Source organism: Akebia trifoliata, chromosome 13, assembly GCF_017979445.1.
Source record: "Akebia trifoliata isolate Shusen 1 chromosome 13, ASM1797944v1, whole genome shotgun sequence".
Classification (NCBI taxonomy): domain Eukaryota; kingdom Viridiplantae; phylum Streptophyta; class Magnoliopsida; order Ranunculales; family Lardizabalaceae; genus Akebia; species Akebia trifoliata.
Genome location: NC_141387.1, coordinates 28622348 through 28694436, shown reverse-complemented (window position 1 = coordinate 28694436; position 72089 = coordinate 28622348). Strand labels below are relative to the sequence as shown.

At 33.1% G+C, this 72089-nt stretch overlaps 3 protein-coding genes across 3 annotated transcripts; all 3 read right to left on the bottom strand.

The window, feature by feature from the left end:
• Positions 1-11863: 11863 nt before the first annotated feature.
• Positions 11864-16357, bottom strand: LOC147388212 (phosphoglycerate kinase, chloroplastic). The gene is made up of 6 exons (XM_086420794.1): positions 15706-16357; positions 14197-14274; positions 13831-14091; positions 13167-13484; positions 12350-12508; positions 11864-12215 (listed from the first exon to the last, which is right to left on the bottom strand). Exons 1-6 carry the CDS (start codon positions 16132-16134, stop codon positions 12006-12008), a joined length of 1455 nt encoding a protein of 484 aa, XP_086276920.1. The 5' UTR covers positions 16135-16357; the 3' UTR covers positions 11864-12005.
• Positions 16358-54650: 38293 nt separating this feature from the next.
• LOC147388211 (ruBisCO large subunit-binding protein subunit alpha-like) lies at positions 54651-65106 on the bottom strand. The gene is made up of 9 exons (XM_086421264.1): positions 64976-65106; positions 64700-64883; positions 60946-61067; positions 60641-60848; positions 60406-60551; positions 59290-59596; positions 58127-58377; positions 56127-56327; positions 54651-55086 (listed from the first exon to the last, which is right to left on the bottom strand). The coding sequence occupies exons 1-9, from the start codon at positions 65033-65035 to the stop codon at positions 54799-54801; spliced, it is 1767 nt and encodes a 588-aa protein (XP_086277390.1). The 5' UTR covers positions 65036-65106; the 3' UTR covers positions 54651-54798.
• Positions 65107-67367: 2261 nt separating this feature from the next.
• LOC147388210 (putative Peroxidase 48) lies at positions 67368-70142 on the bottom strand. Its single transcript, XM_086421677.1, has 4 exons — positions 69765-70142; positions 69236-69427; positions 68088-68253; positions 67368-67983 (listed from the first exon to the last, which is right to left on the bottom strand). The coding sequence occupies exons 1-4, from the start codon at positions 70038-70040 to the stop codon at positions 67481-67483; spliced, it is 1137 nt and encodes a 378-aa protein (XP_086277803.1). The 5' UTR covers positions 70041-70142; the 3' UTR covers positions 67368-67480.
• Between the last annotated feature and the right edge of the window lie 1947 nt (positions 70143-72089).

The following is a 72089-nucleotide window of genomic DNA, read 5'->3' as shown; positions in this document are numbered from 1 at the left end:
TGGATACCCAATTCTTAATGACACTCTATTATTATCGATATAATATTTGTGGTATCAGCCCACTCTCCAAAACATAGCAGATCAGTATCCCATACGGATCAATACTATGCTCTGATACCATATGTGGCGTCCCGCTAAACGCCAACACAAATCCCCATGTCAGATCTCGAGATACTAGGTGACACCTCGAAATTTCGACATGGTCTTCTCTGTTTATGTTAGCATTCCAAGGCGTTCAACCTGCACCTGATAAATGACATACAATCCTGCATATAAACAAATAAAATATAATACTAGTGGAAGCCTATATATGTCTAATAGCGTACGATAGATCAGAGTATGGAAGAAGAAATTTATACACGGGATTATACAAAAATTTCTCGCTCTAACAAAAGTCCTAACGCTCAGAATAAAATCTATAATACTTTTGGACAAATCGATACCACTAGGGGCTATAACCCCAATACTCACTAAGTGACGGACTCTAGCTATCTATCTGACCTACCAGATAATTCTCACTTGTTTTCTACACCTGCCTCGCCAAGCTTCGGATCTGAAACTAAAAAAAATTGACGACGAAAGGGTGAGTAACAATGGTTACCCAATAGGGAAGCAAACAATTTCTGCCAATAACATCTCTTAATATGAACGAATAAACATACTAAATCATTTTAACATATATAAAATTTTACAAAAAAAACTACGATTAATTGGTACATATAGCTAGAGATGAGCAACTAAGCATTTTAAAATTAATATTAAATCAATCAACAGTACTCACTGTAACATTTTCATTATATACAAATCTAATTGACTAAATAGAAAGATTAAACATGCATTTCATTTTATATATCAAAGTAAGGCAATAGATACATAATACACTATGGTGGAGTATTGAAATTAGAGAGTTGGGTTTCACGACTGGATCGCTCTTAATCGGGACATTTTAGTTCCTGATTTTGTGGTTGGTCGTTGCATTTACCACACTTGGTTAACCATTTATCCGGCTTAGGCTGGCCGTTTGACGTGATCGTAAACAATGGGTCTCTTTTCAACGTGTCAGAACGTTCGACTACTATAGATTGTTAGTGATCACTGACTAATGATCTTCGTCTATACCTATCAGGCATGCATGTGATTCCCAAATATACAAACCATTCGTATACGACCACATTTACATTACAAGTTCACTAGTAAAGATAGAAATGAATAACCCAGATTCCAGTTGTGACTCCACTCTCATACGCGTCCCACACCATGTATGAGCTTGGTGGTCCCTACCGTACATCCCAGGATAGTACACCACTCCGGGATGATATGATGCACTATCCCTACAGGCATTTACAGACTCTTTAATAACTCACAAAATAGCTACATATATAGATTATTTTCATTTGAAAATAAAAGAGAAATTAACGATACAAGGTTGAGAATGGATATCCAGTTTCCTACCATGCAACTGTGGCCAGCAGGCCTAAAATAAATAATGGAACAGAAACGTAAACAGTGCCACGCGCTAATAGAAAGTAAATAAACATACAACCAGTAACATTATCCCTGGATATCCGTTCACCAACCTACATACAATACAACAATGTAAAACGCAGACATCACCCCTCAGGTATGACTCTATCATTTTACCGTTTCATACCCTTTTTCCCTTTTTTCGATTTTTATCATTTTCAATCTTTCAAATAAAATATCCACTTTCTGATATTCGTTAACTCAATTTGAGTTCATTGAATATTAAATCATTTTTTTTTCTAATTATGAAATTCATTTTCATCAATAATATTGAAAAAGTACAACATTTAGATTAAAACGGGGTCCGAGCGGTGCACAGAACCCAACTGACAGAAATAGCCCGTTAAAATATCCTACCCACGTATAATTTATAAAAAAAATACAATTAAACATATCAAATATGTAAGTTCTGGCATGAATTTGACATAACCGATTGAATTCTATATTTTTGAAAACTTACCACAAATATTTAATAAAATCCTAAATGCAATTTTCACAATCTACAATCACTAATAGAAATTGAGAGTTCCTTACAATCTCTAGGCGACGAAATCGAGGCAAATGGCACAAAAATCGAGATAGACTGAACTTCAAGATTGTTGATTTTTGAATCTGGCCCAGTGATTTTGAAGATCTCGATGCCGTCGTCCTTTTTCCCTTCTGTGACAAAGGACGGTTTGACCTAGAAACTGATGAAATTCGATGTCGAAATTTCAAAATCCCCGTATATAAATACGACTGATTTTTAATGATACCGGGTGAAAAAGAAAGTGAAACGAAAAAAAGTTGGGTGGATTTTGTAGAGAATAAGGCTGCGGACGTTTCTTCCTTCTACGTCGGTTGATAACGGTAAGCCGTTTGTCGTAGATCTAGGGTTGAAGTTTTAAAAAAAATAAATAATTTTTTTAAAATGGCGTTGGCTGTTGGACGGGTTGGAGAAGACGAAGTATATAAAAAAAATATTTATTTATATAAAATTTGGGACGAAATCGGTATTTCTCCTATTATTTCGATCGACGATAACTTGACCGTCCGGACTCCAAAAATAATGAATGAATACTCTATTTCGCCTAATTTTTTGTTCTGAATCTAATGTTGTGGTCAATTTCTATAAATTCTATCTCTAACAAAAATTTACATTTTTGGCCTGAGGTGACCCTTAAAATTGAAATCATTTTCGTTTTTGACAATAATTTGACTTTTTGTGTCTCAAAATGACAAATAAATAGTCTATATTCAATAATTTTTTATTACAAACGCAATGGTATAATCAAATCTTAATAATTCTTTCTATAGCAAAAAGTTACTATTTTAACCTAATCCGACTCAGTAATCGAGGATTTTGAAACTTTTTTATTCAGACTCATACTTGAGCGTGCTTACAGTCTAAACTATGTTTTTCAATCATTTTGAATCCAATGGTAAGGTCAGATTCCATTAAAAATGATCATAAATATCCTAAAATTTTATCCCTAAGTCCCACTTTCAAGATTTTCTAAAAATTTAACTATTTATTTTTCCTCGAGATATGAATTGAAAACTCGGGGTTTTACAATCAATGACTGATAAACCCTTATCAATTGAAGTCCAAACACAAATCAATGAGGTTTCAGATCCAACCATAGCAATGATTGAATTCCAACTAGGCCAACTAATCGTATCTTTAAAATAAAGAGAGAATGATCAATTTTCAAATGAGATAACCCCTGATCGCCAACCCATGTTTCAAATTCCTAATGATTGTACAAGTATGACTAAGAAAACTGATCCACCATCAGAAGAGAATGTTGTCTAAGAGAAATCAATAAACAACTCTAAAAATATGACCATTATCAAATACGAAGCTTCTTTCATAGTCAATATGGAAAATCAAACTTCATATCCCATCCAGCCCATAGTTCTACAAGATTGCAAAGACCCAATTTGTCTTACAATCTTTATTTCCCTAGGGAACACAATAATTGAGAACTATTACAATAAGATGATGATTGAAGACATATATAAGAGGTTGATCATTTTGCAAAATACTCTGCATGCTTTTAGGATGATACAAATCTGTCTTATTATCATCATGGGTAGGAAGTCGATCAAGGTATCTGTCAAATTAGATGTTAGAAAAATACCTAGGAATCATACATTTTGATAGGTTCGACTGAAGACGTTAAACTTAGCATTTTTATGAGACAACCCTGTGTTTTTGTTTTTTTAAGATGAGTAGTGCAGTTAGGATTTATTTGTTTTCTTGTAATTATAGGCTTCCACGTAGGATCTTAATTTCTCTTCTCTCAATTTGGACTCACCAAAATGGTGTACAAGGGTTGAAAATTTCAAGATTTTTTCTTAAAAATTTTTCTTGGTAAATTTATTTTCTTGAGATTTTCTAAAAGAGAAAAATTATTTTCTTGAAAAAATTCTACTTAAAAATCCTCAAATTCTAATCTTTTTCTCATTTTCTTCTTTCCCAAACCAATTCTCAACCAAACCAGTCAACCAATGCTACAAGGATCTGCAAACCGGTCAACACTTGTTGTTGGGCAACGAAGACAGATATTGACCTATATTGAGGAGAAGAAGGCATGTGCGAATACACGGGTCACAAAAAGTTCAGATTCAAATTATGATGTGTTTAATTTTTAGATTATGATGTTTTTAATTTCTTAGTTTAGTTGTTTTTCATTTCTTAGGTAGGATTTCATTTATTATCATAGATTACTTTCAATCTTTTCAAATCAGTTGTAACAAGACTTTGCACATTAATGCCCAATCCGTTTCAGTTGTGATCTAACATTTATCTATATTTTCTTACTACTTGCATATTGAGGATAATATTTAATTTAGGTTTGAGGGCATTAGGGTTAGCTCACAATTGCATTGTTAATTTATTTGCAAGTTTTCAAAAAAAAATTACACTTTTAAATATTTTCTTCAAACTCTTTGTATGTATTGCTTACATATGAATTTCAAATCTTAAGCCTATGTCCTAATTTTTTATTATAAGTTCTTTTTTATTATTCCTCATTAAGAAGATCATAAAAATATTATTTTAAGAAAGTCACGACGCTTCTGATTAATTACTAGAAAAATAAGATTTTATGGAACAAAAGTTGACCATTTTCTCTATTTAGAGTGTTAGAGGAAACCTAGTCTATTGAATTATGACTTTCTTATTCTTTGGTTAGTTGGTTAGAAGAAAAACAGAACTAGAATTAGTATGACTTGAACAACAACCATAGGATTAGACTGGATACCTTGAAAAGGACTACCTGCTTTTTGAAAAGGAACAAAAAAAAAATGGTGATAAGTGAAAAAAGTTAAAAAATAAGAAGTAGAAAAATGTGAAAAAGATCAAATCAAAGTAAAAAATGCTTGAAATAAAAAAAGTATGAAAATGAAAAGAGTCCAATGAGACCAAATAAAGTATTTTTAGTAGTGTGAAAACTGTCAATGGTAAAAACATGAGTAAACGAGAATATCACAGATAAAACCCCTTAAAAGTATTAAAGTGAATATCCACACCTCTCACAATCCCAGACAAGATGTTTAGTTTCGAATTAGAAATTAGGTAGAACCAACCATTCTTAATAGTTAGGAGGTGAAATCTTGTTCTTGAAAAAGATGTTGCTTTTAAAATAAAAAAAATTGCACGAACACTCAAGTTATTTTTTTGGAATTTTCTAAATTAAGGAATGAAAACTTAAAACTTTGTTCAAACGTAAATGACCTTTGATTGATTTGTGAAATGTCATTATGTTCGTTTACATACTTTGATTTTGATTTTGAATGTCGATGCATTGACATCATATATGCACTTCCTGGATTCTATTATTTCATAGAGTATATGCCATCTATTTACTTTCATCTAACTTGTTATGATAATAAGATAATCAACATAATTAAATGAACAAATAAAAAATAACACCTCACCTTTAGATGATAATGGCTGTCGGGTTCCCTTTAGTGTTTGAGGGCTTGCAAGAAATTAAAGATGAATTGACACGAGAACGAGAGATGCTCAAATAAAATAAAATCCCAGATAAAAAGTCTGTGATTAAGTGTTGGGCTTAGATTGCGAGGGCGAAGAAAGAATAATGGTCGTTGTATTATAGGTCGATCCAAGAAAAGAAACAAAAAAATGGGATGTAATATGGGTTGATCAAATAAGGGAAAAAAGAAGTGGGTTGTGTTGTTTTGATCAAAAGAAGAAAAGAAAAATAGAAGTTGGCTACTGTGGGCTGTATATTTTTATTCTTCAAGTTCTCTCATTCTACCTCTTCTCTTTTCTTCGCATTTCTTCTTCTTCTTGTTATTATTATTTCTCTGGCAAGATTAATCCCAGAGAAGAACAAACAATCCAGCCCCCCTCTAAATATCCCCCATGATTACGTTTTATAGGTTTTTTTGTTGTTTTTTTTTCTTATTTCTATTTCACATTTCTTTCTTTTTTTTGTTTTTTTAATTCTCTTCTCCCACGTTTCCTTTCAGAGGAAATCCCACGAATAATTTTTTTCCTTTTTTTATTTTATTTTATTTCTTTCTCACGTTTCTTTTTAGAAGAAAGGGATCGGTAATCCCACACTATTCACCTCTTGATACTCTTCCATCATGATTGGTCGACTTTTATATTTCTTTCGATTTTAAATGATCATTTTGATTTTAATTTAACTTTTGGTCGTTCGAATTTTACTTCAAATTCGATTGAATTTTGAATTTGATTAGATTTTGATTAATTTCGTTGATTAACTTTTAACTTGAATTTTTAATTAGATTTTGATGAAATTTCAATTTACATTTTAATTTAATTTTGAATTTTAATTGGTTGGCTGAATTATAATTTTAATTGAGTTGTGATGAAATTTGATTTTGAATTTTCATTGGTTGTTTTAATTTGAATTTAAATTCGATTTTGATTTTTAATTTGAATTTGAATTTTAATTAGTTAGTTAAATTTTAATTTTGATCATTCGAGAATTTTTCAATTTTTTTATTTTTTATTATGTTTTCCAAAGAATCAAGGTCTTTAGGTAACAGTCAGATATTAAGAGGTGTTTCGATAAATTTTTTTTTTTAATTTCTTGTAAATTTCATTGTTTCCGTTGATTTTGATCTCGTTAGACTCGAAAACATATTTTGAATGCAATGAAGGAGTTTTCAAAAAATTTCAATGGCCCGAAACTCATGAGGGGTATTTTACTCATTTTCTTGATTTTTGTAAAATTTTTCAAATATAGGCACGAGGTTTCTTTTCGGTCCCAACATGATTATATTTAAGTTTCGAGGTTATATTTTTCTAACATTATAATGTCTCAAAGTTATCGAAACATGTAGCGAACTTAAGTATACGTACTTATTAAATCGAGTGTAAAGTGTAGCGATTCTAAGCATGTGTGATTTTCTATGTTGAGTGAAACGAGTGAAAGAGATGAAATGACTAGAAATGAGAAAATTTGGGAATGATACTCTCCAGCTTTCGAGTTCTTTGCACTTATCATTGGGAATCCACTGCAACCGGGAGACGAATTATCGAATTAGGCAGTTGCAAAAAATGGGATGCCTACAGTTACAGCATACTACTAATAAATATACTGAAATTTAAATCATGTAGGTTTTAATATAACATAACATTCAGATAAGGACTAAAGAAACAGTAAAACAATTCAGATAAAATTTAATTTATCAGTTTTATTAAATATATCGTTATCAATTCTAACATACTTTCAAAGTATAAACATCTATCTATTAGTATACAATAAAAAGATATATAATATAAATAAGGAAGTGTAATTGATAAGAGGGTTCAGGAATACATCGATATCATAGACTCGGCATGGCTAACCGATATTTCAAACTTTTCACGATGTAGAATCCCATCAATTGCATTAAATTTTGTGATCGGTCGTTGCTACCACATTTGAGTGACCATTTATCCGACTCAGAATTGATCGTTGATCAATGTCTAAATACTTGAATTAATTACGTCGATCATTCGTTTGACGACTAAAAACTAACAATGATCACTAACTAACACAGGAGTAAATTCCCCATGTCTAAGCCTATCAAGAGGTGACATATGTGAACATTACTATCTCTAAGACGAACTTTACATGGAAATAAGTTACATAAAACTGATATATCGATGATAATTCAATAAGAATAAGTAATAACCTAAAAAACATTTCTTAAATATTATCAAAGCTCTAAAGTCGATACTTAAAATAAAAAAATACCTAATCTTACCTGATGTAGAACATAAGTACAAACATGATTCAAAATCTCATCTATTGTGAGAATGCCTGATGTCAAACTATGAAATTAACTAAAATGATGGTCGTCAGATTACGATTTTTTTTTATCAAGGACAATGAATATTATAAATTACTGAATTCTACCACAAAAAAATAAGAAAAATCTAATAAATAGACTAAAAAATAATTCTAGATAATGTTTTAAGTCCTATCAATCTGAGTCTAAAATATTAAACTGAGAGATCTTATGGAAGGTAAAACTTCCAATTACCCTTACGTATTAATCTAACAATATTTGAGAAGATATAGAAAATTAGGGTTCCTAAGGTTAGATCGAGAATTGGGATAAGGTTAGATTAATAAAAATAGGGTTTTAGGAAGGTCTAAGCTTGTTATAAATTATTGAACATCAAGCAGGTATTGTTTTGGGTTGATTTAGGTCGATTCAATTATGATTTTGAAATTAGTTTCGGCTAGGTAGCAACATGGTAGTTTTGGGAGAGCGTTTGGTAGGTTCTCTATAATGTGTAGGGCCTCAAAAATATGTTGGTAAGGGTTGACCTAAGATTTAAAAACATAAATGTCATAGAAAACTATGAAAATAAGATGAAAAAAATTAAATGATACCTTCAAACCAAGAAGAAAATGTAAGATATTGATGATTATTACTTACCAAGATGAATACCCCAACGTGGAAAATTAAAAAAATGAAATTCTGTATATTATATTAAAATAACTCCATAAAATAGTATAAATATGTACTTAAATAGTAAAACAAAATCCTAAAAAAAAAAAAAGACTTAAGATACTCTTAACTAAAAGATAAATTACAAAATTCTTTTATGTTCATAACTTTCTCTCTTCTAAAATTTCAAACCTTAAAAGCTTTAAAACAAAAAAAAAAAGACAAACTGAAGTTTCTAATTCATGCCGTAACTTCTATACTAAGACCATGGGCAAATAAAACATAAATAAGTCCAAAAACATTATAAAAAGTCAAAAATAGAAAATTAAGTAAATCCTAAGTATTCTAACACTATGGTGACATATTGGTTATTCTAATTCAACCAAAAGTCTTCCTCGATCGAAATGCAACCCACATGCACTATCTAATGTGGAGTTTTCAAAATATCTTACACATAGGGTCTTCAAGTCCTGTTCGTAGCTATCACCAATCCCAAATGTAGCTTGTGATTTTCTCCTATTATTATAATATTTAGAGGGTGATGATCTGATGTCCCCATCAATGTTGTGATCAAGACATCTAGGTATGGAAGGTAATTGGAACTTGCCAATGGAGTTTTGTCTCGTAATGTCAAGGTTGAGACATTGTATTTTGAAGTGACCGCAACTTTGAATCATGAGTGCATCATGCAAAATGGTATTTGCTTATTCATAGGTCGGAAAATTAATAGATACAATGATCAAGAAGAACCACTAGAAGTGAATAGAGCATCTGAAATGGTACTTGTTTAGGAACATAAATAAATTGAACCAACATCTAATGAATAGCTCTTGAAAATGTACAATCAATTTCTTGTTAGCTAAGATTGGGAAGAGATGGATTGCAATAAAAGCTAGACTGAGATTTCCAATTGACTTCTTCAGATACTAAACCACCTCTTCACAAATTAAATAATACCTAGAAAGATCAATATACTCGCAACAAATCCTACACCGTAATGCAACAAAGGGAACGTGAAATGACTGCTTTGCCCAATCATTTGGGATTAGGCTATAGATAAGTTCCAAAGGAGCAAAATCAATTAGTCAATCAACAAAAGATTATCCCAACTATTTGTTGTGGTGGGTTATACAAATCCCATCACTCTATGACCGCATCTATAGAGATGGGGTGAGCTGTGCTCTTTATAAGAGTGTTCTTTGAGGATTTCGTGTTCATATGGGATGGATTGTGTTGTTCGTAGTTTTAAGAGTGCTTCGCTAGCTCTGTTACCCTTGTTGTTTTACTTGCTTTTCTTCTCTTTGTTCACCGTATTGTACTTTATGAGGACCACCTCATCCCTCCTAATTTCCTTATTTTAGTAAATTTATACTTATAAAAAAAAATTACAATTTCTCTCAGTTATTCATGTTAATTTACTAATGTTAATCTATCAATCAGAGCATCAAAGTTCTTCCTTGCAAGAGGAAAGACAACCTAAATAGTGAGTTTCCATTTGTTGGACTTCTTTTAAACCTAAGTATATAGTGTTTTAAAGCTATGTTTAACCAATTGATCAAAAGTGTCGTGAATTCGTACATATAACAATACCATATCAAAGGATATCATCTTTTCTTATATTTATTATAAACTATGGATACGTCGTTAAGGAAAAAAAGGAATAAATCAAACCTTTCAATATAACTAATGTTTAAAGAAAGTACACTGGTCATAATTTCAAACAAATCAAAATATTCAAGATTAGGGCTGGAACAACTCACGGTCACTAAATGAACCAAGGATTTATTCGGATTCTGCAATTTAACCAGCTTCCTAACATGAGGTGATCGAGACTCAACAACAATGGACTCACGCTCACTGGTAGATGAATATGCCTCAACCATTTCATTGTCCTTGTAATCTGTTAAATTTTATAATTAATTTTCTAGAAGTTTTATTTTATTTTGAGGGTTCTAGTGAGTGTATTTATGTAATTTTGTATAGGCCTCACTTCACATGTCTAGTTGACACACGTCACTTTTTCTCTCTCTCTTCCCTATCTCATCACCTTTGTATTTTCCATGTAACCATTATTGCTTTTATCATGTACTCTTTTAAAATATCCAACTTCATTGATAAATCATATTATCATCAATTATCTCCATTTTCTCATACAACCAACCTTAAATCCCAATGCATTTTTGTTTTCAATCTTGAATCCTCTAGAAATCCTCTTGAAACTTCTTAAACAAGCATTTTATTATTAAAAAAAATACATTTAAAATATAAAAAAATGAGTTTAAAACGTTAAATTTTTTTATTTTTGTTTTTTGTTTTAATCGTTGAGGTTCCAAAACATATTTTAAGCAAGACCTTTTCAAATTTTAAAGTTAAAAAAAAAAAAAAAAAAACAAAAACAAAAAATAGTTTTTTGTTACTACGTGAGAGGGAAAGTTGAGGTTTATAATAGTCCCTCCACGATGGGCAAAGGTTTATAATTTTTTTCACTCTTACTGTTACCAGCCAAATTAAGGACTCACTTAAGCTGTCAAAGAGTTTTCTTGACAGGGTGGTCGTGACTTATCCAAGGGCCTGAGATCAAGAAAACTCCACTTACAGGTTTATAAAATTAGGAAATTTACATAACCACACCAATTAAATATAAAATAATAGAAATAAATAAAAATAAAAAATTGGGTGATTTAGATACACCCTTTCATCTTTTGGAGAATATTCAAATTACCCCTATGTTTTTTTAACAGATGACATGAACCCTTGACCTCAGTCTTCTCTAATAGATTAATAAAAATGACATAATTTCCCTCATCTCCAACCTTTAACCAAGATCCCTCCAATCCATCTCCAAACTCTTGGGTAAAAAAATTTACCCTATCTAATCAATCTTAAGAGAACAATTTACCGTACTCTTCAAACTTGAGAAGAATCAATTTTCAACTTTCAAACCTCAATAATAAATAGGACTTTTAAAGCAGATGATGATAGAAGAATTTTGAATAGAAAATTAACGTAAGATTGAAATGATGGATTGAAGATGAGGTTCAATAGATTAAAACCAATTTAACAATTTTTCTGATACCTTGGGCTTCTTAGAGAATCCAACTCATCCCATGGGTAAGTTGCCGATCCCAACATACATATGGGGGATGGAACAAAGAATTGCTGTTGCGAAGCTAAGATCAACCAATGGCATGACACCAGGTGTGTATTAGATGAGCAAAAGTAATTGATCAGTAGAGAGAAAATTTCAAAACAGTTTATAAGTGCTTTATATTAGTATTTTATCAATATACATGGTATCATGTCATTGGTTCATCAGCTTAACACATAAATTTCGAAACAGCAAATCTCGGTTCTACGGGATAGGGCACAAAATAAACACATCAGCACTCAAGAAGACATAGAAGTCGAGAAAAAAAAAAAAAAAGTCATTGAATTAGAAAGGGATACCGAAGAACTAAAAACATGAACTCATGCTCCCACCACATTGCATTTTTGGTGTACAAACACAAACGAAAACATCAGAAATAGGGTAGAAAAATATTAAAAAACTTTCCTTAGACGACAACAGGTTCAAGTTCATCAAGGGCGACAACTCCAGGAAGTTCTTTACCTTCCAACAACTCGAGACTTGCACCACCACCTGTCGAGATGTGACTCATCACGTCAGCAACTCCTACTTTCTCTACTGCTGCAACAGAATCTCCACCTCCTATGATTGTTGTAACTCCCTTTCCACTAAGCTCTGCTAGCTTCTTTGCAATTGCCTGTTAAGAGGAGTTGGCATGTCAAGCCATCCATCCATCCACTATGCATATATTTCTATTTAAGTATGCATGTATTGCACATATGTGACATACATACAAATGAACTCCTATACATAAGTAGAATTGTTACATACCTCTGTTCCAGCTGCGAACTTTTCAAACTCGAAGACTCCCATAGGTCCATTCCAGATAACAGTCTTGGTAGTGTCCAAGGCATCATTGAATGTCTTAATAGAATCGGGTCCAATATCCAATCCCATCCAACCATCTGGAATGGCAGATGCTGGCACAATCTGGACAATGTGAAGCAATTTCTCTTACTTTCTTACAAATACTAACAGACAACTATTCAACTCTTCGCAAATCTGACTCCATAATGGAAAGAGTAACCTTACTAACTTTGTAAGATTTCAAATCTTACTAAGGGCTGTTGAGCTCACTTTGTGGCATTGAAAAACGTGATCCAATGCCATGGGGTTGTAGAAGACAAAATTCTATGAACTTTGACCAAAAAACACCTTTTATATATTTCACCGTTGAATTTTAATTTTAAATTTGGGAGTTTGTGGAAGTTCCATAAGCCATCCATTTTCAAAACCTTAGATCAATTCCAACAAAAAATTGATCATTATTATTTTTTTTTTGTGATTGGATTGGATCTGAGATTTTTCATGAAAATTAGAGTGCTGTGGTGTTGGATTTGCCAATTTGGTAATTCATTTGAGCTCAACGACTCTTGGTAAGATTTAAAACCGTACTAAGTTGGTAAGGAAAGTGTTTTTCTAATGGAAATGGGTTCAATTCAATTAGAACTAGACAAGATTAGTTTTGACATGGAAATGCTTATTATGTCACAAATAAAACACTTGGGAGTAAGTATTTGTACTAGTTAGTATCTATATTGCCAATGCATGTCGTGTGTGCCTGTGTGTGTGAGCTTAAGAAACAAACCTTGCTGTTTGCATCGGGAGCGAACTTGTCAGCAATAACCACATCGGAAGGTAACAAAAGAGACACTCCCTTCAACTTAGCCTTCTCAAGAAGTGAGGTTGCAAGGCTGAGCTTGTCTTCCTCCACCAGAGATGAGCCCACTGAGAGCCCTTGTGCCTTATAGAATGTGAAGATCATTCCCCCACCAAGGAGAAGGATGTCACACTTTTCCAGCAGCGACTCAATCACCCCAATCTTGGATGAGACCTTCGAACCACCAACAATGGCTGCAAATGGTCTTTTTGGGCTCGAAACTGCCCCAACAAGGTAATCAAGCTCCTAAAATCAGGAACACAAATCGAAGCGAGAAGGGATTAACATGTCATGAAGAAATGTTGCCAAGAAAAAAAAAAAGAGAGCGAGGGAGCTTCTATTGCCACACCAACTTTTACTAATCTCACCACATTGGGGTGGCGTTAGCAAAAGTTGGTGTGGTGATAGAATCTTTAAATAAAATTAAAAAAAAAAACACAAAGAAATAATGAGAAAATTGAATCCCTCGGCTTCATCATTTTATAAGTGACAGGAAAGGATACAGTTTTTTTCCCATCCAACGACACCCGCTTGAATATTATTCTAATATTTAACGACTATGGATGTGAACACAAGTGCATAGAGTCCCCACCTTCTGCAAAAGGAATCCGGCAACAGATGGCTTCAAGAATTTGGTAACTCCCTCGGTTGAAGCGTGGGCCCTGTGTGCAGTCCCGAATGCATCATTCACATAGAGGTCTGCTAGAGAAGCAAATTTCTTAGCGAACTCCAGATCGTTCTTCTCTTCCTCCTTATAAAACCTCACATTCTCAAGAAGGAGAACACCACCTTCGGGAAGTGAAGCCACCAACTTCTCAACCTCCGGACCGATGCAGTCATCAGCCTTCACAACCTATTCCATTATCATATAAGATTGAAAGGAAGAAAATCACACTTTAGCACACCATCCAAGAACACATATAACCAAGTTGTGCTTTTGAAAAAGGAGAAGCCGTACCGTAATGCCTAACAACTTGGAGAGCCTAGGAACTAGAGGACCTAGGCTGAATTTTGGAGTGACGCCCTTAGGCCGTCCCTGAAAGCCAAGAGCACAATAACAAGAACTCAGCTCCAACATTTCCACAAAATTTGATGTCAAATAAATTCCTAAAAGGACTAAATCCAATGAGAATCATCATCGCTTCAAAATCTGAAATCCATATTTTCCTCAATAACATCAAGCCAAGTATCAAAATATTTCATAAAAAATGAGACATGAAAAGATAGTAATCTGATCCACGATACAACTACATCAGAATTCAAACCCATACCGCCAATTAAAATTACCATTTACATCTTTTTTTTCTTACTAACCGAGTGTCCAAGCCAGCTTGCGCGCACCACGACTAATCTCGGGGAGGACTACCACAGCAACCCACCACCATGATCCCCCAGTTAAATCATGAGAAAAACCCAAGAGGGGAATCGAACCCGTGATGTGCGCCTAACCCACACTTCACGTGCTCGCCCTTACCACTTAGGCAACCCATGGATGGGTCACCATCTACATCTTATCCAACCACAATCCAATTTTTCCTTTCAAGACATTATCATCAGAATTTGGGGTCAGCTAATCATGTTCCTCCATTCAATTATGTCTAAGGTCATGTCTTCGATAATTGGAAGTGTTTTCATATCATTATTTGCGACCACAACAAATTTGTTGCAAACCAAAATAAAATCCATTGAAAATCAACCAAAAATTCATAGAAAGAGAGAGGATGAGGTGAGAAGCAAGAAAAGGAGATTACATCGATGAAAGACAAGATAATGGTGATGGGTACCTCCAGTAAGAGGAAAGATGAAAGTGAAAAGTGATAATAGAAGTATCCTAATTCAAAACCATCATCATTTAAGATACTTGATCCCAACTACTTGGGGCTGGAAACATGAATCCTGCTTACCCATTAAATTCTATCTTGAGCTATATTTTCTATCAAGGTAAAAAAAATGTAACTGAGATTATAAATTTTAACCCGAGCCACAACCAAAGATTCAAAACCTAATCAGAAAATTCATATTACAATTATCCCAATTAAGAAACCAAGTTAGATTTAAATGAAACCCAAAACAATTAATCAAATAGAAGAATTCTAATCTGAAGATTCATTTAAAAGCCCCGCCAAAAGAGAAAAAAAAAACCCAAATTCTAAGAAAGTAAATCTAAACATAAGTACACAGAAACTGAAACAAGAAATATTATCTAACGAGCTAAAAAATGCAACTAAAGATTATAAATTTTAATCACACACACACTAGATTGAAAATGAAACCCAAAACAATTAATCAAATAGTAGAATTCAAAACTGAACATTTATTAAAAATCCCAACCAAAAGAGCAAAAACAACCCAAATTCTAAGAAATCAAAACAACAGAACCCAAAAACTAAAACAACAAATTCTCTTAATCTAATCACCAACCAAATTCATTAAAAAGTAATAATAATAAATAAATAAATAAACTCACCAAATGACTAGAAAGAATAACTTTAGCCCCCTTTTCCATCAAATACTTAATCGTTGGAATAGCAGCTCGAATCCTGGTGTCATCAGTGATGTTCTGATTATCATCCAATGGAACATTCAAATCAGCTCTCACAAACACTTTCTTCCCTTTCAAATCCGCAGCCGTTAGATCTCCAACGCTCTTCTTCGCCATCGATACAACACCCCTCACTCCTCCCTTTCCCACAACTCGAATTTTCTCTGCAACATGGAGAGAAAGTAGAGGATCGACAGAGACACTAGAGAATCCAAGACGCCTAAGTGACCCACGAAGACCAGTGCTCTGAAAGTGAGAAGGAGTGGACAGAGATGCTGCCACGTGGACTGATGACCGGATTCTTCTGGTAGTGGGGAGGAGAGAAAAGGAAGTGGGCGATGTTGCAGAAGCCATTGTATTTACAGAGAGAGAGAGAGAGTTCAGAGGTGCTCTGTTTTTTGCCCTGCTTCAGAGAAGAAAAGAGAGAGAGAGAGAGAGAGAGAGAGAAGGATTGATGGATATTTTGTGGACGCAAATAATGATTGATTGGATGTCGTGAAATTTTCTCTTATCGTTGAGGAGAGGCTGAAATCTTCGATGGTTTCAGTGTCTGCGTTTTCACATGAGCTGTATCGCTTTTTCATGGCTGAAGTTTCACTCTGTAGTAAGTCAATGGGATTTACGGGGTTGGGTGCAATCGGCTATTGGATTCAGATGCCGATCCAATTAGGCCATTAGGTAGGTCTTGCAATGGGTCGGATAATATTCACTTACCCACTCATCCGGCCTGAGTTATTCGGTTATTGGTACTATATTTTTTATTCAATTAAGAATTTTGCTAAATTTATCCATAATTATTTAAACTTAATTTTTCCAAATATCTGTTTATCCAAGTTTAATACAATAAATTCACAATAAAATATATGGATAAACCTCCATCATCTTCCCAATGAGGTATATATGTATCCAACTCAAATATCCAAATAACTAGTGTTCACCAGAAGAACTTTTAGTAATGTCAAGTGATTAGGTTTGGGTGTTCGATTAGGATCCAATGTTTTTTTTTTTTTTTTGGAAGATAAGCTGGGGGTTAGGCAGACCCCTTACTAACTATATTAAATTAACAAAAGAACATTACATTCTCAAGAAAGGTTGCCCAGAGTCGTCCCTCTCATTAATTTTACTCAAATCCCTAGACAAAGGGGGAGACCATTGAATTAGATCAGAAAACAGCATAAATGAAGCTAGGTGACAGTAGCTTGGTTGGCTTTTCTATAGGTGTGCTTGTAATTATGCTATTGGAACTTGATCGCTATGGTTGTGCTAGTGTGCACTATGTCTTTGACCCTCCAAGCGACCTCCCACTTGCCTAATAAGCAATTTATGGCAGTGAGAGAGTTGGCAGTAATGATGAGCTTCTGCAAGTTCAAATTGATCGTCATTTGCATCTCTTCTTTAATGGCTTGGAACTCGTAGTGGAGAACCGATACCCCCTGCCCTCTTCCAATCATGACTCTGATTACTCTCCATGTGTGGTTTCTGAGAACGACTCCCAAACCTCCTATGTTGCCTCCAGAGAGATCCATCTGTGTTCAGCCTAGTAGCAAACCGAGATGGCTAGAAGGGTAAGCCTTACATTGATGCCCCATCCCTCCGCAATCTGTTTGTTGAGGTCATTAGCTCCCATGGTTATGTTTAGGCCATCTATTCTTCTCCTTGTGTCCTTGAGAATCATGTTACTTAAGCTTCTACCATCCATACTAGTATTGCTAAAAATTCTCCTGCATCTCTCATTCCATATGTGGTAGACAAAACTAGCAAATAAGACTTTCTTGATTTGAGATGAAATGTTGCTACCTCGACAATGGTCTATCATCCATTGGACTTCGTGATCCCAAGAACCGATTTGCTTCACTATGAGAACTTTGGCTAAGACAAGATGCTAAACGTCTCTGCTTAACTGGCAATCAAAGAAGAGATGGTTGATGTTTTCCCTATGAGTATTGCAAAATATACATGTAGAACGATCAACTATGTTTCCACTTCTCAACCAATCTTTAGTTTTCAACGCATTGTTAAGGGCTAGCCAAAGAAAGAATTCGTGTCTTGGGACAGCAATTCTACCCATGAGGAGGCTGGTCCATGTGGGTTGATAGGCATCAGTATAGCAGCATTCAAAGGCACTCTTGATAGAGAATGTACCGTTGGTAGTGCCAGTCCACATTACTTAATTAGAACCTTCATTCCTTAAGCTTATTTGTTGTAGTTCGTGTAGATTAAATGCCCTCAAAGATGTAGTTAATCTTGTTTGCTGATACCGTTGGTAGTGTTGCCACCATTGCCCATTGTCTATCAAAGCTGAAACCATAGCTTCATTCTGTAGATTTGAGTCATACCTTATCTCTTGCGGGTACCATTGGAAGAGGATACCTTGGTGGTGCCAAGGTCATGCCACAAGGAGGTGTCGTTACCGCTAGCAATGGAGTGTTTAATAATGGAGGAAGCTAGGAATCGAGCTTTAAGAATCTTACACCATGCCCAAGATGCTTCCCTCGGACACTCCATGGTCTAGAAGTACTTTGTCCTCACCTTGAATTTTTGTATCCACTTGACCCAAAAGTTATCCTTGTTAGTTGTTATCATCTAAACTGATCTTAGAATAGCTGATTGGTTCAATTGCTTCATGTCTTTAAGCCCAAGCCTTCTTTCTTCTGTGGGCTTACACACTCTCTACCAACTAACACGATGCATTGCTGAAGTCTTGTTAGTCCCAGCCCAGAGAAATTTAGCAAACATCTAGTTTACTTTCTTGGTTATCTTGGTGGGGATGATGAAAGTACTGGACCAGTAGATATGGATGTTATTAAGCACAGATCTGATCAACTCCACTCTCCCCGCAAACGATAAGAATCTTCATTTCCAAGACCTGATTCTAGCACCCAATTTATCCAATATAGGCTCACAATCTTGGCTTCAAAGTCTCGAAGAGATGAAGGGTAGCCCCAAGTACTTGACATGCAAGCTGCCTTCGGAACATTGAAAGGTAGCCTTGATAGAGGCTTTTAATTGCCCATGCACAACAGCGAAAAAGAGAGTGCTTTTAGTGTAATATAGGGGTGTCAATGGATAGCCGAAATCCGAATTCGAAAAATCGAATATTATCCGAAATTTTCGGATATCGGATTCGGATTCGGATGTCATTTTTATATTCGAATGAGTTTCGGATACGAATTCGGATATTGCGATATCCGATTCGATAATATCCGCTCCGAAAATAATACATATATTATGTATTTCTATTTTACAACAAAACGTTATATATGCAAATATATGGTGTTATATATTCGTGTCATACAACAAAACCTATTTTCAAATCTTTATCTTCTCAAACGAACCCACCTTCAACACAAACAACAGAGGACGTTAATGGTGGGTTTCCGTTTCGATCGAACTCCGTGACTAAGGTTTTCTCCGGCCGGCGAGCATCAGGTATTCTCTCTATCTCTCTCTCCAATCTAATCAATTAGAGTGATTTTTTGAAGGAAATATATGCGTTTCACTTCAAATATGCGAACTCCGGCATGTCTACTCCGGTTGGCAAGCATCCAGGTATATATTCTCTCTCTCTCTCTATGATCTGAATCCGCCAAAGTTTTTAGATGAAATCTGTGGATTTTGACTGTGCAAACTCCGATCAGATCGGATATTATCGGATATCCGATATATTTTTCGAATTCGGATAGTATTTTTTTTTTTCGAATTCGAATTCTGATGTAGCAATATCTGATCGGATAGCTATCCGTTGACAGCCCTAGTGGAATTCATTTGTAGCCCAGAGTAATTCTTAAACTCTTCTAAGGATCCAATGCTCACTATGCCTTACACGTGGTCATAAGAATAATGTTTGGTTGAGAAGAAGACAAAATCGAACTGGTAGTATACCAAAGAAGGAAAGATTTCGTGTAACATTCTAAGGTGAAATTGATAGAAAATGAAGAAAATTTAGAGGAACTCAGAGAGACTTTGCCCAAGATTTTGGTCTCTTAAATTATTTCTTTGTTCATCATTAGGAATCCACAGTAATCAGGACGATGGCATGTCAGATTAGAAAAGTGCAAAATGGGGTGTCTACATCGTCCGAATTTGAATGATATGTTTATTTAAAAAATTATGTTTTAAATTTCTCAAAATATCTTTTTCTAAAATTTTTCCATAGCATGGATTCTTATAAAATGGAAGGGTTATAATAGTAAAATGGAATAATATTATAAGCTCGCAAAAAGTAAAGTAGGAAAAAATGCTAAATGATTCAAAATTACTTGATTTGATCTTATCTCATCTAAATCTAGTAATTTGTCAGGTCGGATCAAGTTTTAATGAGCACAAAATGATTTGGTATCATCTTATTTAGTCAGATCCAATATTAAAAAAAATGTTGGATCTAAATATGGATATATGCAGATCTAATTCATTCTATGCCTAAGATACAATCCAAAAAAATTGGTGCCACTACAAAAATTAGGGCTTTTAAAGGCTCATATTTGGGCGATTTCGTTGAAGCGTCAAGTTAAGAAGATTGAAATGGGATTTTAAAGGTAGTTTTGTTGGAAACACCATGGAAGAACCAACGTAGATCGATTGGAGGCATTTCCGTTGGAAACACCTTTGAAGAAAGAAGAAACGAGGCTCAAAAGGGGCAATTTAACGACGGAAATCTAAGGCATTTTTCAAGAATTGTTGAGATATGTGAGATAGTAAATCGTTGGGAGGCGTTTCTAACGGCCATTTTGTGAACCGCCATTAGAAATCTCAAATTGAGGCTCCGCTATTACAGAGATGAAGAATTGAGACGTCTTCAATATGGCGCATTTGTGATCTCCAATTTGGCGGTAAGTTTTTCGTTTCATCTTCTCCTCCCTCCCTCTCTTCCGCTCCTACTATATATCTATGTCTTCTTCTCTAACGATTTCTCTAGATTGAAGAAGAAGAAGAAAAGAAAAAGACGAAGAAATGAGGGTTTTTGTTTAAAATCCAAATCTGTCGAGAGTTGGAACAGGTAATTTTTATTTTTTTCCTTTTTCTCTGTATCAATTGGTTTTGAATAATTTTTTATTTTTATTTATCATTAAGGTGCAACACTGGTTCGATTTTTTTTTTCAGAAAATTTGATTTATAGTATTTTGTTGATCCCAGATAATCAAATCTCTTTCTCTAACAATTTATCAAGGTTAAAAAAAAAAAAAAAAAAAAAAAAAAAAAAATAGGGTTTTTGTTCAAAACCCAAATCTATCAAGAGTTGGAACAAGTAATTTTTATTTTTTTCCCTTTTCTCTGTATCAATTGGTTTTGAATGATTTTTTATTTATATTTATCATTAGGGTACAACGCTGATTCAAATTTAATTTTTTTTTTTTTTTAGAAAATTTGATTTATAGTATTTTGTTGGCCCCAGATAACCAAATCTCCTAAACTTTCATTGTATTGCTCACTCTCAATATATCATATAAGTAGTCACCCCTCTTCTCAAACCCTTCTTGTTCTATTTTTCATTTTTATTTTTCTTATATAATTATTTTTATTTGCTTCAGTTTAATTGCTAACTGTGAAAATGTACGAATTTTTGAGTTCTGATTTTCCCTTTTCGTGATGTTTTTGGCATAATTTGTAAGGTAATTTGTGTTTTTTTTAAAGAAAAATCGAAGGTGTTTGAATATAAAATATTATAGATAATATTTATATATGTAATGTACATTAAATCTTGAATATATTTTTACCAAATCGAATAAAGATAAAATTGGGACCGATAAAAATATACTATTTTTTCTATTGGATCAGATCTGAAAAGAATACATTATTTTAGAAATTTATTTATTTCTTTTCTTTCTTATTTTCATATTTTTGTGCTTGGGTATAATATTTTTCATTGCCACTATTAGAAATATGAGGTTGGAACAACATATTTTTTGTAGCTTTTCTGACTTAGATAAGAAAAAGGATTTCTAGTTTTGTTGTCGTAGTAAAATGCCATTGAAGATGTTTTTATGTTCCCTATGTACTCAACCATCTTATACAATGTTTGTGTCGTCATTTTAATTTGAAAAGATCAGCATATTTAATTTTTTTCATCATTTAGCCGTTTAATAGAATGCCAATTTATACTGTTGTGGATCTGCCCTATTGCTTTGAAAACTAACATTACTAATCGAATCTCCCTTACTTCAAATGTCCAAAAATTGGAAATTATGATAAGTCATAAGACACAAAAATGAGATATTTGCTCACTGAAGGAGATCTAGGAGTACAAAAAAAAATTATATTTGAAGCACTCAATTTTCACTTATCAAGCATGGACGAATTGATTTATTAGGATTTCTAGCTGCATGTATGGTATATTTGAAGGATGGTACGTAGATGCATTTTCTCCTAACAATCAATTACTTTAGAAGTTGCTTCCAAATGTTTTTTTTTATTTATTTATTGTAAATAAAGATAAAATTTTATTAATACTTCAAACCAAAACCAAACCCCACAACAAAACAAAATATTTCTTACTAAGATTACAAACCCTATCCCACCTTACAAGAAAGTTCTTTTAAATACATTTTTTCTAAGCATATAAAGGAATAGACATAGTTTCAAAGTTAGTGTAATGTTATGAATGTGGTCATGAAGGTTCAAGGGGTGATGTTCCATTAGACATTAAGTAAACAAGTAAAGAAGGGAACCTATTTTGAAGACCTTGCTTAAGCATTGGAATCAATGCGGCAATAAAATCTCTCTTTAGATGTTCATACGAAAAAAGTGTTTGCCCCTTGCACAGCTTTTGTGATACAGGAAAGAATGTATGGCTAACTTTCATTTTAGAATCACTTGATCTTATCCCTATTGATTCTCGATCTTATTAGTCCTAGACATAAATGTTTACATGAGGCCTTTGATGGAAAAATTGAAAGAATTGTGGGAATGCGGAATAACAACGTATGATGCATCAAAAAATGAAACCTTTCAGATACGTGCAACTTTGATATGGACCATTCGTGACTTTTCTGGTTATGTTATGTTATAAGGTTGGAGTACAAAAGGGAAACTTGTGTATCCTGTTCGCAATAAGAATATATGTAATCAATATTTGTATAGAGAAAAAAAAATATTGTTACATAGGGCATCGTCATTTTTTAGAACCACACATTAGGTTTCGAAAGGAAAAAAGATCATTTGATGGTACGGATGAAGATAGGACTTCACCATTTATTGTGTTTGGAAATGACATTATAAATTTGTTGAACGGGATTGCGTTTAAGTTTGATAAATAAGTTGGGAAGAAAAGATAGAGACCAATACAAGATGACGTAATGCTAAATAATTGGAAGAAGTTAAGAATATTGTTCGAATTGTCATATTAGAAGAACAATTTATTGAGACATAATCTGGACGTGATGCATTTTGAAAAGAATGTGTATGATAATATAATCGATACTTTGTTGAATCTCGAAAGTAAATCAAAAGACAACTTGAAGGCTCGTTTGGATTTAGTAGAAATGGGCTTGAGGGACACATTTCACCTGCGTATAGTGTCTACAATGAATAAAGTTTATTTGCCAACTACTTGCTTCTTCATGGATAAATACGAGAAAGAGTTATTTTGTAAGATATTAAAGAGTCTGAAGGTTCCAGATGAGTATTCTTCTAATATTACAAGACATGTCAATATGAAGGAATGCAAAATTACTAGTTTAAAGAGTCACAACTCGCACGTATTAATACAACAATTGTCATTATTGGTTATTAGATGATCACTGTCCAAGAATATCGTTACAATTATCATTGAATTGTGTAGTTTCTTCCATAAATTATAATAAAGTATGTAATGTTCATGAATTACATCAACTTAAGGAACACATTGTGTTCATATTGTACAATTTAAAACGAATCTTTCTGACTACATTCTTTGACATTATGATACATCTATCGATCCATTTGACTAAAGAAACAATATTAGGTGACCTATTCAATATTATTAGATGTATCCAATCGAAAGATGCGTACTACTAAAAGTAATTATAATCTTAGTTCGAATTACTTTCAAAAATTATCCCATAACATTATGTTTGTTTTTATATAGGTATTTGTACAGATTAAAATCTTATGTATGAAATAAATCTTAGCATGAAGGATCCATAACTAAGGTATACTTGACTGAGGAATGTCTCATATTTTATTCAAAATATCTACATAACGTTGAGACAAGATTCAATAAATCAATTAGAAATTACGATGATTGTGATATAGGAGGTGTCGTTAAATTTCATTTGAGGGAATTAGAAAGGGAACAAGCACATCACTACATACTGTTCAACAATAAGAATGTTACGTGTTGCATAGAGTAAAAGAAGTTTTTTTGAATTGTTTACATTATGTACAAGTGTACGTAATGTAATTTAGTTTTGTAATTGTGTAGACAACATATGCGTTTTCTTATAATGTAATTTTCGTGCATGAATTCTCATGAATTGTAGAAGTTGCGAAATGAAGTATTTACTAGTTAGTTCAAGGATTATGTAAGTAAAATAGATTAAATATGATTATGACTACTTAGTTTTAAGTTGATAATATATCAATATTAACTTTTTCACTTCAATCAGTTGTAATTACTGAAGAAATCAAATAAAACTGTGTTAAATGAAATTGCGAGCTTAAGCTTAAGTCCATAAATTTTTGCGAAAAGATTTAAAGAGTATATTTTGAACGATTTTAGATTTCGTGTATTGGATAACGAGAAAGGACGTAAAAGTTAAAATAGTGGTGTTACGGTTATTAAAACCACTATACGTTATGCAAGCGCTAGAAATAAAAGACCCATTATAAGATCAATAACATATTATGGGCATTTAACAGATATAATTGAATTGACATGTTCGTATAGTCTTAAGTTTGTATTGTTTAAATATGATTGGACTGATGTTACTACAATGGACAAATGAATAAAGGTTGATGATCATGGGTTTACACTTGTCAACTTCGCACGACTTTTATTTCAAAGAGATAAAGATACAAGTGAACCATTTGCATTAGCTTCACAAGTACAACAAGTTTTCTATGTATAAGATCATGTTGATTTAGGATGAAATGTTATTGTAAAAACTAAATCGAAAGATTTGTATCACATGAATGAGGAAATTATTAATGATGAGGACGATATATATAAGACAATCATCCATTTTGTGATAGTTTTGATAGAAATGTCTTTGAAGAGAACAATGATGGTGATGTCAATTGGGTTAGAGATGATGTCTTGGGAGTTACTATCGATGCACCTCCCCACTTGCTATATGAACTGCCTCCTCATCTAGTTGATGTTGTTGATGGTGTTGATGATGCAAATGATTCTAATTTTGAAGATCATTAAGTTAGAACTCATATTTTACAATGAAGTATTTAATTTAAGTGCTCATCAGTATGTTAATATCATTATTTAATAATTATTTATGATTTAAATTTACAATAATTATTTAATTAATTTTTATTTTAATTTCATATTTGTGTTCTAACATTGTTTGTAAATGTAAATGGACCTACCTAGCATGAGGTTGATAAAGTGTCTTCAGGAGCAACCCCAAGAAAAGAAAAGGCCTGACACAATGCATTAACATATTTAATGTCAAACCTAATCGAAAATACGCTTCAACAAGACTAGAAAACTAAGGTAAGCATGCTCAAAAGTTGTTTAGTTTTGTGGTGTTTTTGCTAGAAATGCACATCTACTCAGATTAGATGTCCCATTATCGAAGATAATTGATAAAGATGCCAAAGAACGATTGTGGTAAAGCATTTTGATATATTAGATATTTTTAATATATTTATGTAGGTTTTTTTTTATCAATATACTTTTATGAATTTTTTATAATAATTTTATATATTTATTTAGTTTTAGGATAAATTTGTCACCTGTTCGTAACATCATTATCACGTAATGAAAAAAATTAATAAGTCATAGAAGGACTATAAGTACAAACTGAAAGCTCATATTTATAATGTATTTAATGATGATAGAATTTAAGTTCAAAAATATCCAAATGATATTCCTCTTGAGCAGTGGATCACACTAATTGTCTTTTGAAATTCTGAATTGGATCATATATGTTTTGTGTAAGAGAATTTAGTTTGTTAACATTACATGTTGAGTTATTAATTAATTAATTGATCTTAATGTAACGTCGGAGTACTACTAATAAGGAAAATCATTTCCAATAGAGGATGTTTCATACATCTGGTTCAAAGAGTTTCTCATGTGTATTTCATGAAGAGGTATATCAATCTTATTAATATTCCATTAATTATAAATATAGTCATTATACTGTTTGATATATCAATTACATATGTAATTATATTAATCCCTATTCTGTTAATTTCTAATATGTGAATAGGAATAATAAAATCTAACAAAGAGTCCACTTAGCCGAGTAGTATTATTTATTAAGACCCACACCAATGATGATAACGTGCTAGTAGATGATGTTGTTGTTAAGAAAATTATAAATACAATTACGTTGTTATTGAAAAATATCAATTATGTACTATAATTAATCATTGTCAATAATTGTTGATTAAATTAATTAAACTCATAAATATTTTTTTAAACATGAGATGAAAGAACTCATGAAAGATTTACTACCGTACTCCCAAGACATCATCAAATTGAATGACATATTTTTTAAGGTTATGGGGCCCGAGAAACCTAGCCGTGTTCGTGGGTATGGCTTGGGTCCAACTCCAACATCATTGTTTGGATCATCTTCTAGCCAATGTGTCTTCTTATCCATAGATATTGAGGAGCTTATCACTTTGAAGGATAAAGTGAAAACTATAGAAAATCAGCTAATTGAAATGAAGAAACAAAGAGAAGCTGATAAGGTCAAGATTGCGCGACAAACAGAAGCTGACAAGGAGGTGCATGAGGAGCTCAAATACTTCTTTATAGGAATGGAATGATTAGTAAATATTTATTCTTATTGTTTAAATTTTATAATAAAGTAATACAATATAATTCATAATATTTTTTTTTTACAGTTCGAAAACTTGTACTAGGTTCCACTTGACTCTTCTACTCAACTTCTGGATGATGATTGATTTAACGTAATTTTTAAGAGTTACTATTTCTTTTACTGTCTTTAGTAAATTACTTTGTTTTAAATACTAAGTAGCATTGGTAACTTTTGGGGTTTTTTGAATTATTTCAACATAGGTAAGAAATACTTTCTGTACCCATATCATACTCTTTATTTTGGAATGTGTAAACTACACATACACTAATATATTGGTGTAAGACTTCATACACTTTTGCTAACTCATATCATATTTTTTGCTTGTCAATACCTCATTTTTTTTTTATTGTTAGTATCTCATATCTCATATTTTATGTTTCTTATTATATCTTTTTTTTTACTTGTTACTAACTCATATTTTTTTTTTGCTTATTAGGTAAATCTTTTTTTAACTTCGCCAATATAAAATTAAACATTTTACATTGCCGGTCCCAAAACCAGATAAAGGAGGAAAAATGATAAAGCAAGAAGCAATTTACTTGATGCACCTGGCCAAGGGGTAATTCTTTTATATAATCTGAAATAGAAGCTACTTTACTATTAAAATAATGATATTTTAATAGTTTTACTATATAATCTGAAATAAGTATACTTATTACTAATTGCCTATTTTTTTTAAATATATTTTTGCTTGGTAAAACGTTTGAGGAAAAGTTGACGAGAATGTTGACTTGCACAAAACACTGCCATAGCTGTAGTTGTCGCAAATGCTTTCGCTGGAAAGGTAATATTTACACATGTGCCCATCTCATTGTTTTAATTGAAGTCATCACTAGATTGGTATGATTGCTTTCCTTGGTGATGCGTGATACTATAATATGTAATATAGTTACCACACCTTATTTATAAGATATAGACCTTCTCAATATTGTTTCTTTGTGTTCTGCATTTCATAATGGAATCATAGCACCTTTGAACTTTTTGTTGTAATTTTCACAAGTTTTTGATTAGTTCATCTTGTGAAATACTACTCCCAAGGACATAGTGATAGTTTTAGTTACCTTAATGATTTACATATTAAAACCTATCCAAAAGCAATGGTAGTGCTTATTATTGTCTTTAACCTCCATGTTCACAAAATAACCAATTTTTTATATGATCATTTTAAATAAAAATATATTCGCTTTCACTACCTTTGTTTTGGGATGCTCACTATTGGATAGAGATATTCACATCCGTTCATTTTTCATCATTTATACATTGATCCAAATATTAGTGTCTCTTACACGAATCCTATTTTTTCATTCACATATATCTAGAAACATACCTTCTATCAAGTCAATTTTTTAAATTATATGAACTTATTGTTTGAAAGAAATAAAAATGCATTTTGTCAATTTTTTCATTTACTGAAACTTTCAATTGATACAATATTTTAAACCATGATCATGACTGTGATGATACAACTTTACCTTATGACCAACTAACCTTGATGTTGCATTACAACCTCATGTTGCTTATATACACCTTTAGAAGTTTGATGGAAGTTTTAAACTCATCAATATATTTTTTCATGTTTATTGAATATGATAGTCTTTCATTAGTAGCAGTAAAGCAGTAATTGCACGAAAAATAGTGTAAAGGAGATGAGATGGGGCATACAAATCTTTCTCATCTCATTGTTTTTTATTAAGTGCTTTCTAAGATATGCCCATTAGGGTTGAGCCCCTTCCTCTATTGGTTGAAGTACAATGTATTACATCAGGACCATGGTATTATGAGTTTTCTACTCTTACTTACCATTGGAAGGAAAGACAATGCTCTTGAGAAATCATGGTCCATGTACCATGGTTGCAATTTTTACCATGCCATCATCATTCAAATTTTTGTGAAGGCTAATCTGTCACATTTTTCGCTCTATCTGTTCATTGAATTTTGATTACTAATAGAAGTGCATGACTATGTTATTTGGCTCATACAGCTTATCTCGGTCTAGCAACTGTTGTTGAGTTCATATGGTAGTTTGTATACACTGAAAATGGTCCCAAGCTACCATACCATGAATTGGTGAGTTGTCATATATCATTAGTTTGTGTAATTTGGCTCTTTAACTATTAAGAATGGACTAAAACTGTGTTTTAATTAGTCAGGTTTGTATTGTAAACTAAGTTGTCCTAGAAACATGTTTTGTTGTAATCCATGGTTCCAAGTCATGGGTGACTTCAGATAAGCTCGAATTGACCGAAGTATTCTTATCACCTTTAGGTGAGGTCATGTACCATGTTTGCTCACACAAGTCCTTTAGTAAGTTGTTGGTGAAAGTTGGAGTGGCCCAACCCACTGTTGATGCTTCTTGAGTTACGTATCTCATTTCAATGCATTCTCATTTCAGAACATGTTTGGGATTATCTTTTGTGTTTTCTTGGAAGGTCTATTGGAGGAAATGGACTACTGTTAAAACATATGATGGATTTTCATTTTTTTGGTTGAATCAATCTAGTACTTTTATATAATTTGCTCGTAATATTAATGGGTTTTTTATTCCCAGTTAAGATAAATCAATGGGTATTTTCATCCTATCATGTTGACATTTAAATAACTACTCTAAACTTCCTTCTTTGCAAGGGATTGAGTATATCCTTTTGCTTAAAGAATTCCTTAATGGAAAGTGGGGATAAGTCTGTTGTTATCATAAGTAAGGATCCTTGCTTAATCTTATACATTAACAGGTCCAAATTTATAGTCTAATCTAATGGACATCTTATGGGTTTAAGTTAGGTCGTTCATCGATTATAAACATCAAATCAAATAGTCCACTTCCCTTTGATCTTGACCAGCTAAGTTCAAGAAATTTTTTTATTGGAAAGTGTTGGCCGAAACACATTGGTCTTAGTTGGTAGTGGCAACTGAGGAGATAAAATTGATAAATGTTTTAGATGTGGGTATTTCATAGTATTGGTGGTGGCAAAGATATAAATTAAGTGTAGGACTTAGACATGGGCAAGGTATATCATGACCAATTTTTCTGAAAATATTGTGTCGGTGGTTAAGTTCTTTCACAATAGAATCTAACAAGATTTCGAGTAGATGTTACAATCATGGATGGGACTATAAAAGCTTCTTTCCAAAAAAATGACCCTACATAATTTTGTAACATCAATAGGGACCTGAGACTAATTTGTCTTTCTTAATACCTTCAGTTTTATCTGTATGTCCTTATTCTTCTATTCATATTACTTATTTTCTTCTTCAAACTACTTCAAACTAATGTTTTTTCCAATCAAAATGAGATATGGGACTTGGTGCAAGGATTAAGTGATTGACTTTTAACTGTGACTGCCTTCCTACCTACCTGCCTTTGGAAGGTCATGAAAACTCTACAAACATTCCTTAATTTCTGATCCTTATGCCATTAGAATAATTTGTGCATGTTTTTTTTTTTCTACTGGTTTTCCCATGCATTACTTTTCTTGGTTTGAGTTTTGGTTCAGCTTTCTCTTCTTTGTTCTTGATTCATGGGGATGATACTTTTTCTTACATGTTTGTGTGTGATTTTTGGCATGTACTAGGAATTTTGCAACTTGAGCATCAACTTAAGATGTTTTTGAATCAAGTCAGATCCATAGAGGTATTTGAAAGCACCCTCGATCAGCGGGGAGTGTGGATCCGCTTTTGATTTTTGAGGTATGGGAGTCGCCGCCTAGTTATTACGGTCTAACAATCGAACATCGACTCTAAATAGATAAGAAAAACTAATCTACAAAAGAAACGAGGTCTGGGATTATGTTACAGGGTTGGAAGGTGTTAGGCACCAACCCCTCCCGGCAAACGCCGGCCTCTATTAATTTTCAAGAATATTACATTGCTAAAGACCTAAAATAAATAAATAAATAATTATACATGTGACGATCGTAACGACTTGTTCCCTCAGATATCGTAGAACAGCTTCTCGTATAAATTCTCCTTGCTTTGTTTTATCACCGGATCTGCTTCGGATCTCCAAAACGAAGTATTTCCTCCTTAGATCTGAACTTTTCCTAGTTTGTGATGGATTTCTATGTAATTTATGGAGAGTTTTTTAGAGTATTTTTGATAAAAGTTAGGATTTGGATGATAGGTAAGGGGTTAGGATTTCAAAATCAGGGTTTTAAGAATGTTAGGGTGGTTTTTTTACCTACTTTTTCTAGGATTTTCTTTGACCTACGAAATTAGGTTATAGAGGCTCTTTATTTATAGAGTTTTTTGGGTAGAGTTAGTGTTTGATTAGGTTTCCTTTAGGGTTTTAATTAGGATTTTGACTTTAGTCTTATGAGATTGACTTGGTTTTTTTAGATTAAAGTTTTAATTAAGGTTTTGAATTAAGTATTATGAGATTGACTTGGTTCCTTTAAATTAGGGTTTTAATTAGGATTTTGACTTAAGTCTTATGAGATTGACTTGATCTTGTTATATTAGAATTTTAATTAGGATTTTGACTTTAGTCTTATGAGATTAAATTGGTTTAGATTAATATATATTTTGTTTATTAATTTCGAAATTAAAATTTTAAAAATTAAAAAATTTTCAATTTACCCCCGAAGAGAATTTTTGCATTTCAAGTCGGTTTTCGATGTTCCGGGATGTTTTGGAATCGATTTTTCGTAAGGAACTCAATGGGATTATTGATTTATTTATGAAAGTTTTTGGTGTATGATCGAGGGGTGTGCGGATCTACTTTTTATTTTTGAGGTTTGGGAGTCGCCACCTAGTTATTACGGTTTATGAATCAAATATTAACTCAAAATGGATAAAACCACTAATCTACAAAAGATACTAAGTCCGAGGATCACGTTACGAAATTGGAAGGTGTTAGGCACCAATCCCGCCCGACAAATGTCGGTCTCTACTAATTCCCAAGGAGACTACATTGCTAAAAGACCTAAACAAATAAATAAAAAATAAAGTGAAAAGAAAATATACCTATACGATAATCGCAACAATTCATTCCCTCAAATTTGGCGGAGAGACTCCTAATATAAGATTCCTCGCTTTGTTCTGCCACCGGATCTGCTTCGGTTCTCCAAAATGAAGTACTTCCTTCTTAGATCTGAGTTTTCCTAGTTTTGTGATGGATTTTTAAGTGTTTTCTAGAGAATTTCTGGGTGTCTTTCAATAAAATAAAGAGTTTGGATCATAGGTAGGGGGTTAGGACTTCAAAATCAGGGTTTTGGGGAAGTTAGAGAAACTTTTTGACCTACTTTTTCTAGGATTTTCTTTGACCTACGAAATTAAGTGGTGGAGGCTTTCTATTTATAGAGTTTTTTGGGTAGAGTTAGTGTTTGATTAGGTTTTCTTTATGATTTTAATTAGAGTTTTGACTTTAGTCTTATGATATTGACTTAGTCTTTTTAGATTAGGATTTTAATTAGGGTTTTGACTTAAGTCTTATGAGATTGACTTGGTTCCTTTAGATTATGGTTTTAATTAGGATTTTGACTTAAGTCTCATGATATTAACTTGGACTTTTTAGATTAGGGTTTTAATTAGGATTTTGACTTTAGTCTTATGAGACTGACTTGGTTTAGATTAATTAATATTTTATTTATAATATTTTTTCGAAATTAAAATTTTAAAAATTAGATAATTACCGTTTTGCTCCCGAAGAGAACTTTTGCGTTTCAAGTCAGTTTTTGATATTCTGGGATATTTTGGAATCAATTTTTCATAAGAAATTCAATGGGATTATTGGTTTATTTATGAAATTTTTTGGTGTGAAATGATCTCGAATAGTATAAGGGGTATTTACGTAATTTTATTGAATCTGATGAAAATTGGCGAAATAGTTTATTTGGTTCCACTTTTCTATATTATGTGTTCGAAAGGGTTTTCCTAAGCATAAGGGGGGCTTTGAGGATGTTTTGATGTTAGGGGTATTTTGGTAATTTGATTATTTTTTAGTGATTTTTATTGTAAAACTTTTTTTGTCTGAAAAATGATGATTTCTATATTTTTTGGATTATATCTTCCTAGCATAGCGTGATTTCTACAGTTTTGTTAACTTAAGATACTTCATCTGAATTTCTAAAACATATCTAGTAACAAATAAAGCCTTAGAATAGTCATCCATCATTGAGAATCGTCGCGATTAGATTGACGAGTTGATTAATCAGATGAGTGCAAAAATGAGGTGTCTACAGATGCCACTCTTTGACAAAGGGTTGAAGCAAACTAGATAGCAAATCTACTTGGTAGATAGTAGGATATCCGAATACCAAAGCTAATGACAGTTCATTTTGCATCATGATTTAGCAATTCGTCAGGACGCTCAGATCCTTGAGGGTTAAACTCTTCCCGAACTAAAAGGTATCAGGTCCTCGAACCTGAACTCTCAATGACGGTGTCAGATCCTTGAATTTTGAAAAATTCTCCCTGACTAATCAAAAAGTGCACGTGTGCAATGGTATGATGCTTACTAAGTATTCTATCAGATCATTGAGAATAAATTCTCTTCGATTAAAAGAATGTCAAGTCCTAGAGATCTTCTCTCACTAACAATAATGATTCAAATCGAAATGCATTTTATGTAATGAAAACAATCATACGATATTGTAGAAACTTCATTAAATTCTTTTTTCAGAGTTCGAAGAGTTTGAGTCTCGTTTATCGGACTTATGCTTATTGGAACTATGCTTCTTAGGCTGAGGTTTACAGGAACTTAAATAATCTTATTAATTCAATATATAATTCAAACAAAGCTGGAATCTCGTTTCTCTAACTCTGGCTAAGGTTTACAGGAACTTAAACAATTCTATTAAAATTAGAGTCTCGTTTCTCGGACTGGAATTAAGGTTTACAAGAACTTAAACAATCCTGTTAATTCATTATATGATTCAAACAAAGCTGGAGTCTCGTTTCTCGAACTCTAGCTAAGGTTTATAAGAACTTAAACAATCTTCTTAAAGTTGGAGTCTCTCTTCTCGGACCCTGGCTAAGGTTTACAGAAACTTAAACAATCCTGTTAATAGTTGGAGTCTTGCTTCTCGGACTCGAACTAAGGTTTATAAGAACTTAAACAATCCTGTTAATAGTTGGGGTCTCGATTCTCAAACTTGAACTAAGGTTTATAGGAACTTAAACAATCCTGTTAATTCATTCTATGATTCAAAAAAAAGTTGGAGTCTCGTTTCTCATACTCGAACTTACTAAGTCACGTTTCTTGGGCTTAGATTTACAGGAACTTAAACAATCATGTTAACTCATTCTATGGTTCAAAAAAGTTGGAGTCTCGTTTCTCAGACTCGAACTTACTAAGCCATGCTTCTCGGGCTTGGACTAATTAAAGACTCGGTATTATTGAGCTCAAAGATCGGGAGATTGGGCCTTTATTGGCTCATCATGCATCTGGATTCATAATTATCATTGGACTTCGCCAGCCTTTTAAATTTTGAATAAGATTTTCTTTTTGATCAAGTAATTAAGAATAAAAATTTAGAATCATAAAGACTTTCAAAAATACCCCTAGTTTCAAGGTTGGTTTTAACTGGAACTTGACTACGAAACTGATGGAATGGATTGCACGAGTAACTATGGACTCTGATATATTACAGACAGAAGAATCAGCATTCCTTTAAATTTTTAAGACTCTTAAGATTATTGATCATTTTCTTTTGAGAAATGTTTAAGCTAAACTTAAAATCTTGATAATTATTAAAATAGAAGATCTTTCTCTTCAAAGTGGTCAATGGTTCTACATTTTCCTTTGACAAACACTTGAACAAGTAAACATACTCGTAAATATTCTACAATGTTCAAAATGGCTTCTGAGTTTTTTTGACTTTAACATTATTTTCATTGAATATTATGGCTTGAATGGTTCTGTATTTCTTACTTTCTGCACAAGTTTCCTTCTGAATTTTTCTTTTTGATGAGACCTATCTCCTAATTTGATGATGTCCTAATTTTTACCTAGATCGCATCTTTAGGTTTTCAATCTAGCGAACTTTGTTTTTCTTTTTCTGATGATGCCTTGATTTTTACCTAGGTCACCTTTTCAGGTTTTCAACCTAGCAGGCCTTTTTTTTATAGTTATGCCCTAACTTTTATCAAAGACACCCTTTTGGATTTTTGACTTTGCGGACTTTCTTTCTTCTTGATGATATTGGATAACCAACTCGACAACTTCTTAGTTCCCTACACCTTAACCGAGTCAATTAGCATTCATGAGGACTTAATAGGTAGGCTTAAGATATGATTTAGAAAGAAAAGATATAAGACTCAACTTCCCAAAATGCCCCTAGTTTGATATTCTCTCTTTTCTGTCAATTATTTTAATTTTTTTTTCTAAATGCCCCTAATTTGGCATTATTTTCTTTTTATCAATTATTTTGATTATTTTTTCTAATGTCCTTAGTTTGACATTTTTTTTAACCTTTCAATAGGGGATTTTCCTTTTAGATGACACTTTTCTTAAGAGAATACACATATTTTTTGCATGAGCGGACCTGAAATAACTTTTCAGGTTGCTTACGTACCCCAAATATTTATTTCTTTCTTTTGGGATCAGGTCAAAACGTATTCCGTATTAAGATTCCCTCTCAAGGTTGGTTGGTATGGTTTAAAAAGAAGAGGCTATTGATTTTTTTTAAAGGCTGCGAGAGGCTAAAGAAGGTTATATTTTTCTTGGTAAGACAAGAAAATAGTTTAACCAAAGGAGGCCTCCTTTGGTGAAATGCTAATTGATTTTGTCAAGATTCTAGGAACTCGATGTCTTGATTGCTCTGTCAAGTACGATCTTTTTTTGAAAATGACTATTCTTCAATCTTCTTTTGTGAAATCGAGTATGATCGAATTTTCTGTATTCGACTATTCAACTCCTCTAAAACTTGAAAAAATCTTTTATTCTTTTATGAATGAGAACTCTCCTCTCTTGAGTGAAAAACATGGTAGATCCACTTGTAGGTCTTAGCACATTTATCGATTGTTTCAACTACATGATTCTTAATCGATAATCTTTGATTTTGAAAATCATCAATGACTTTATATCTTGATATATTTTGGTGCAATCTATCAATATATCATCATGAGACCATGAAGGAACGTTGTTGAATTTCTCAAGTAAGTTTAGTATTCTTTCATGTTCCCCTGAGGATAATGTAGTATCGATTTGTACTTCTTGAGTATACTCTTTAACTCTCATATTTATCAAGTTTGATTAGTGAGCTTTGAGTCATTCCTCATGTTAGATTTTATGTTCACATCATTATTGCACGCATGATAATCAAAAGCTTCTTTATATACTGAAAATAAAAAAACATAGACTGACATACTTGATTAAAGCCCAAAATTAAGAAAAAACTAACGTAACTGAAGTAACCAACTAAATTTAAAGACTGAAGAAAACTGAAGCTAAAAAAGAAGACTTAAAGCGAGGACATCATTCTGAATGGAAGGACACAATTCTAAGGTATCTGCCACTTTAGATATATTCGATGTATGACTTGAACTTGTCCGTTTTTGCTACCTCTTCATGTTCTGATTTGAACATGTCATATGCTGAACAACTCATTGCTTCAATAATTTCTCTATTATTTAGTTCTACCACTACTTTAAGGTAGTTGAGCTCATTCTGGCTTGGAGCGAACGTACTGTTAAGACTAATTGGGTGAATGAAGGAAATTGGGTCAACTACTTCGGATTTGGATATGGATATTAGGTTCAGAGTAGGAGGGGATTGATTTTGAAAGGTAAGCAAAGGGTTAGTCTTAACATTGGGAGTAATATGAGCGGGTATGGTGACTTTTTCTTGCTTAATAAGGTCTTGGATAGGATGACGGAAGGTAATACACCTTGTAAACACCCCAATTTGCACGAACCCGTAAGAAAATTCAAATTCTCTTAAATTGATTCCGATTTAGAACTCAAGATTTTCGACGGACTCGCATTGCCACGTGTCATCATTTTTCATGCATACATGCATACATGCATCATACCACATAATTTTGCATATTCAACCTTGTCCCTAACTTGGTCTAAATCCACTCCACTTTTATGATCCAATCCGGATCGGTAACCGTTCTCCATTCACCGCCCCATCACCTATACCACAACCAAGGTCCATTTCCTAATCCAAACTAAGCCCAAGACAAAGCCTACCTTCTAACCCAAATTCAAGTCCATTCTTTTAGCCCACCCTTAAAACCTAAGTCCATATCCTAAATTCAAACCCAAGTCCATATCCTAACCCAAGCCCAATACCAAGCCTACTCCAAATCCATTCTCTCACCCTTTCACAAGATGACACATATTGATACCTCATAAGCCCTCAATACCCAATGCTTCATCTAATTGGAGGGGCAATTTTTCTTTTGAGAAAACTCAAGAATGCCCTTCTCAAAAAGTTTAGTCAAACCAAAAAGGTTATTTGATCTTTGGTAATAGTCCATAAAGGTGAGAGAACTTCTCATTATGTCATCAAAAGGTGGGAATCTTCAAGTACATACATGGAGTTCTCCCATTGGTCCATTTCAAAAATACACTTCCACCCTTACTTTATGAGTTATTTACAAATGAACCAAGGTCTACTTTTCACCTACCACTTCACCTTTACACATGTCATTCTCCCATTCACCCTCCCAAAAGTAATTTTGCTCTCTCATTGGTCTATTTCAAAAATATACTTTTACCCTTACTTTATGTGTTATTTACAAATGAACCAAGGTCTACTTTTTACCTACCACTCCACCTTTATATATGTCACTCCCTTATTCACCCTCTCAAAAGTGTTTTTGTTCTCTCACCTCTATTTACCAAAAAATCAAGGATCAAAGAATGTTTTTAGGATTTCTTCATAAATGTCATTTTTACCCCCATACAAATGAAAAATTCAAAAAGAAATAACCTAAATCTTATGTCCATTCTCCTTATTTTTAGGGTTGGACCACTTTATCCCCAAAAGTTCTCCAAAAACTCTATAAATACCCTCATTTTTCAAGAACAATTCATGCTCTCAAGCCCCCTTCTCTCAACTTAAAACTCTACCAAAATCTCTACTCATATCTCATTTCTCAACATTCAACTCTCTCAACCCTCAACTACATCCTTCAACTCTTAAGTTCATTTCTCAAGCTCAAGTTCATTCAAGACCTCCAAGGTGACAAGGTGGGATAGTAGTTGTTTATTTCTTTTCTTTTAACTTGCATCTTCTTCTTCTAACCCTCTTTTTTTTATTTTTAGAAGCCTCTAGGATGTAATGGAAAATCCTCCTTCATCCCGAGTAGATTGAACCTCAACCTTGGTCATGGAATGCTTGAGGCGATTTGGTCAAAAAGATGAAGGTTGAAATTTTTTTTTAACCCATTCTCACATCATGCATCATAATGTACACTATGCATACACATCACACATGTTTGGCTATAATGAAGAATTGTGTAGCTCTCTTGATGGGGCTAAAATACTAAGTTTCTAGCTAAGCATGCATGCATTAAGGTTGTGGATCTAAAATGAACTCTATTCATGGAACTTCTCTAGAATCCTAAACCAACATTCCAATTCATGTAAAAATGTGATGACTTTATAGGATATCCTCTCCTATAGGATATTCCTCATGTCTACACAAACATTAAATCATCTTTCAAAGGGGTACATACACACTATGTGCACCCACCCACTTGATGCATCTCATGCGTTTCACTTGTCATGTTAATCTTTTAAGAAATGGCCAAATCTACAGGTAACCACCATAGGTGGAGAGAATGAGGTGCTTAACACCTTCCCCATTCTCTAACCGAATCCCCTTACTTAGATTTTAGGTAGACCATACTCTTTCCATGATTGAGAGTCACTACAATGCCATAAAAAATGATTTTCAAAATAATCGATTCGGGTGCCCATTCACACCTATTTATAAAAAAGAATGGTGGCGACTCCAAATCACGTAGCATTGAGGTTCAAAAGTGAACATTCACGTGTCTACACACCTATCAAGAACATGACCGGGCATTTGATGGAATTCACAAAATTGCCCATAATCCAAGTTTGGAGGGAGGGGATTAAGTAAAGTCTTAGGTTGCAGTGGTGTCAACAATCCCCTTTTCATTAATTTTTGATAGGCAACACTGAGGGACATTCCAAGATTGGAAAATTGTCTCCTCGACTTAGTTTATGAAGACTGAAGGCTTGAAAAGATAGTGCAAAAGAGGTGTTGGCCACTTGTAACGAATTAACACTGGATTTGAAATGTTTGGATTTTGACTCAGACGAGTTACCAAAAAGTCCAGAAGAGTATGCATTCTCAACTTGATTTCCAGCCTCAATAAGGAACTGAAAAATGGAAAGGTATTGAGACATCAAGTATTTGACATAATTTGGAGTGAAATTCCTGATGATGGTCTTGACTTGTTCATTCTTTTGAAGTCGGTTCCACAATTAAACGGCTTTAGCTCTCCATCGAGCAATGAATTCAGTGAAGGTTTCCTCAGGTTTCTGTTTGATAGTTTCTAAATCTCTTTTTGTAAGTTCAATATCCGTGTTGAATGAATACCGACCAATAAACGCTTTCATCAATTCATGCCATGTTCTTATCCATGATAAGTCTAATGACATTAACCAGTGTAGGGCAGGACCTGTAAGGGTTCTTTGAAAAAGTTGAGCCATCTGTTCTTCACTCAGACCCTGAGATTGCATTATGCCGACATATACTTTCAAGTGAGTCCTAGGGCATCCAATCTGATCAAACTTCTCCATGTCTGGCATTGTGAACTTCTTTAGTAAACAGACCATGGGAAACAAGGTCATTGCCCTTAATCCAAGAGCAAGATCATCGAGGTCTTTGATATTCTTCAAAGCAGTTTCAACCTAAATTATTCAATGAGCTAAGATATGGTCGATAGGTAATTCATTATCTTCTTGGTCTTCGACAAAGTCAAACACAACCTGAGATTCTATAACTTTATATTTTTTCTTTTTAATTTTCAGGGATTCAATTTGTGTTTGGACAGAAGCAATAATCTGTGTTTGAAAATATTCTAAAATCTGATAGAGCGCAGTTTCATCCATGATACTCGTTTTTTCTTGTGGCAAATACTGATTACTTGACAATGGTACTCTAGAAAGATAATTTTTTTCACGGACCCAAAGTAGTACAGATAGAGGTTTAGAACATTTGTGACCAATTATCACCTAAGTGGAAATACACCAAGATTAACCATTGATTCTAAAAATTTGATTCTTAACCACATGATTAAAATTTTGAGATTAGCTTAAGTCTGATGGGAAACATTGAATCCAATTGCACTATAAGTCTATAGTGACCAAGAAGGTGAAAAAGGTTAATCACAGGTCTACCCATGATTGGGATAGAACCTTTGATCAGATGAAATAATTTTGAAACTAAAACTAATTAGTCCAACCGGTTTGATGTTGATTAGTTTGATTCATTTGTCGATAGGGCCAATTGACTTACATTTCACACATTAGGTCGGACCGATATTGTGAGTCTAGTTTGAACGGTCTGGATTGGTCCGCCCACTTACCTGTTGGTTGGATTGATTAGAGTAACCTGGGAACACCCATAGTCGGTTCAGGTAATGACCTATAGGAAGGTTCATAAACTCTAGGTTTATTACGTGTAATGTAATTAATATGGCCACCATTTCCCAAGTACACCTATATACCTCTCGAGCGTACTCAATCAGATGGTACGTGGTGACTTGGTTTGATATACTGTATAGGTGATAATCTAAAACTCCAACCCAGTTTTCTGAAATCAAAAGCAGCTAGTTTAATCTCCAGTTGAGAGGTAGCGCACAATACTGAGCAAGAGCCCTCTTAAATACCTCTTGTCTAGAACAGATGTAGTCCATCTCCCTCGTACAGTAGGATACAACGGGGCAGGATCTTGCTTAGGCACTGATTTTGATCAAGAAGTGCAATTAGTGAACTTGGATTATCTTTGATATACTATATATGTATGAGTTTAGGGTTGTAGCTTTCATAAATGGTTTAGCATCCCACGAGGGGACCGACCACGTACTAGTACTACGTTGACAATCGGGACATGTGACTATATGACTTACAATAGGACAAAAGGTTCAGGTTGTCCTAGCATGAGTGCATCGATATACCTTTCAGAGTCACCTGATCAAACGATACTGATGCCCCAGTTTTATATATCCTAAGGTACGTGACTAGAGTTGTGATTTTCATGGATGACGTCGCATCTCCGAAGAGACCAGGCCACGCACTAGTGCCACATTGGCTAGAAGGGACATGCAAACGTGCAATGCAACAAAATAAACGTGGTAGTAGTGTATGCAAAGTAGGGTGGGGTGTGTTCAGGACATTTTCAGATGAATGGGCCTATGGGCCAGATCAGATTATCACAGTATGGATTTTAAATATTAAACAAAATACAAACAACATCCATAATATTCAATTCAAGATCAAAGAATGCAGCTTATAAAGATATATCAGATCATGGCATATCAAAAGGGCAATCACAGAATATTCAATCAAATTTAACATTGAAATCGGCATAGAATGAATCAAAATAATTTTTTTTTTGTTTTATCCTTATGGTCCAATCAAATATCATTTTGGGTAACCTTAAAGAAGTTGAGATTTCAAAGAAAATTAAGTTAAGAATGGAATGATAATTGTCGAGATAATAAATTATGATCATTTTTTTTAAATTATTTTTTCTTATTTCTTTTAAGAAAACAAATTGATTTTTATTTTGCTGAACAACACCAAAAAACTTCTCTCTTATTTGAAGAAATTGATTCTTTTTATTAAAAAAAAAAATCTTAAAAGAACTCTTTTTTATATATATATTGCTGCCAGCAACACACAACAGCAACAACACAATAGCACAACAGTAACAACAATAGACAACAGCAATACACAACAGCAACAACAACACACAACAGCAACATTTAGAAAAATTGAATTATGTTTTATATAAAAAAATATTTTTTTTAAGAAATAAAGAAAAACTGAATTTAGTTTTAAAAAAAAATTGTTCCTTTTTTTAAAGAGAAAAATCGAATATTGTTTAAAATAAAAAATTTTGAAACAAAGAGAAATTTTTATTTTTATTTTTATTATTTTTTTATTTTTTAAAATAAAATTTACTATCAAAGAGCATGTATCCTAAAAAAAATTAAATAATAACAATAAAAAATTAAATAATTTTTTTTATTTAAAAAAAACTTTATGATCCAACAACCTTCATTCTATTTTACCTTATTATTTTCCTTTAAACTATTAGATTATTTGGGAATCTCCCAAATCGACCTTTACTTGGGATCACAAAAAAAAAAAAAAAATCCAAGAATATGCTCTCCAAACTTTTATAACCAATTTCATCATCATCACATCCTCAATTCATATGTCAATTTGAATATTTCATTGTTTAGGGTCATCTCAAATGACGCTACATTAAACCATAAAAAAAAAATTAGATGCCAAATCAAAGTATCCAAAATCGAACCAAAGGATACCAATAAAGGATAATACAAACCCAAAAAAGAATCCAAATAAAAATGGATCAACACCCATTTTTTCACATCATCATCCTCTGAATATCCTGCATTATTTAGGGTCATCCCAAATGATCCTAAATTGAATCATAGCAAATAATATTCCATTATAATACACTAAAAATGATGCCGAGAGAATATAATACAATCCCAAAAATAAACGAATCAAATAAATTAAAAATAAACAAAGCAAACATAAAAAAAACTAAGTCTAAATGGCAATATTCCCATACTTGGGGGGTTTCAAGTTTGATTATCAATAGTCCCCCAGTAGAGTCGCCACCGAAAGTGCCTTCGATCCGCGGGGAGTGCGGATCCGCTTTTGATTTTTGAGATTTGAGAGTTGTCACCTAGTTATTACGGTCTAGGAACCAAACATCGACTCTAAATAGATAAGGAAAACTAATCTACAAAAGAAACGAGGTCCGAGGATTATGTTACAGGGTTGGAAGGTGTTAGGCACTAATCCCGCCAAGTAAACGCCGGTCTCTACTAATTCCCAAAAATATTACTGTGGCGCCCGCTAAACGCTAACACAAATCCCCATGTCAGATTTCGAGGTACTAGGTGGCACCTCAAAATTTCGGCATAGTCTCATCTGTTTATGTTAGCATTCCAAGGCGTTCAACCTGCACCTAATAAACAACATACAATCCTACATATAAATGAACAAAATATAATACTAGCGAAAGCCTATATACGTCTAAAAATGTACGATAAATCAGAGTGCAGAAGAAGAAAATTTATATACATGATTATACAGAGATTCATCACTCTAACAAAATTCTTAACGCTCAAAACAAAAATCTATATTACTCTTGGACGAATCGACACCACTAGGGGTAATGACCCTAGTACTCACCAAGTAATGGAATCTGGTCGTCTATCTGACCCACCAGATGGTCCCCATTCGCTAGTTCTACACCCGCCTCACCAACTACAGGTTCTGAAACTAAAAAAATAGGAAGAAACGGGTGAGTAACAATGGTTATCCAGTAAGAAAATAAATAATTTCTACTGATAACCTTTCCTAACATGAATGAATAAACATACTGAATCATTTTAAAAAATACAAAATTTTATAGAAGAAACTATGATTAGCTGGTACATATAGTCAAGGATGAGTAACTAAATATTTTAAAACTGACATTACATCAACCAACAGTACTTACTATAGCAATTTCTTTATATACAAATCTAATTGACCAAATAGAAACATTAAATATGCATTTCATTTTATATATTAAAATAAAGTAACAGATACATAATACACTATGGTGGAGTATTGGAATTAGAGAATTGAGATTTGCGACTGGATCGCTTCCAATCGGAACATGATGTTACAATTCTTCTCTGACTTTTAGTTCTTGATTTTTTGGCCGATCGTTACACTTACCATGCTTGGTTGACCATTTGACGTGACTGTAAGCAATAGGTCTCTTTTCGATGTGTTAGAATGTTCGACTACTATAGATTGTTAGTAATCACTGACTAATCATCTTCGTCTATACCTATCAGGCGTGCATGTGATTCCCAAATATACAAATCATTTGTATACGACTACCTTTACATTATAAGTTCACTGGTAAAGATAGAGAGAAATAACCCAAATTTCAGTTGTGACTCCACTCTCAAACGCGTCCCATACCACGTATGAGCTTGGTGGTCCCTATCGTACATCCCAGGATAGTACATCACTCCGGATGATATGACGCACTATCCCTTCAAGCATTCACAGATTCTTTAACAGCTCACAAAATAACTACATATATATATATATATATATATATATACTTTCATTTAAAAATAAAAGAAAAATTAACAATACAAAATTGAGAATGGATATCCAGTTTCCTACCATGCAAATATGGCCATCCGACCTAAAATAAATAATAGAACGAAAATGTAAACAGCGCCTCGCACTAACAGAAAGTAAATAAACATGCAACCAGTAACATTATCCTTGGATATCCGTTCACCAACCTACACACAACACAACAATGTAAAATGCAGACATCACCTCTTGGGTGTGATTCTGACATTTTTCCGTTTCATACCCTTTTTCTCTTTTCTCAATTTTTTTATTTTTATTTTTATTTTTACAATTTTCAATCTCTTAAATAAAATATCCACTTTCTGATATTCATCAATTCAATATGAGTTCATTGAATATTAAATTATTTTTTCAACTATAAAATTTATTTTTATCAATAACATTGAAAAAATATATAATTTAAATCAAAATGAGGTCTGAGCGTTGCACATGACCCAACTAATGGAAATAACCTAGTGAAATATCCTACTCACGTATAATTTGTTATAAAATATAGTTAAACATATCAAAAATGCAAGTTCTGACGTGAATTTGAAATAACCAATTGAATTGGATATTTTTGAAAACTCATCACAAATTTTTAATAAAATCCTAAATGTAATTTTCACAATCTATGATTATTAATAGAAATTGAGAGTTCCTTACAATCTCTAGACGACAGAATTGAAGTACATGCGTGGAAATCGAGGCGATCGACACAGAAATCGAGGTGACTCATACTTCGAGGTGATTGATTTTTAAAATCGACTCGATGGTATTAAAGATCTCGATACCATCATTATTTTTCCCCTCTACGACAGAGGACGGTTTGACCCCAAAACGGATGAAATCTAAGGTCGAAGTTACAAAACTTCCATACATATGTACGACTATTTTTTGACAATATGGGGTGAAAAAGATGAGAAAACTGAAGGAATTTGGATGAATTTTGTAGAGAACAAGGATGCAGACGTTTCTCCCTTCTGCGTCGGTCGACAACAGCGAGCCGTTTGTCGTAGATCTGAGGTTGAAGTTTAAAAAAAAAAAAAAAATTCGTTGACTGTTAGACGGGTTGGAGGAGACGAAATAGAAAAAAAAAAATTAATTTTATTTATATAAAATTTGGGACGAAATTGGTATTTCGCCTATTATTTCGTTTGATGATAATTTGACCGTCTGGACTCCAAAAGTGACGAATGAATATTTTATTTCACCTAATTTTTTATTTTGAATCTAATGGTATGGTCAATTTCTACAAATTTTATCTCTAACAAAAATTTACATTTTTAGTCTGATGTGACCCTAAAATTGATGTCGTTTTTGTTTTTTACGATAATTCGACTTTTTAGGCTCTAAAAATGATAAGTAAATAGTCTATATTCAATAATTTTTCATTACGAACCTAATGGTATGATCAAATCTTAATAATTATTATTCTGTCAAAAATACATTATTTTAGCCTGATCTAATCTGACTCAATAATCGAGGATTTTGTAACTTTTCTATTCGGACTCGTACTTGAACGTGCTTACAGGCTAAAATATATTTTTTAATTATTTTTAATTTAATGGTAAGATCACATTTCATTAAAAATGATCAGAACAAGGTCCTACAATTTTACCCTAATTCCTACTTTCAAGATTTTCTTAAAATTTTACTATTTTTTTATAGATACGAATAAAAAATTTGGGTTTTTACAATTACATTGCTAAAGACCTAAAATAAATAAATAAAAAATTATAGTTATGACGATCGCAACGACTTGTTCCCTCAAATATGGTAGAACAACTTCTCATATAAATTTTTCTTGCTTTATTCTATCACCGGATCTGCTTTGGATCTCCAAAACGAAGTATTTTCTCTTTAGATTTAAGTTTTTCCTAGTTTTATGATGGGTTTCTAGGTGATTTTTGGAGAGTTTTTTAGAGTATTTTTAATAAAAGAAAGGATTTGGATCATAGGTAGGGGGTTAGGACTTCAAAATTAAGGTTTTAGGGAAGCTAGGGAAATTTTTTGACCTATTTTTTCTAGGGTGTTCTTTGGCCTGCAAAATTAGGTTGTGGAGGCTCCCTATTTATAAATTTTTTTGGGTAAAGTTAGTGTTTGATTAGGTTTCCTTTAGGACTTTAATTAGAGTTTTGACTTTAGTCTTATGAGATTGACTTAGTCTTTTTAGATTAGGATTTTGACTTAAGTCTTCTGAAATTGACTTGGTTCCTTTAGATTAGGGTTTTGACTTAATTCTTATGAGATTGACTTGGTCTTTTTAGATTAGGGTTTTAATTAGGATTTTGACTTTAGTCTTATAAGATTGACTTGATTTAGATTAATTAATATTTTATTTATTAAATTTGAAATTAAAATTTTAAAAATTAAAAAATTACCGTTTTACCCCCGAAGAGAACTTTTACGTTTCAAGTCGATTTTTGATGTTTCAGGATGTTTTGAAATTGATTTTGTGTAAGGAATTCAATGGGATTATTAGTTTATTTATGAAATTTTTTGGTATGAAGTGATTGCGAATCCTATGAGTGGTATTTTCATAATTTTGTCGAATCTAGTGAAAATTGACGAAATAATTTATTTGGTTCCACTTTACTATTTTATGTGTTCGAAAGGATTTTCCTAAGCATAAAGGGGGCTCTAAAGATGTTTTGATGTTAGGGGTATTTTGGTAATTCGATAATTTTTTAGTGATTTTTTTCGTAAAGCTTCTTTTTGTCTGAAAAATGATGATTTCTATATTTTTTGGGTTATATCTTCCTTGTGTAGCGTGGTTTCTACAGTTTTATTAGTTTGAGATATTTCATACGAATTTCTGAAACATATCTAATAACAAATAAAGTATTAGAATAGTCATCCATCATTGGGAATCGTCGCGATCAGGTTGATGAGTTAATTAATCAGGTGAGTGTAAAAATGAGGTGTCTACAGTATTAAACTTTTTTTTTTACATTGTCATAAAAAGTGCATCCATCTTTTGCATTGGCTCTCAATTATGTATTTCTTCTGTTATAAGTAAATATAATACTGTTTGTTTATCACGAAAGAGTTACAAGATTATCCTCAACAGGTTTCTCTAAATTTTCTTGCACTTTGACATAAGTCTTGGGTAGTACTAATCTCACAAAACAATCACTAAGTACAAGAAGCGTGGCTAAACACTTGTACTAGTTGGTAAGATGTAACTTAGATGAAATTCAATAGAAGAACATGATTCATTATGTGGACTAGAAAGTTTTGTAATAAGACTTTAGTGATGTTGATAGTTGACTTTGTGGAATTGATAGGTTTCAGTTGGAATAATAAAACCTCCTCATGGCGAGATTCCTTGTTTATAATTCTTCTTTTGTTTATGTTTTTCTGTCTAGTGTTCATTATGCTTCACACACACAAACAAGATTCATTGTGTCAACTATCCAAATTTGGTATGTGGTAGCATTACAATATCAACTTTATTAATGATTGAGAAACATCAAAAAACGATATGGGTTATTTATGGTAAATTATTATAGATGTATTTGATGATTAGCAAATAGGATTGAATTGGTATGTTGCAAATAAATGGGTTTAAACAATGTGGTATAGAAGGATGGATGAGTTGGTTGACACCCCCAACGCCATCCATATGAGCATCGTAGTTCTTGATAAATGGGAGGAGGGATTTCTAGATATCTTCAATGGATGCCTTTATGATATGCGTAATGCTAGACTAACTGATAATGTCTATCAATTCCCATGAACATCAAAGTACTAAGAAAATTAATTTAATATCTTTTTTCATTGTACAAAGATTACTCTAAACAAAACAAGAAATTAATTTAATATCTTTAGGTTTTATTTAAAATTTACACTTTGAAACTACTTTCTATTCTTATTCAATTACTAAGATTTGTGTTTGTTTGTTAAAGATTTTGGCAATGCTAACCAATGATGAGAAGCATGTATGTTATGCTCAAGAAATGACATTGGGTGAGTTGCAATATTACCTTACCACTTCTAAATTGTTGACATTTCATGCTTTCTATTTCCCATGGTAAAATTTGAAGGAATTTATGTAGTATTCATCAATTCCTTGATACTATCAATTTTACATGCATGCATTTAGTATCATATATTTACAAGAAAATCTAGGCATATGTGTTTGTAACTTTAGTTCATGTGTTGGATGCATTTTGGATAGATGTGTACTCATGACTTAATGAGTCTATATTAACTCTTTATTTGATTTGCATATTGTTTTTCTATTAAAAATTACTACTCTAGTAGGAATCGATTTACATTGCAACCTTACGCTCACATATTAGATCTTTTACGTGACTTTTATAGTATTTGTTTAGATGTTGATTATTTTCCTATGAATTTTTATTGATTGCAGGTAGTGCATTATGTTGTTCATAATTAAGTATGGGAGTACAACAATGTCGAAGGACCACATTTGAGTAACTGATTTTTTGTTTCTTAATTTTTTTTTTTTTTTTTGGTTTACAATGTTAGTGTTTCAATTAGTATTTGGTTCATCACTATAAGAACTAACCTTTATATGTTTTGTAATGTGAATGTTGTGTTTTATTCTAATTATAGTATGATAATTAATTGAAGTATAATAAGTAAAATGTGGGGTGCCTATAGTATTTCTTAAGATATTAAAGTGTGATAAGTGAAATTTGGGGTGCCAATAGCAGCTCTTTTTTTTTCTATATAATTATAGGTTTTATTTTGGAACGAAAATTTTAATAATTTTTTTTACAACAGTAGAGGCGATTTTGAACCGCCTCTAATAATATTAATTAAAAAAAAATTTATTATTAGGGGTGATTTTCAAATTGCATCTAAAAACTAACAATCGCCCTTAAAATAATATTAATTAGAGGCAGTTTTAAAACCTCCATTAAATTGCAATTATTATAGGCAGTTCTCAATCTATCTCTAAAAATATAAAAATTACCTTTAAATCACATTGTATAGAAGTGGTTTTAAAACTATCTCTAAATAGCTATTATTAAATGTTATTTTCAAACAATTTCTAAAAACATAAAAACCACCCTTAAATCACATTATTTAGAGGCAGTTTTAAAACTATCCTTACTTGGCTGCTAGAAGTCATTGGCGACACCACTATAGTGAGCGTTTGACTAAACCGCTCATATATATATTGGAGGCAGTTTTCATGAAATTGGTGACAATTTAAAACCGCCTAAAAAACGCTCATATTTTGCAGTGTGCTTGAAATCATAGTCTACCTTTCCTCCATTGAAATGGGATTATCAATGGGTTGGGGCTTGGTTTGATCTGTCATGGATCAATTTTGGGTATTAGTACTAGCTTATTTAAGTTATCAAGTTGGCTTGGATTAGGCCCGATTCATATTTAGAACAAGTGTTGGAAGCTAGGTTTATTGGGTGGTACTACCAAACCTGATAACTTTTATTTTGAGTTCACTAGAGTTTGCCCATACCTACGATAGGGTAATCCTCTTTGAGGTTAAAGGGGTAAAAGAGATAAAACAAAATTTGTAATGATATTATTGGAAAAGGAGGAGAAAAGGAAAGAGAATAAAGTTAGAAAGGTATTATTGGAATTGCTGTCAAAAAAAAGAAAAAAAACAATAAAGTTAAAGGAGTATTATTGAAAAGGAAGGAGAGAAAAGTAAATAAAGTTGAAATTATTCCTTGAGATTCGTGGCGAGATTAAAGTCCAACCCCTTACTTATGTGGAGGATAAACATTGAGATGAGAACCATTGTGTTTTATTATATAGATTTAAAATAGGCTCGTGTTAATGCACCCAACATTTTAGCTTGAGACACGTTTTTTTTTTCTTTTTTTAAATAATTGAATTATTGCTTAAGTGGGGGGGCCAAATGTGGGCACCCACACTTTATCCATTCTATTATATCCTCTCTTACCTTCCTCCACCCACGACGAAATCCGATGCTCCTCTTCCTTGACGACAACTAAACTCCAATAACTTCTATTGAAAATCTTAATTTTTCGATAAAAAGCTTCACCGTTTGTCATTTTTTTCTTTCTATATATCATTTTTAGTTTGAAAATCTTAGAAATAATGAAGACAAATCAAGATATGCTTGGAACGATTTCTTTGAAGTGTTGAATGCTTTGTAATGCTTTTGTTAATGTTGGGAAGCGAATAATAAGTTTTTTTAAATAAAAAAAAAAAAATTACTTGTGACAAAAGGATCCTGTCAACCAAGCCTTTGTCATGTCAAAAAGCTCCTATTGACATTGTGTAAAATAACATTTTGATCTCATGTCGTTGAGGTCTTGTCGACATGAAAATGGTTTTTTTTTTTTTTAATTATGATGTTGATAGAAGCCTATCGATCAAACTTTACAGTGTCAACATTGAATAAATAGGTGGGTGAATGTGTGATTTTAGGTGCCCTTATTAAACTCAATAAGTTGGGTTTAAAATGTGGGTGCTCTGGTGAAAATGGGTGTTCAAGCAAAATATTAGGGCGCCCTTTGTAATATCTTAGATATTCATTATGTATCTTGAGGAATTTTGATTAATGACTAAGTTTGATCACTTACAAATATAAAAAAAAAGCATAAATGATTATTGAAAATCATAGAACACCATTATGTTCATATCAAAATTTGACTATAAGTATATAAAAAATAGAACCCGGGACATAGACTTTAAAAAATAAAAAATAAAACAAATTCAAAAATGATATTTACGTCCTCGATTTACGTAAATAGTAAAGTTAAACAAAAATTTACAATTTTTTTAATCGCTTCTCCAGACTAAAACCCTAACCCTAGGCTCTATAGAATTACTAAAAGATTTGATTTGAAGATCGTAGAGTGAGATTCAAGGCTCGACAAAAGAGAAGAAAATTTTCATCTCATCGAAAACTTCACATTAATCCAAGAAAAAACGTGTTTTGGTCAAAGAGGAACCTTTGAGATCGGACAAAAGTGATCATTTGGAGTTGATTCTACGTAAAAGACACAATCATATGTAGAATTTCTTCCCTTCTATCTTCTAGTTATACAATTTTTTTCGTAGAAATCCATTTTTGGTCTATGATCTTAATTATGATTTCAGTTTAGGATCATTTTTTCAAAGAACATGCATGATTAGATGATCAAGACTCATAGATCTTATTTTTAAATATTGAAATAGGTTAGTATCCATAGTTTTTATGATTATATTGTATTTGAAAGACCTTAGAAAAGTTGTGAATGAATTTGGGACAAAATTGGAGAAGTTTTGAAAGAAAATTATTGAAGTTGGTTTATCTCTGTAGGTGGCATTGATACCTACATCGATGGCATTGACAAAACATATTTTCAACATTTTCTTTTCATTGAAAACATTTAAGTAAATGAAAAATCTAATTTTTAGGTTCAAGAAAAAAAATTCAAAACTCCTAGAATCAAAATCTAATTTTTGGGTTCAAGAAAAAAATGTGGATTTCGGTGTTTTCGTTAGATTTTCAATCCCTATTTTCTTTGACTTTTCCTTCAAATTAAGTTTTAAAAATCATATGATATTAAATCTCATGATTATAAATTTCATTTTCAAAAATCTATTTTACGTTTGAAGAAGTTTGAAAAATCTCATTTTTAACACTTAACCAAATTTTCACTACTTTAACTACTTTACGTTTACTCACATTTTTTGAATTTTTCTATTCAACCAATACCATCATATGAAATTGGTTAATACCTTAAAATTATAAATAATTTAAAAAAGAAATGTATCTTAATAGGTACTTAGAATGATAGATGTTTTATCGATGGATTGATATATGGATAGAAAGAACTTATGTTTTTGATTGATTGATGGGATAATGTCTCTAGACTTATGTAGTGGCTATACCATATTATACATGATAAATAGATATATAGATGAATATTTCACGTTCTCATGATCACGTGAGATATGATTGATAAATGGATGGTTTAAAAAATAGATGTAACTAGAGGGCACTATCATAACTTTATATTTTTTATAGAAATAATTTATATATATGTACACAAATAAAATTATTTTTTTTATAAAAAAATTATCATAGAAGACCTAGAAAGAGTGATGTGTTGTTATATTTTTAAAAACGATGAGTTAATCTGGGATAACACTTGATGTCCTACCCTCTTTGGTAGTATGGGATACCTTAGAGAATAGTATAACTCGTGAGGTTCGAAAATTTCTATTCTTATTTCTTGGGAACATTTGTATATAAAAATAATCATTATATAGTGTAGAGATAATCGAAATTCACATGTATTGCCTTTTGATAGGCTTAGATGCAAGAAGTTTTTTCATGGATTAGTTAGTAATCACTGAGAGTTTGTAGTTGTCAAACGAATGACCAACGTAATTGGTTCAAGTATTTGAACATTGATCAACGACTAGTCTGAGCCGGATAAATGGTCACCCTAATGTGGTAATAGTGATCATCCACAAATTCAGATGAAAACGATGAGATTTCACATTGAGAGCAATTTGGATTATCGATGGCCATGCCAATATTGTTGTATTGGCCTGTTCCTTAATACTCTTATCGATTATACCGTCGTCTTTGTATTATGTATCTTTTATTTATTGTATACTGATAAATAGATGTTTATACTCTGAAAGCATGTTTGAATTAATAATAATTTATTTGATAAAATTAATAGATTGATATTTATTTGAATTGCTTTACTGTTCTTCTTTAGTCTTTATCTGAATACTATATTATATCAAAATTTGCATGATTTAAATTTCAATATATTTATTTGTTGTATACTGTAACTAATTGTTAGAACGATAGACTTCCTGTTGAGTAATTCTCGTTACTCATCCTACCATTCACATTTTCAAATCATACAGTTTTAGAGGAACCAGTTGTTGAAGAGGAGATTTATGAGGAGGTACCGGAAATTTGAGTATGTGGATGACCAGCCGCCTCCATCAGTTTGAATAGTCTTGTATTTTTTGTATTTACTTCCTTTTTATGTTTCAATTTAACACATTTATGTCACGGTATTATGTGTCAACTTATATTTAGTATTGATCGTAGTTATGTCTTTATTTTAGTTAATGAGACATTTTATTTTGAGATTTGAAGGTCCTGGATCATAGTTTGAATGTTAATAACTCGCGCATTCTATTAGTCTATTGGTATTTATTTATATTTTCGCTGCATTATAATTATGAAACATGATCTATCATTTATTATTATTATATGTTATCATGAGATGGAACAGTTAATCATGCCCTAAGATCTATCACGTCGTATTGGATATGAGGGTGTGATCCTTAACATAAGATTTACAAATATTATACATATAATGTGTGTGGGTCAAAAAACTCGACTATATCAAGATTGTCCACATGACAATCATCCACAGAGAGAGAGAGAGGCAAAACAGTCGAATATCAACCTAAGAAATGCAAGTATTAGGCAGAAGCTGTAGGCAAATGTAGAAGATAGAAGTAGTTTGTCGAAGACAAACAATGTGTAGATGGTAAAGCCATAGTTGCAATATCACACGTTGCACAGGATGATGTGGCCTAGAACAAATCGCAATACGCAAGCACATTTATGAGAATAAGAGCGCATATCATACAAGTTATGGGAACAGTCAAGCAACGATTGTAAATGGGAATAATCACAGAACAGGAACCCATGATCACTGAATTAGCTTCATAATTAAAGCTCAATCATCCATAACTACCCCATTAATTCCTTGATTGAAGGATATAAAAAGGCTCAGAAGGATAGATCAAAGGTTCACAATGTTTTTTTTTTAGCGAACTTAGTCTGCAAGTGAAACTTATATTAACTTGATCGTCAGAGGATGTCAAACAAGGGAGAAAAGGAGCCTATATAATGCATATAAGAAAATTTTGTGGACGGATTTGTAAATAGGCTTGAATAATTGTGGGCTAGATTGGACCAGCACGGACTTTGGGTTAGCTTAGCCCACAATACTGTCAGCCCTCTGGTGGACTTGCAAACCAAAAACCAACTATAAAAACTCTGAATAATAAGTTGTAATGGTGATGGACTTCATGTCTAAGATGAGAAAATGCTCCAATCAAATAGCTAGAATTCGCCAATCAAAGGCCAGTGGACCTGAAAAAAAAAAAAACAAAAAGTGTGCCACGTGGCCTAAAACGAGTCGTCGATTTGGGTAACTTTATTCTAAACCTGGAGCAGAGGATCAGCAATTTCCATTCTCTTCGGTGTTTCTCATAAATCAAAAGTTAAAACCACTATTTATTTTAGAGAGCTTCTATTGCCACACCAACATTTGCTAACACCATCCCAAGACGTGTGGTAATTTTCTTTGGTGATTTACATATGAAATGGGGTGGCGTTAGCAACAGTTGCTGTGGCAATAATCACTCTAATTTTATTTTTAATTTTTTTATTGCAGAAAAAGACCTCTCTTTTTTTCTTGCATTGATGAGAAGCTACTTTCCAAGTCATCTTCTCCTCTGCTTATTATGAAGGAGAACCAACTTTGAACAGATCCTTTAATCAAATATGAACTATAAATGTAGAATTAAATTAAACAAAACAGACAAAAGTCAGACTAGAAAGCATACCCTCCAATCAAAAACGTAATTTTATGGTCGTCATAGCCTGAAAACTCACTCACATACATTTCTACAATGCTTTTGTGTCAAAGAAGATGGCTCAATCAGCTTCGATTTCCTAAGCTTTTCATCTACTTTTCACTTGTTAAGGAGTTAATCCAGGGACAAGGGGGACAGTTGATTTGGGTTTATTTACTTTCTCAACCAAGACAGCTTGAGTCAAGAGGAGAATCCCAGCAATTGATGCTGCATTTTGAAGTGCACACCTTGATACCCTACAAGGATCAATCACTCCTGCATCGAAAAGATCTTCGTACTTGTCCGTCATGGCATTGTACCCAGTCTCCCACTCACAGGCCAAAATCTTTTCCACAACAACTGATCCATCAATTCCTGCATTATTGGCTATTGATGATGCTGGTACAAGAAGTGCCTGAAACATGTCATCGATAAATTTTATCAGTTCCATGGGAATAATAATAAAACCTCTTCATAACTCAAAATCTGTTTAACACAATCTTTACAAAGGAAAAAAAAAAATAAAAAAGGCCTATTAATTCTGTTAAGTTCGTTTCTTGTATTCTATTGATGATATTATATGGTCAGTGAGCCAAAAAATTTGGGGTAACTTTTTCCTCACTTTTGTCGTATCGGCAAGTTCTTCTTTTGTACAAATTATGAAATCATATTCAACTCATTTTAGGGTTGCTATGTGGATTTTTTTTTTTTTCTAAATGGAAGTAAGATTGAAAGATTTTATCCCAAATTATCACGGAAATAGTGAAAGGATATCATCATTGCTCCTAGGCATAGGCAATCTTGACGAACCAGGTAAATTTGGTATTTTGTTACTTTTTTGTTTTTTTATTCTTATTGTTGGTTCTCACATCCAATCTTTTACAAAGTATTATATGGGATGTCTACCGTATACAAGGTGGATGGCAAACCTTCCTTTCCTCTAACAATTTGTGTTTAATTTCGTAAAAAATTCCATTTATTCTAGGTTGAGAAATTTAAAATCCAGTTGACTTGTGGGCAAAGAAATCTCATAGACCAAAACTCAAAGATGAGTTTTTCATGGTAATTATCCCATCATTTGCCATAATACATAAAATGGGGTAAAATCATTGGCTAAGTTATGTATGAGCCATATGTGGTGGGTTGGAATGGGGTTGGGGTTATCAACCGAGACGGGAAACCATAATAGTTTGAACACTACCAAATTTGACTGATTAAAGGCCTCTAATTCAGATTATAACTGAAAGTAAATAAATAACGCACTGTTAATGAGAACATGCATGGTTTAGAATATTGTAACGTATCGGTATCGGCCAAGACTGATGCAAAACATTGAATGTTTCGGGAATGTATCGGGTTTGTATCGAATCTATCTGCTGATACTGTATCAGTTTTCTCATTAATCAAAAAAATCAATCAATATGATATTTTAAAGCTTGGGAACATGCATTGTACCTTCCCTATGATGTCAGCACCAATCCGCTCCTCTGGGTCTTTGATCAAATCCTTTATGATGGGAATATGTTTTGACAGATGTAAATAGACGGCCCCACCCCCAGGGGCTATTCCTTCATCCATGGCAGCAAAAGTGGCATTTTTTGCATCCTCAATTCTGAGCTTTCGATCTTCAAGTTCAGCCTCGGTGTGTGCTCCTACCTAAATGCCATTTGTATCTTCAGAACCCATAGCAAGACCCCTAGCAAATCAAATTAATTGCAACATATGAACTCCCAATAGGCTAAATTCAGGGATTTTAAAGATAGAAACTACAAAATTATTGTTACAAATTGACCTCAATGCAATATGAAAAGTTAAAACTTAAGTTGGCTGTTTTGGAATCCTGAAGGCTTTAGAAATAAGTGGGAAAAAAAAAAAGAAAAGACAAAGTATGTGGACTGCAACTTCAGAAATGAAACACAGAGGAAGGATCAGTAAGAATGATGGTAAGGAAATATCCCAAGTGAACATTTTCATTACCTTAGCTTTATTATCCATAAAAAGTGGTTAGGTTGAGGATGATCTTGTTCATAGAATTAAAAGGAATGGTTAAAGTGGATGTGTGCTTCTAGAGCGCCATGTGACTGACGCATCCGAGCAAAAACAAATACTATATGTGTTCAATAAAACACTTACTTCATCTCAACCCCAAGTTGTTGGGATAAGACCTTGGTGACAATTAATGGTGTTTCATCTTCATTTTATGATCCACAGCTGAATAACAGACACCTATTAGGCCAACATCATAACCTAATCTCTATATGCTATTATATGCATGGTTTAAAATTTCGTTTTGGTTTGTATCATTTTTTCAACATTCCAAAACGTTTCAGATCTTCAACTTTCTGAAACGAAACACCTATGGAATCAAAAGAATCAGCAAAATATTCATTTTTTGGGTTAAAAAATTCCATTTTCTCTAGTATATCTAAGAGATTCAGAGGAGAGGGGGTCCAAAAAGTATAAATTTGAGATAGAGAGATCAAGATCTGAGAGAAAGATCCAGATTTGAGAAGGAAAAAACTTGATTATTTAATTGCCGTTGCCGGAGTTCTTGTCAGCCTCTACTTGTTCTTATTTTTTTTCTTCTTCTTCTCTCTCTCTCTCATATATATATTTTTTTCAATACAGTCTACACTCTACAGAATCCATGTATTAAGAGATGACTTGCCCTTGACCACAATTAAATAAGTCTTTCAAAGGATACCCAGGTCAAGGGACTTGTGATCAGTTTGAAACTACAGGGGTTTCTCAAATATCACATAAATAGCCGGGGGGGGGGGGGGGGGGGGGGGGGGGGGGGGGAGGGGCGGGAGTAGTGCCTAAGTTCTTAAATTAGTTTGAAAATACAGGGGTTAATCAAAAGACTCATCTAAACAATTGTTTCATATGTTTCGATTTTTGAGAAACACGAAAAATCGAGACGAAATGATATTTTAAACCTTGATTATATGCATGAACATTTACACATCAATTGTATCACACAAATTAATTAAAAAGGTAAAGATAATGAAAAAGTTTAGATGACAAGGAATGTAAAAGAATCAGAAGAAGGAAAAGAAAAAAGAAAGGAAGTTTGAAATGATGCAGATCTAGAAAATATTACAAATAAGTAGAAAAAAACACCTGTGTATCAATAAAATATTTCCCCGTCAATGGTTTGGGATAGCACCATCATATATGCCTTTGATTAGTCATCGTTGAAAAGGTGTCTCAATTTCATCCCGGCCATGAGTTTAGTTGTTTACAATAGCTTATGAAATACACATACTTCCACAAATAACTCAGCCTATTAGGCCTCTAGAAGCCACTACATATCGATTACAACCTCATGGTTGACACTCTAAGCATTCCCTCATGGAGCAATGTGTTCCTTAATCCTAATAGAATAAGAGTAATTTTGATATCGAAATAACATCATTTGTGTCATAGTTGAAATTTAGAAGTGTGGGCAATACCTTGATTACAGCAACACCACTTGAGAGCTTTGCAATTCTTTCAGAGAGCTTCTTCGACAAGTATGAACTGTCGGTGTTAGTTAGATCCTTCTTTATCTGTGAGATTCGCGCTCGAATTTCAGCTTTAGTGGTTGGATCAGCGACGATAGTTGTTGAATTACTTGTTATGGTTATCTTTTGAGCAACACCAAGCTGATCAGAGGTTAGACCTTCAAGTGTCAAGCCCAACTCCGCAGCAAGAAAATCCGCACCTGTTTGTTGCAATTAGTGATTAGCTAGCAGAGAGTACCTACGAGATATGAATGGTACACTCAATGTAGTCCAAAAGGACCAAGATATTATATTAAGAAAGCTTGTATTGACACCCCAACTTTTATTTATTACACCCCAATTTCCTAAATTATTTATCACACCCCAATTAAAGATTAAAACACACCCTTCAAACATTACAAAGGTTTAGCTCAGACTATATTCTCAACATTAAAACACTCGTTCAAACAATTTCAGTAGTTGTTTAAAATTATGATTAGGCTCATATAAAGTCCTATACACAAAAATATAGAAATCTAGCGAAAAAAAAAGAAAGAGAGCTTCAATTCGCACCCCAACATTAACTTATACTCAACCATTCACTGATTTTCTTTATTTTTAATTGGGGTGTAATAAGTAAAAATGAGGATGCCAATAGCAGCTCTCCATTTTAAAAAGTGCTAAACCCAAAATATATTAGCTCAAACACTTATTTGGATGTCCAGATCAACTGGGATTTCACTAGAATTTTATAGCGGTCGATGTTGAAGTCTACTATCAAATTGAAAATTTTAATAATCCAAAAGGCACTCAAATTGGCAAGTCTGTATGTGATTATCACACACATGACTAAGCTAAAAATAGAGAAACTCCTAACCCCCAGTTTGAAATTCAATCTCAAACAATCTCCTATATCAAAAATCAAAATGATCAAAAGTTCAGATATTTTCTTTGGCCCAATAATTATGTTCCCTCGTCTAAGAGCAATGTGTATTTGGAAGGTTGTTTTGCTCGATATTTTTGGGCAGAACAGGCTCACCTGATCCTAATCGTGAGACTCCATAGCAAATTTGCCAAATAGAGAAACAAATACTGGAAAAGATGCAAGAAATGGAAGTGAAATATATAGTCACCTGTCATTAGGGCAATGTCTTGCAGAAGAGCTTTCTTTCCATCACCAAACCCTGGACACTTGATGGCGGCAACATTAATTATACCTCGCAATTTGTTCGTGACCAGTGTTGCTAGAACTTCATGTGTGACATCCTCAGCAATAATTAATAGTGGAACACTCAGTTGGGTTGTCTTTTCTAGTAAGGGAATGATTTCTTTAATGCTTGAAATCTTTTGATCTGTTACTAAAACTTTCGGATTCTCAAACTCTACGAGCAACTTATCTTGATTTGTAATAAAATGGGGAGACATATATCCCTTGTCAATCTGTAGAAAGGAAAAGAACATGAGGCTCGAACAGATAAAGGGGAAATGCAATCGAACATGATAATCAAAGTTACAGTGGAGTGCACCCCAAAGGATGGCCCACCAACAGTTAAATAGTATATATCTTTACAATAATAATGAGAGAAGGCGGAGTAGAAGTGATTTGATACCAAAATTTGAGTGGTAATACTGCCCCCACTTTTATATTTAAATTTAATATAATCAAGGCCATTTTGGTAAAAATCCAAGAAAGTTATAGCCTAACGACGCTTAGTTTTCAAAATTACAAAAGTATTATTTTTACTATTTAATCTTCCAAAACCATTTAATCAATATTTTAAATTACAAATAAGCCCTTTTGATACATGTGTGGTTGCATATGATACCATCTAGTATATATAGGGTAGCATACAACAACCAACACTTAAGGAGCCAACATTTTGTCTTATATGGGTTAGAAGTCTCAGATTGGGCTGATATTTTGTGAGGATGATCTCCTCAAGAATTGTGGACTGTTGATTTTTACCGTTAATTTGTAAACTACTTTTGATAGAGTTAGAAATTTCAGATTGGGCTGATTTTTTGTGAGGATGGTCTCATCACAATAGAGATCATCCTCACAAAAAAATCAGCCCATTCCGACATATGGGACAAAGAGTTAACAATCAAGTTGGGCCAAAATTTAGCCCAACAGATACCTCAGTTCTAGGACTTTGCATGTGTGTTATTATGTACCACTAAGCCACAGTCCTAGATTTCCTATCCAAAGATTGTCTCAGAATAGCATAAAAGAATATCATTTAAACCACCTTCATTCCTTCTTCAACTACAACAGTAGTTTCAAAGGATGAGGATGACTCAATGGAAATGACCCCATCAGGACCAATCTTGTCTATAGCTTCAGAAATTAAATTCCCAACGAACTCATCATTTCCAGCAGAAATTGAGGCCACGGCTGAAAAAAAATGAGAAAACATAATAAAAACACTGTTTTTCAAGATTTTCTTGAAATTAAAAAATGACTTGAGAACAAAATTTTGTCACCTTTTATATCTTCCCGCCCTTTTACAGACCTGCATTTACTCTTCAGTACAGTGACGAGTTCTTGCACAGTCCTATCCATTCCCTTCTTCAAAGAAACAGGGTCAGCTCCGGAAGCGACAGCGATCAAACCAGATCTGAGCATTTCTTGAGCCAAAATTATTGCCGTTGTAGTCCCATCACCAGCTGAGTCATTTGTCTTACGTGCAACCTATAGTTAGGACATAGATCTAGAAAATAAAAATTATTTATTTCCTAAATAAGAAGTTAAGCATAGAGAAGAAAACAATGGAGCAAGTATGAAGGACCTCTTGAATGAGCATCGCTCCAGCATTCTCAATGGGATCCAAAAGCTCTATGGCCTGAGCAATTGTTACACCATCGTTAATAACTTTTGGTGTTCCGGGTCCATCAAGAACTACGTTACGCCCTGCATGATACAACTTAAAAGTCATTCATTTCAAATACTTCTGGCATTTCAGAACAATGTTCATGTCAAAACTCAAAAATGTGTCAACCTATCACACAATTACTAGTAAAAGATCTCAATCAAACTTACATATATGTGTGTTTATATATATATATATATATATGTATATATGTACATATATATATATATATATGGGTCGGGTTCTTACGACTCATATTGCGACACACCATTTTGTCTTATATGGGCAAAAATGTTTGGAATGGGCTGATTTTTTGTGAGGATGATCTCTATGGTGAGGAAATCATCCTTGCCAAAAATCAGCTCATTATGAAACTTCTAGACCGTCCAATTTTTGTAAATCAATTTTGATGGGGTTAGAAGTTTTGGAATTGGATGATTTTTTGCCAGGATGATCCTCTCATCACAGAGATCATCCTCACAAAAAATCAGCCCATTCCAAACATTTTTGCCCATATAAGACAAAATGGTGTGTCGCAATATGAGTCGTAATAGGGGTCGTAATAACGCTGTTCTATATATATATCCCGTTCAATGGCTAACTTTTTGGCAAAACATTTTTCAAAACATGAGTTAGAAGTTTTGGAATGGGCTGATTTTTGGTGAGGATGATCTCTACGGTGAGGAGATCATCATCACCAAAAATCAGCCCATTCCAAAACTTCTAACCCCATCAAAAATAGTTTACAAAAAATGGACGGTCCACAATTTTTCAACTTGTAAACATGGGTTAGAAGTTTTGGAATGGGCTGATTTTTGGTGAGGATGATCTCCTCACCGTAGAGATCATCCTCACCAAAAATCAGCCCATTCTAAAACTTCTAACTCATGTTTTGAAAAATGTTTTGCCAAAAAGTTAGCCATTGAACGCTACCCATATATATATATATATATATATATATATATATATATATATATATATATATATATATTTGGGATATAACAATATGTATGAGTCTTGCTCTTTGCATTTTTAGTGTGCATAGCAGTTTCCATCCTTTTTCTATCATTTTAAACTGTCACCTATGAACTCACAAGGATGTGTACAACTAATATAATAGGTGGCATGTTGGCAGAGAGAGAGAAAGGAATCATTCAATGTCCACGGGAGGTGATACTGACTTATCGTCTCTAACATCGCTGTAGCATGCATGGGGCATATAGGCAATTTGGATGGTTCTTCATCTCTATCTTGATTCACTTGCACACCACCATGTTTGCATATTTTCCAACCATGAAATCGAACAGTTTCAAATAACTTGTTCAAATAACAAAACTACTGTCGAAAGGATAGTGGAGAATATTGGGGGAAAGACAAATTCAAAGAGAGAAAATTACAATGAACAAGGGAAAGAACAGTCATCAATTGACAAGGGAGAATTTGTTTCTTTTATCTTTCTTTCTTTATTTAATTCTTTTTTTTTCTTTTTGTTGAAATGGGTCCAAGGTTGATTTTTATTGAGGATGATCTCCTCATCATGGAGGAGTCCTCATAAAAATCAACAGTGGACACACAAAATCTGGAAAGAAAAAACTTCTTAACTCAATAAAAATTGGATTAGATGTTGAAATAACCTTGACTCTCCTAGGAAAATGATTAATAAAACTTTGAGCTGACAATTGGTAGGGTTAATAAAAGTCGAGGAGGTTTGAAAGTTAAAAAAAAAAAACATCAAAGCAATGAACTTGGCTCTCCTAGGAAAATGGTTCTGGAGATTTGGAAATGAAAATTTGAGTCTATGGAAAAGGTTAGTTCTCACATGAATCTAGTATTTGGAGACAACTCAAGAACTTGCATTTGAAGTGCTCTAAAGGCATTAAATATAGGATGGGGCGAGGTGATAGAATTTGTTTTGAGGAAATATTTGGTATGGCGAGGTTCCCTCATGGAGGCTTTCCTGTCATTGTATTATCTTTCCTCCCAGAAAAAAAAAAACAAAAAACAAAAAACGGAGCTCTCAATGCAGCAGTTTATGAATTGGGATGATGGAGAAGATCTATCTTGGAATAAAGTACAAACAATAAATAAAAAAAGTGATTTGGGATTCTCCCTTGATATAGTTTGGTGTCCATTAGATTTTATCCAGCTATGTTATTGAGGTTTTTCATAACTAGCATATTGCTGCATGTTCTAAGAGGGCATCTCATCTTTGGAAAATGTTCATTTTTGCCGTCCTAGGCAATTTGGAAAGAATAAAATCGAAGAGCATCTGAGGGAAAAGAAGCACAACTCCATAACATTGTTCTTACTTCTTAGTATATACTCTACAAAACTCAAGTAGTCACTCAGCTCTCTTCAAAGAATGTAGGGATTATATTTCAAGGATCTTGTATTAGTACGAAGGATTGCTCCCTTGCATTTTGCTACCTTGCTGAGTTCTCTAAGCAGGTTACCTCGACATCCTAGGATTTATTAGGTTCAACCCTGTGCCTTTGACAGCTTGGACTAAGGTCCATGATATCAACCACCACATAAATGCAGAATCCAAAATATAAAATAAAGAAAAAAATAAAAATACTCACAAGACTGAACACAAAAATGGAGGTCCGTTTCTCAGCTTCAGGTGGGCATTACTTACGATTTGATTGACAAAAGTATCACCTCGTCTAAATACTACAAAATTCAGTTATGAAGTTCACATGCAGTGAACATCAAAAGGTTCACGAGACAAGCCAAAAAGAAGAAGATTCTATAGAGACTTTCCTCACTAATGTGATAGACAAACCTCTATGACCAAACCACTTTTTCCTAGGCAAGCAAGAGCAACTCCAACAGGGATACCCCTCTCCATCCCCATTAATGGGTAGCCATGGGCTTATGGATAGCCTCTTTGGATATTTATGGGGCATGCGCTCCAACCGTGCTACCCAAAAATGACTATCCATAAATATTTAAATAATTTTTTAATTCAACCCAAATTCCAAACGGTCTGAAATTTTAATATTTTTCAGCCAACTGGAGAAGCCATGTGGAGCTACTCATTTTGGGTAGTGAAAATCCCACGACCTGAAATGGATAGGGGGATGGGTCGTGCATTGGAGACCCTTATTTTGGATTTCATGACCCAAAATGACAGTTGAGAGGGGATGGAGAGTGGGATAGGTCGTGCCTTGGAGTTGCTCTTAGGAGTAAGCAATTAGTAGGTGACGGCAGATTTAGAAACATTGATTGTTGCATCAACGATCACAGACTTTAACCAACTTAGTAAGCAGGCACCTTCACCTCTACAACCAAACAATAACTTTTATACAGGTAGATCAATTCATATTAACCTCTTCATATTTGTTTTTGTATTTTTTTTTTATTTTTATGAATGACACATAATTCCTAAATTGACCAAATAGGCTAATAAGCTACACACCCCAGAAACTAATGTTCACTTGGAAATTACAAGTTTTGGAAACTGTCATGCATACCCATTACCATATTTCCTTCCATTAACACATTTTCAGATAAATTGAAGGTTACCCAGAATAAATATAAATCATGTTATCATACAAATTCAAGGTGAGACTAAGAAACACATCTCTAAATAATCAAAAATTACCAAAGGGGTTCAATGAACAAAAAGAAAGACAAGAACCAAACAACAATAAAACCCAGATAGAGATACCTTTTGGTCCTAAAGTAACAGAAACAGCATCAGCAAGCTTATCAATCCCAGTCTGCAAAGCTTTTCTGCAATCTTTGTCAAAAGATATCCTCTTTGGACCAGCTTTGACTGTAAAGATTCTACTATACATCTGTAGTGGATTTCTATAGAACCCATAACATACCCTTTTTGTTCCATTAAACTTCTGCAAACAGTAACCATGAATTACAAAATTGAGAGAAAGTTTCAAAAAATAAAAATAAAAACCATAAATGAGGGAAGAAAGGATTAACTCACTGAAAATGAGGCTTCTTGAGGAAAGAAAACAAGTGAAGAAAAAATACGGTTTGTAGACATTCTCTGAAGCTGCAAAGAAGAAAGCTCTTTCTGGAAGATTTTCAAAGGTTCCTGTTTGGGGATTTGGGGATTTTTTTAAGAGAGAGAGAGAGGCCAAAAACCATAGCCCAATTTGTTAAACTTAGACGGGCTGAGACGTAGAGAAAACTCAGTCCTATAACGTAATGGGCCTAGATCTGTACGGCCCAATATAAAAGGGAGCTGCTATTGACACCCTAAACTTTACTTGTTACACTCCAATGAAAAAAATAAGAAAATAAGTTAATGGTTGAGAATAAGCCAAAGTTGGGGTGCCAATAGAAGCTCTCTTGTGGTTTTTTTTTTTTTTTTTTTGATATGTTTATTTTTGGGTCTAGGATTTTATATGAGCCTAATAGTAAAAACTAGTAAAATTGTTTGAACAGTGTTATAATGCTTTGTATTGTAGAGATTATAATTTGAGCCAAGTCATTGTAATGTTTGAAGAGTGTGTTTTAATCTTTAATTAGGGGTGATAAATATTTAAGAAATTGGGGTGTAATAAATCAAAGTTCAGGTGCTAATAGCAGTTCTCATAAAGAATTGAGCTTAGTTTTCTTTTTCTTTTTCTTTTCTTTCCTTCATTTTTGTGTCTTCTTCTCCATCATTGGGATGGATAAGTTGGACTTGGAACCAATATTTTAAAGTTGAAATTGCAATTGAATTGTACAGTGAGCTATTATGGCCTATTGCTATGTTACCCCAAGTCCGAATTGGGGTTCGTGGTTCATCATTCTAGTACGAACTCGATTCGTAAAGGTAGTTTCATAAAACGTATTTAGGTCATTTACATTACTTTAGAGAAGATGACTTAGATCAAGCGGTTTCTCTAAATTTGACAAAAGGTGTAGAGAATTGTTATTTTCAAAAAAAATGTACCTCTAACAGTGACTAAACAGTGGGTTCAAGTAGACAAAACAGAGGAGGGTATCTCTAATATCAATCAAAATAAAGGGGTACATTGGTTTGCTGCTCTCACGAACCATGAGTGAATTGAACCACAGACTAGTTCGCACAGTTTGGCATGGTTAGAGCTGACCTGGTAAAATCTATTGACATCCCGACACACTACATGTGTGATACACTCATGTTTAAGTAGTGAAGTTGATGACAAACCAATGGTTGGACACCATAAATAATGGCATAATGACTATAACAAATGCCTCATTTGGCATGATCAACAAATGGTCAGATAATTTTATTCATTATTAGACAATGCATGGCAAAACAGAGTTCGTTTGTGGGAAGCCTGACCTCAATGTTTTCTTGGTTGATGGCATTGCTTAGTTTTATTTTGAGTATTTTTGTTCCCAACCCACATACTTAATGTTGTAGATTAGAACAATTCCCTTGCAAAACGTAAGATGTAATCTTATTTCCTTGAGGAAAAAAATCAGCATCATTGATTATGAGTGACTAACATTGCTTTTTAAAATGTTTTTAAATGATCTCCCTCAATTTAAATTATCAAAAATATTGTTATGACATGTCCTTTCAAAGGCAAAACTACTAAACGCATCCTAGGGGAGTGCCTTCTTTCTAAATCCCTCCTTACTTTTGGGCGGTATCTTGATGGGTCAGTTAACCCCTAAGGGTTGGCCTAGTGGAAAGTTGAGCCTTGATAAGCTCTTTAAGAAGAGTAGGTCAAGTGTTCAAAACTCCATGAAGCAATGAATTCTTTGGGGCCACCCTTTAAGGTCCGGTTGGCCCTCGACTCAACCAGTTGCATGTTTGACTTTCCGAGGCATGTGACCATGGGATTAGTCTTAGCTGAAGGGTGGGGATACCAACGATAAGCAAAAAATAATAATAATCTTGATGGATCAGTTAGTAAACTTTTTATTTCTTAAACTCCCCCCCCCCCCCAGGATAATTTGATCTTTTGAAAAAAAAAAAAAACTTATGATGGTAATTATTGGGTTTCACCCCAATCGATGACACAAACTTTTTTTTTTCACCCCAATCAATGATAGTTACTTTTTTTTTTTCTTCTTTTTCAAAACTGAGGTATTTGGGACTCTTAGAACACTCGACTAATCCTCGGGGCACGTGCAGTCCCCTCTCCCCCCACACAAGTAATTTCTAGGATCAATCCCTGATGGTGGCCCCGAAGAGGGGATTCGAACTCAATACCGAAGCGGCATGATCTTGGTCATCTCATGCACCAACCCTTTGGGGTTGACACCAGCTTTTTTAAAGGGACTAAAACCCCATCTTGCATCTCATAGGAGCGTTTGTCCTAATTTTAACCATTTCATGGAACAATAAAGGAGTTAAACCAGTTTTGGGGCTTAAAATCGTAATGAGGTTCGAAAAGTATATGCATTGAAGAACATAAGTATCATTAAAACTGAGGAAAAAAAAAAATGGGAAAATAGAAAAACAGCAACTGTAAACAAATGTATTAGTCCAATCACATTAGTTCAATCAGATAGAGGAAGGGATCTTGGAGCAGTTGAGCCGAACAGGACCTTGGTAGCTAATGTCACCAATGAGACTCGATAGCTTCACCATGGCACGAGCAAAGTCCCTACGGAAGGCTGTCCCATCATCGGACGCATAAGCCCTCACCAATGTTGCAGTTTTCTGTCTGGCCATCAATTGTTGGTCAGCAAAGAGTAGTCCTCTCCCTCTCAGTAGGCTCTGATAGTAGTGTGTGTCGAAGACCATCCCAGACCGCATCGATGGGAACAAAGACCCATAGAACACCTTACCAATGCCAGACTCAACGTCTTTACCCTTACAAACAGATGGGAATGGTGAATGTCTTGGGGAACTGAAATTGCTGGTACTGTTATACTCACTGCAATTAGCTCTTAGTTCTTTGAGGAAATCAGATGACATGGTTGGGTCTGGTTGCCCGGTTCCCGAGAAGTTGTAGAGACGGTCCCGAATGAAATTACAATCGATACTCCCAATATTGTGAGAACCTTCAATTAAAAGGAAAAGAACACAAAAAAAACACATTTCAACCCTCGAATGATTTCTACAATTCAACAAGAAATAAAGGGGAAACAAACAATTGAATTATCACCTAAAAGGCTGACTGTTTCTCTTTCGTTGAATCCTTTTTGTCCGAATTTTGCAAGGGTTCTAGTTATATTGTCCTTTGGAGACGGAATATCATCTAAAGCAAGGAGATAATAGGATTTTGTACCGTCTTTCCTTCCAGTAAAGAGTGGATAGAAAGGTCCACCGGCCTGTGATTTCAAAGATTGGCAAATTTATCAAAAACAAATCATCAAGAAAACGTAAATTAAAGGAAATTGTTTGATGATAAAAAAATTTCAGACAGCCCAAAGGAGTAAATCAACCAGAATAACAGGAGACAAGAACATGAGAAGAATAAAGTATTAGAAAACCTTAAGAGATAATAGAGAAAAATAACAGTATGGAAAATAATCAGAATAGGCCATGTTACTCATCAAAAAAAAAAGAATAGACCATTAAATGAACAATGGGAGATGGAAATTCAGAAAAGGCCATTAAAAGAAAATGAATCAAACAATGGGAAAGGTTCAAAATAATCAGAAAATTCCATTTCAAGAACATGGGATGATCAAATATTAAGAAAACCCATGAAATAAAATGAACAAAAGTAATAGTAGAAGATGAAAATAACTTGAAAAAATTATTATAAGTTCATGGAAACAAAAAAAGTGAGAACCCCCACCAAGAGAAAATGAACCTAAAGCATATGAGAGGATGAAAAATAATTAGAAAGATCTATTACAGTAACATGGAGAGATAAGAAATACAGAAAACCCATTAAGAGAAAAATGAATTAAAGTAATATGAGAAGATAAAATGCTCAGAAAAACCTACTAAAAATTGAAAATTAATCTGAAAAAAAGGTGAGAAAATCCATCAAGAAACAAACAGTAGAATAAGAAAATAATTTGAAAAATTCATTAAAAGTTCATGGAAACATAAATATTCAAAAACCCATTAAGATAAAAATATATTACAGTAACATGGAAAGATTAGAAATACAGAACCCATTTAGAGAAAAATGAATTAAAATGACATGAGAAGATGAAATGCTCAGACAACCCATTAAAATATTGAAAATTAATCAAACAAAACAATGAAAAATCCCATCAAGAAACAGAAAAAACAAGCAAAAAAAACTGATTGGATTCAAATCTTAATAAAAAGACAGAGAAAGTGAAGAGCAGAGACCAGAACAATGCCTTCTCTTGTGGCAAGAACCAGAGTATCAGCACAAGAAACGATTCCTGGACAAGCTTCTTCTAGTTTTGACTTAATTAACTCAATTTCATCAAACCCTTTAATTGTTTCATTTGGAAGGGCTTCCTTCTCAGTCCTCTCACTATCAGAATTCTCATCTAAAAGAATCGATGCATCGCAACCCTGCAACAAAAAGGATAGACAATCCAAATTTACAAAGAAACTCAATAATCCATTAATATATATAACAGACTAATGAAATAAGAGAGAAAATCAAACAGATCCAATAACCCATTAATTTACAAAGGATTAAGAATCCAAGTTTACAAAAATAAAAAACCTATAACCCAATTTACAAAGAAACCCAATAATCCATTAATAATAAAAGACTCGAGATAAAGAGAGAAAATCAAACAGACCCAATAACCCATTAATTCACAAAGGATCAAGAATCCAAATTTACCAACAACAAAAAAAAAACCATTATTTATAAATAAAGATTCAAGAAAATTAAACAGACCCCAACGAAGCAATCGTGAAAGAGGAGGCGAAGGAGCTGAGGAACGATGGTTGTGTTGGTTGAGTAGAGTTGGTTCATGGTAGTGCGAATGATTTGCTCTGCTTCTGGACATGTTTTACTGTAGAAATCGTATTGGAGATTGTTTTGGTCGTCTTGAAAGGAGGAGGAGGACGAGAAAAGGATTTTTTTCTGGGTTTCTCCACTTGGGTTTGTGAGAGAGAGAACTATAGCGAGTGTGAGAACCAACATCCCCAATGTTCTCATCAAATCCCGCATTTTCTTCTTATTCGATCTTTCTTTCTCTTCTTTGATCTTTCCTTTTGTTTTTCTTCTTTGATCTCTCCTTTTGTTCTTCTTCAAAGCAGAGAGATTTTCAGAGACGAATGCGAGGGAATGAGTTTCTGTGAATAAAACTCATTCATAATCAAATGGAGCGGGAGAGACAGTGAGAAAGTATAGGGATTATTTGCAATTACGAAAATACCCTTTCAAATAAAGTTTGATGGTTTCAATGTTTCATGAGTTTGGACTCTTCGGAGAAGATTTTTGGTGCAATCAGAGTTTCTTGATTTTTTTTTTTTTTTTGAATATTAGTTAAAGGACCTGGCAGAAGGACATTTTGTCTAAATAGGTCCTAAGTTTCTTAATACTTCATTTAGTAAAATGTTCTTTTTTTAATAGTCTTTGGACCTCGTCTCACGTTTATAATGTATTTGAAATACCCAAACTACCATTTTCTCATCTTCTTCAATGTTAAGAGTTTCAAATGGTGATTGTGATCATTTCTGACAATCTTTGATCGTGAATGAATAATGATATTCTTTTAATTTTGAAGATGTATTATTTATTTATTTATTTTAATGTTTTATTAAAAGAAAAGTTGAAGAATGAAGTTAAGATTCTAATTTTTTTTATAACTATGTTGTAATTTTTTATTTTCAACCATGATTTATGCATTTTGGATATTTTGAAAAGATTTATCCAGCATTGATCTCAAAAAAATGAAACAAAAAATAAATAAATAAAAATCTCGATCACATTTACAGTGTCAAGTTCACCCACCAATTTTTATTGTTTATTTCAATATTTTATTTTTGAACTCACCACTTTTTTATTGTCTAGTTCAACATTTAATTATTGTCGAGTCCTACGATTTTTTTAATGAAATATTGTCAACTCGACATTAGTAAAATGTTGAATTAGAAATAAAAAGTGGTGAACTTGACACTAAGTGATGAGTTCTACACCACATTAAGCAATTGAATGTTTAACTAGATGAATTGGTTGCGCCCTAAGTGTAGACTATGTGAACCTGTAAAATATACAAGAAGATGATATATGAGAACATTATTAGAGAGGTGGAGCAAAAAAAGCTTTAGAACTTTGTGTAATAAAGTTACATGGTTTGTGGACGTTGAATGAATAAAATAAAATGAAAGTTAGATAAACAAGCCCCAGCGTGAGGTTCTCTCTACTTGATGGAAGGAAGGAGACACACAAACTATTCTCTCGCGGGTAGGGCCACTATTTCATCATTGTTTTTCCTCTCCAATACATATACTTTTAGCACCTTAGTTTCATTAAAAATATTTAAGTAAATATCCAATTACTTTAAATATTTAATGAAAATAAGAAATTATCCCCCATTTGGAAACATTAGGAATTGTTTAAAAATCAAAATCTCACCAAAACAGAATCTAATTTTTGGGTTAAAGAACAAAACATACTTTCTACATTTTTGTTAAATATTCGTATCTCATGTCTTAGATTTTTCTTTCAAACTAAGCTTTAAAAATTATATGAAGTTAAATTTCTCAATTAAGACTTTCATCTCCAAAAGCCCATTTTTTATTTGAAGAACTTTGAAAAATCACTTTTTTGACACTTAGTCAAATTTTCATCAATTTTTTCACAACTTTACTTACTAATTAATAGTTTTCCCCGAAATTGCCTACATAACCTATTTTTGGTCATTTTGTTCAAAATGATTTTTGGTATTTGAAATTATTTAAAACTCTACTTTTGACTTTTTCAAAGAGTATACAAGATATTGGTTTAAATTGATAAAGCAAAATAGTTTAAATGTTAAAGTTCGGAAGGATCACATTGTAGATATGACATCCTTGATTTTTAAATGAGAGTGTGGACTCTCATTGTTTGCTTGTGCTGGCGAGTGTATATCCAAGTGTGAATTTACTTTCTGTTATTAAGAGACGATGTATACTACTTTAGTTTTACGGGTTAAAACGTTGCATGGTAAGAAATCAAATATCCATTTCACAGACTTGTATTCTTTATTTTCTATTTTATTTTCAATATATATAT

What these genes read in the sequence shown, in the direction of transcription:
- LOC147388211 (XM_086421264.1), bottom strand. Translation starts at nt 65,035, where the DNA reads ATGTCTACAAACCGTATTTTTTCTTCACTTGTTTTCTTTCCTCAAGAA. An exon ending in TAGTTGAAGAAGGAATGAAG is followed by an intron (nt 59,597 to 60,405) that starts GTGGTTTAAATG and finishes TCCTTTCTACAG; the next exon opens with ATTGACAAGGGATATATGTC. An exon ending in AGACATTGCCCTAATGACAG is followed by an intron (nt 58,378 to 59,289) that starts GTGACTATATAT and finishes TGCAACAAACAG; the next exon opens with GTGCGGATTTTCTTGCTGCG.
- LOC147388210 (XM_086421677.1), bottom strand. Translation starts at nt 70,040, where the DNA reads ATGCGGGATTTGATGAGAACATTGGGGATGTTGGTTCTCACACTCGCT. An exon ending in TTCACGATTGCTTCGTTGGG is followed by an intron (nt 69,428 to 69,764) that starts GTCTGTTTAATT and finishes TTTTTGTTGCAG; the next exon opens with GGTTGCGATGCATCGATTCT. An exon ending in CAAGAGAAGGCATTGTTCTG is followed by an intron (nt 68,254 to 69,235) that starts GTCTCTGCTCTT and finishes TTGAAATCACAG; the next exon opens with GCCGGTGGACCTTTCTATCC.
- LOC147388212 (XM_086420794.1), bottom strand. Translation starts at nt 16,134, where the DNA reads ATGGCTTCTGCAACATCGCCCACTTCCTTTTCTCTCCTCCCCACTACC. An exon ending in CTCCCGATGCAAACAGCAAG is followed by an intron (nt 12,509 to 13,166) that starts GTTTGTTTCTTA and finishes CACATTGTCCAG; the next exon opens with ATTGTGCCAGCATCTGCCAT. An exon ending in AGTTCGCAGCTGGAACAGAG is followed by an intron (nt 12,216 to 12,349) that starts GTATGTAACAAT and finishes TCCTCTTAACAG; the next exon opens with GCAATTGCAAAGAAGCTAGC.